Raw genomic sequence first — 72,089 nt, 5'->3', positions numbered from 1 at the left:
TAGGTTGCATTATTTTTAATTTATTGTTTAACATTGGCCAGACTTTAAAGTTTCTTTTGATTTTTCACAGTTTTAAATCCTGCATGAACATTAAAGCTTGAGTACGTTTACTCAGCTTTGCAATTTAATTCTTCACAACCCCAGGCAAACCCTGAGTGTGTTAGATCTCTGACAGAGCAAGCTCTTTGTTGCCATTTAAGTAGATTTTTACCATCTAGAGTTAGGCATAAAGCTTAGGACCTCAGAGTCATACCCTGATGGCAGCTTTGTCTTCCCTACATCAAGATATTATACTCCTCACCTCACGCTTGGAATTACACTCCTAGCAAATGCAAAGCAATTTAAAGTCTTTGACAATCTACTCTTAGATCTAATTGCAAGATCAGTGTGTCCAGTATTCTCTCAGATATGTTTTGCTTTTTTTTTTTTTCTTTACAAGTGAGCGCAGGTTTACTGCTGCTTGCACCTACTGAGATGCGATCAGTAGGTTGTCATGGGTGAAAGGAGGTACGAGGGTTTCAGATCTCAGAAGGGACTGGCTGACCATAATAACAGGACTCAGTGAGGTGACCTGATACCCAGGCAAGCAGATTTTCTGCAATGCAGCCCTTTGAACTGACTCTTCTTCATGATAAATTTAAAAAAAAAAAAAAAAAAAATTTCAAATCCACTGTCCTGTGGCATCCCCTTTCTGCTAACAGAACAGCTATCGTTTTGACTAGTCCCTTTTTTCTGTGTCTTACTCGATACAAGGATCTCCCCCAAAACCACTGTGCTCAGCTTCCCTGTTAGAAATACAATAGATCCGCTTTCTTTTACAAATGACATAACTAATCATATTCTGAGGAGAAAAAATCGAGACAGCTAACACATATTCATTACCGTGAGTGTAGTGCAGGCTGCATTTTTTTTCCTCACAAGATTGATTAATTAAATATTTATGAAAGAGAAACACCTGGCACACTTCCATAAACAAATAGGTCTCCTGTGGGTTTGCAACAGCTGAGGAGAGTTTTGAGGGACCACAGGGATCTCAGGGTAAAGACTTCCTCACAGCTTGAGTTCTTACACATTGCTGTTTCTCATAAATATGCACCAACACACAAATAATTTCTATTTTGAAGGCAGAAAGTGCAATATCAACAGATGAAATCCAAAAGACAGCCAAAGAGAAAGGTAAAGATTAAGCAGAACAGAAGTACTGTATAGGGGGAAAATGGCTCGTTTTTATTTCTCTATAAAAGGTCTAATGCTTAGGAGGCTCAAGCAACCGAGGCCCCTTTTTTAAGGTATTTGTCTAGGGCTTCTAGTTAAACAGGGAAAGCCTTAGACTGAAGAGATCTGTTGAAACCTAAGGGCAAGGGTTAAGAAATTATGCAAGACACCTAAAAGTGGGAAATTCATTCTGTTCACTATTTCAGCTGCTCTTCCAGATGGATCTGCTTTATAGACACTTCCCTGATTCTTCATCTTCAGTGGAATGTTTTCACTGGTATGTCACTGCTTTAAAAATAAAAATAATTGTGCCACTGACTTCAGCTACAATTTAGCTGGCATGATTGCTTTTATCGACCACTGCTTTACTGTGGCCAGTTTCTTACAACTGATTGTTTTAGTTCTTGGGAGTGGAAGTAATGTAGCTGTTAGTGTCAAATTCTAGTGCAATATCTTTTACATGCGCTTACGTGCCATGTGCTTTCTGTATGTTGTATTATACTTCATCATTCTCCAGCTATGATTTTTTTGTTGGGAAACCTTAGAAACTGGCCAGCTGCACTGAAAGTTCAGCCTATATGAGAAATGATCAAGATGTATTAACTGTCTTGTATTTCTGAGACCAAACTCTAAAATTAGTTGTTCTGATGAGAGTTTCTGATATTAGTCAAATGTTAATTTATTTTTCAAGTTCAGACACAGCAAAACATATAGATTTGGAAATTTTTAAAATGTCATTTAAAAAAAATAAAATTGAATTTGATCATGTTCTTTACCAAAGCTGGACAAATATTAGAAAAAAATAATCCTTTGTTATTTGGCACTTTTAGATTCTGAAACAGAACATCTTGTTTGTAAAAGAAAAAGGTGTTTCTCAAAGTTCAAATGATTAATCATTGAACTAATACAAATCAAAATTTTTAGATGTTTTGGGGTTTTGTGGGGATTTTTTTTTTTTTTTTTTTTTGGTCAAGAGATTTTCTTCCAGTCAATACATCAACATATTGTGTTTGAGCTGTGAATTGTTTTAAGTATTAAAATTGAGAGGATCATAAACGTGTCAGTCTATTTAGGAAAAGAAAAGTGAAGGTTCTTTGACAAAGTACTGCAAACACAACTGGTTTGTAGTGATAAAGTCCAGTGATGTGTATAATAAGAAAGAGATAAAGCATCATTGTGCTTAATATTAAAAGTAGGTAATACTTTGTCTTATAGGTAACCTCCATAAAGTGAAATGGTATTGCTGCTGTTAGATTTGGCAAAAAAAGCTAATGAAATAAATAGAAGCTTTTTCATGAGCTGCAATATATCAGAGATGAGGTTTTACATGCTATTACTTGTATTGTGCATACTTTTACTGTATGAGGTTTTGGGGAAGGTTTACTTGTACAGAATGCAGAATCACCTTTTATGTCACCACTTTTTTACCATGTTAACCTCTTTTTTTTTTTTTTAATTAGTTTCACATGCTTTTCCAGATATCATAAGCATTAATATGCAGTATATCTCAATGTAATACATTTTCAAAGGGTGGTTACAAAGACTTTTCTAATCTTGAGCAGACGTCTTACATACCTGCAGTTTCCTTTGGCTTTCCCTAGGCATCTATAAAAACAATATAATGCATTCCAGGTTTAACCTGTTTCTTTAATGAAGGTATTGAGCCTACATTCTGTAAAAATCTAAAATCACTCTTGGAAATTAACGTGAATACTAGATGTCCGACGAGTGGAGAATTCAATCCCTAACCATCAAGATTGTATTGTAATTGTATATGGTGAAGGTCTTAAATGTCCTGAATAGAAAGAATATTAATACTGAATGGTCGCAGATAGATCTTGATTTAATAAAATGTCTTTATTTCCTGCTAACTGAAAATGATCACAGGATTGTTTAAAAAGGATGAACCATTGAAATCACCTTGTTAGATATAAATACTTAATAGCATCCATTATAATGAGATAAAAAGTGATGGTTGTAAGGTCAAGTGTGAGAAGGAGAGAGTTCAAAGACAGTGTAGACCCTTCAACATAATATAACCTAGCTTTAAAAGGGAGAGAGGAAATGCATTGCTTGATGAGAAGAAAAGCCTCATGTAAGCTTGATAAATATTCAGGGTTTGTGTGTAATGAGAAATGGAATCTGATGAATGAAATGTCATGGTAAAATCATTTTAATCAATAATGGAATGTGACATTATTCAGACCATAGTAATATGTCTTCTCCTTTTTATTCTTTCCCTGTGGTATGCTTTCCTTCCATTTCTTTTTTTAAATAGTTTTGGGGTTGGGTGGTTTTGGATTTTTCTGGTTAACTTGAGATTGGTTATGCTAATGTAATATTGTTGCAACCTTTCTTCTGCGGCTAAAATATTGAAAGTGTAATGTCACAATTCTAGACATAAACCTAGGAAAATCAATGTAGTATATGAAAGCACAGCATTTTCTGGAAATATTTATGCATTCAAAAAATAATTTGCCTTTTTCCCTCCCCCCCAACTGATACTTTTAAATATAAAATTGGGACTGGATTACAGTAGATGTTGTGTGTGTAGGGAGTGCTTGTTCAGACTCTTGGGTAATATAATAATGACCCCAGTGTAAATAACTCTGGATAAATTGTGTACTATTGCATGCTAGTTGTCATTTACTTTGTTGCAATGTTTACCTTAGCATGATAAAATGAGATCTTTATTTTTCATTATTGAGATCTTGTGTTATGGCAGTAAAAATGATGATTTTTATAATGGTTGCTGATGATAATGCTTTATCATCCTTATGGACCCCTTTATCTGAAAATGAAGTTAATTTTGAACATAAGCAGATAGTCTGTCAGTTTACCTTCATAATTTCATGGAGAAAGTAATTGAGAGATATCACTGTAACTCAAGGTTTGTTTTTGGCAAAACCAGCACTAAGTTCTCTTGACTCCTACTTTTGGTCCCAAGACCACCTTACTGTGGACCTCCCAGCTTGGATTTTGGAGTGTGCAGGAGATACAAATCTGCATATCACATTCCTTTTCAACTATTGTAATCTTTCTGAAAATCTTGGTGATGAGCAAAAGCAGCCAACCAGGAAGCACTGCAGAGTGAATGAGTCTAATGGAAAAAAATGTTCCTTAATAATGAAAATTTACTACGCCTCTAGAACATCTTAGATGTTGATTTTAAAAATAGATTAAGACAAAATCTTTCAAGGACTTTTAACTGTTGTCATATGACAAGTCACACTTATGCTGAAACCAGACTAGGGGAAGTAATACACAAAACTTCTAAAGCAGGACAGGGAAAACCTTATCCTCCTGTTACTATGTCAGTGTTTTTAAAATTTATCTTCCTATACTTGTTCTATGAATGTCACCTACCTTTCTCTTAGATTTTGAAAAAAAAAAGTCTTTCTGCATGGTATTTCACGAAAGCAAAACAGCTGATAAAGGTCAACTTACACATATTTGTCTATGTTTGTTTGTTTGACTGTTAGTAGCTTATGATTTGGCAATGCTTGGATTGGTCTTTTTCCTTTACTAAGCAACAGCATGGACTGAATATACTCCATATATTAATATCAGGTTGTGGTGGGTTGACCCTGGCTGGGGGCCAGGTGCCCACCAGAGCCGCTCTATCACTCCCCTTTTTCATTATTAGACAGGGGAGAAAAGGTACAATGAAAGAAAACTTACGGATCGAGATAAGGACAGGGAGAGATCATTCTCTAATTATCATCATGAGCAAAACAGACCGAACTTAGAGAGGGAATTCATCTTATTTATTACTAAGCAAAACAGAGTACAGGAATGAGAAATAAAATCAAATCTTAAAAACACCTCCCCCCACCCCTCCCATCTTCCCGGGCCCAACTTCACTCCCGGCTTCAACCTCCGCCCCCCTCAGCGGCACAGGGGGACGGGGAGTGGGGGTTACGGTCAGTTCATCACACGGTGTTTCTGCCGCTTCTTCATCCTCAGGGGGAGGACTCATTGTTCCCCCGCTCCAGCGTGGGGTCCCTCTCACGGGAGACAGTCCTTCACGGCCTTCTCCAACGTGAGTCTCCTCCACGGGGTGCAGACCTTCAGGAGCAAACTGCTCCAGCATGGGTCCCCCACGGGGTCACAAGTCCTGTCAGCAAACCTGCTCTGGCGTGGGCTCCTCTCTCCACGGGTCCACAGGTCCTGCCAGGAGCTTGCTCCAGCGTGGGCTTCCCACGGGGCCACAGCCTCCTTCAGGTGTCTCCACCTGCTCCGGCGTGGGGTCCTCCACGGGCTGCAGGTGGAATCGCTACACCCCCTCATCCTCCCTCCATGGGCTGCAGGGGGACAGCCTGCTTCACCATGGTCTTCACCACGGGCTGCAGGGGAATCTTGCTCCGGCGCCTGGAGCACCTCCTCCCCCTCCTTCTTCACTGACCTTGGTGTCTGCAGATGTTCTTACATCTTCTCACTCCTCTCTCTGGCTGCAAAAGGCGCTCTCTAACTGTTTTTCTCTTTCTTAAATATGTTATCACAGAGGCGCTGATTGGCTTGGCCTTGGCCAGCGGCGGGTCTGTCTTGGAGCCGGCTGGCATTGGCTCTGTCAGACACAGGGGAAGCTTCTAGCAGCTTCTCACAGAAGCCACCCCTGTAGCCCCCCCGCTACCAAAACCTTGCCACACAAAACCAACACACAGGTGTTTATTTTTGTTTGGATCAATTTGGCTTAATGTCATTCATATCATTAACATTTTGCAGAAATAATATTGATGGAAGTTATTGATCCCTCTGGTAGAAGCCATTGTATTGGTTGTGCTGAAGGCCTACAATTGCTTGATCCTACATTAGCTGCAACGATTGTTTAATATAGTCCATCGGCTCAACACAGCCAAACCCAAGTAATTGTTGATTGAGACATTGGGGAACAAAACCCAGATCCAGGAATGAATTTTGAAACACTGGGCTTCAGTAAGCAGGCTGCTGACCTCGTCGGGCACTGTACCTCCTTTCTATGCAGATTTTGCTGTAGAGGGCACAAAAAGATAACATTAGCCTGGCTCCACACTGGAAACGATGGTTTTTACCTTTGTGCAAACGCTTCTCTCTTCCTTGGGTTTTGGAAATGGCAGCACAGGAAGCATGGTTCCCCTCCCCCTTCTCTTTCTGTCCTTTCCAGACTCAATTAATTTCCTACATCGCAGCGCCTGGAAAGAGGGTCAGCAATGGCAGAGCATTTCAGAGGGAGGAAGGGAGGGAGGGGTGAACAGGATGGCCCTGCCTCCCCTCTCTGGCACTAACCGGCCGGAGGGCTCTGAAGAAGAGGAGCACCCTTCTCCTGGCTGCCTCCCCACGTGCCGCCTGGGCTCTGGGCACCAGACCCAACGGAAGGAGGACATTCCAGAGCTGACCTCCTTCCCCACCTTCAGCAGTTCCTTTCAGATTGCAAAGACGGGTCCTTCCTATTCCTACCTGGTAAAACAGTTCTCTTTTCCTGCCCATGTGCTGGCACTGGGACAGTTGCATTTGCACATGTACATATTTTTTATGTTTCCTGAATACATAATTTGAAGTAAAAACACAAGGACAAGAAAAATAAAATTCCACTTTTACAGGTGTACCACACTGCACAGTGCCCCAAAGGGATACAATAATATTGTTAGGTGGCTAGCACAGAAATTGCAATGTCCATGCTGTGGCAAATTAACATGTTATTCATGCCTATTCATGTCCAATACAGCCCACTAACATTTTGATTTGTATTTTCTGACTTTGGACAAATATCTTAAATATATTTATAACTGCATATCTGTAATGCTTCTATTAAGAGAATCTAGTGACGTTTTTTAAGGTTAGAGATTAAAAGCCACATACCTTGAAGATTCCTATCACAAAACAGGTAGAGCAAAAAATATTAATGTAGGATTCCTCATGCTATTTTGCAACAGGGATGTTTAAAAAATCAATGAGCCTTGATGAAGGTCTCAGTATTCCAGAAAATCAGTTATTGGTGATCCTTAAGTCAAATAGAATACATATTGTCATGATATAACAATACCTATTGCTCAATGTTCGTATTAATTTTTTTACTGTCTTATAGGTGGGTAGGCCACAAAGAAATGAAATAAATTTTCATTGTTGGGAGGCAAGTATGATTTCTTCAAGTTCTTTTATTTTCAGTACATGTATGTTCATTTGTGATGTACTAGAAGGATGAAAGTCTAACTTTAAAATGAAATTCATTAAACTTTAAAATACTTCTCATATTTTGCATGGTTTTCCTGTTTCAGATGTGGTAGTTTTAGGGAGCATTGGAAAAAAAAAAAAAAAAAAAGAAAGAAAAAAGGAGTAATTACAGGCTAAGACTTTAAACAAAAGTCAGTCTGTACAAAAGCTAGAAAGTATTTAGGAAGAGTGGCTGTACAATAAATAATGCTTTGTGTAGACATTGAGGACTACTATTTTTTCCTTTTTTTTTTTTTAATTTGAAGTCAAAACTCTTAGAAGGGTACCTGCATAAATATAAATAAGTACATGTAGTAAAAAGAATGGAAAAATATATTATCTGTCTATGTAATTCAATGTCAGAATGTTAGGCATGTAGTCTGGTATAATTAGAATTTTCTCCTCATTATCTAACCAAAACAAATCCTTTCTTAAAACTGCGAATAAGTTTAGATAGTGTGTTCATGACTGAACAGCAGCAATCAGCTGCTAAAATTTAAAGAATTGTTTTATTCTAAAAGTTGCTCGCCTTATTCAAGGTGCATCATCCCCTCAGCTTCTCTGTTGTAATTAAGCATCTTCTAGCCTTACAAAAATACTTGAACTGGAAAGGTATATTGTAATTCTGTTCTTTTTTTGAAGCAAGTGCAAAGATAAGTTAGTGTGGTATGGGGACTTCTAATGGAAATTTATGGCAGTTTTAGCATAAAATAACAAAAGTACATTGAGCAATGTGAACAGAATTCTAATGTGTGTTTAACTGCTGGATGTTAGTTTCAATGAGTTACCTTATAAAGGATATAGTAGTTATTATACGCAGGAACTGAAAACTGTCTTCAAATTCATTATGCAACTTCCCATCTGCTGTCAAAAGACCACTGACTTAGGGGATATTACAGAGTGCAATAATTGCTAACCAAGGCTATTATAAATATTTTTGAGATAAGTAATAACTCTAACCCTTAATCCCTGTATGAACTGGATTAATTTTAAAATACTGGTGTGCATATAGTTACTTTTTGATGACAGAGTTGAACTCTGTGACCATTAGCTTCCTTGACATCAAGAATATTCCGATAGGTATCCCCAGTAGTTAACGTCCATTCAAGAAAGCTAGTCTGAATTAGTCCTGGGAACAGCCTCTTATTTTCCCTGTTGATGACAGTTATATCTTGCAAATACCTCTCTGTACTTGCTTCAGCCTTTAAAGAGCATGGAGGCAGAAATGCTTGAGTCAATTGCCCTTTCTTGAAGTAGATGTTGAGTTAGAGAAGTGGCTTACTTGAGAAATGTGAATGCGCTTGAAGTTTTGAGGATTGACTGGAATTGTACGATATGTTTGAAAGAAGAAACTTCCCCCCCCCCCCCCCCCCCAATAGCAACTTCTGTGTTAAAATTGGGGGTTGTTATCTTAGTTCTTTAGAACACAAATTACATAGAAGGTGATGTGATAACACAGGCTGGCTGTCCTGAAAGAGAAACCTACAGCTGGCTTCAAGGGACTGTGTCAGAGCAGTTCCTTACCTAAAGATGACCAACTGTTAATCAAACGTTCTCAGTGACAATATAATAATATAAGAGCCCATTTTAGTTTCTTTCATTTTCCAGTGTGTTTGTGTTGGGATTAAATATTGAAGATGGGCCAACAAGTGTCAGTGTCTAAGGTACTAAAAGCAGTGCTAAAGCATGATGGATATCCAGTAACACGTTATTGCTCTCTATTATCTGCTCTTGGCTAGATGAGTGATTTGTTCTTGGCTTCAAAATAAATAATGCAGAGGATCCAAAGAGGCCATCTCACAGTTCCTGAATCTAACTTGAAACTGTGATGAACACAGATATTACTAGTTGTTGTTGTTCTTTTTAAAGTAACAAAAAAATAGGGCAGTAGTACAATTTGGTGCCTCTTTTTGCTGAAAGTGGAGCAGTTCAGGGAATAAAGATTAGTTCCACCAAGTTCCTCACTATGAATACTAAAAAAAGCAGAGCTAATTAAGGTATTTTTTCAGATTGAATGTTATTATTATATTTCAAACCTCAAAATAACTCCTTTCAAAGCTTTCTATTATTTTTTAAAATGAACAATAAAAACATTGCTTTAAACAGAATATAGTTTCTTCTCATGAGACTACTAAAAAACTGTTATTTGCACTGCTCTACATGACTTTTTTTTCCTCTTGTAGTCCTGAACGTTACAAGGTCTTTTCTGATTTATACGCTTAGTTAATATTGGTGATATGAGAGAAACTTTCAGACAGGTTTTACTATTTTGCTCTGCAACCCACAAACTGATGGCATATGATAATGCCTACCTTTGAGACAGCTTTTTGATTAAGGAGTGGAATTAGCAGATAAAATAGGCTGCTAATTCAAAGACTAACCAGGCTCTTTAGATAAAATCGAGGTGCTCAGTTTCTTTGTCTCGCCTGTCCTTTGATATTTGTTTACAGATGGGCAAGTAAATTACTATACCGTAGGTTAAGGAAAGAACATAAAACCCAATAAATTACTGTAGTACACACACCTCAAAATTTTTTTTCCTGTTTTTGGCCATCTTTCTGCTCAAAATATTTGTTTTTCTTTTTGAAGGGGATTTTAAGGAATAGAAAGGCACTTTGGTTTAAAGAGCAGCAAAATACTTCACCCAATAATTTCCAGAGAAAATTTCTGAAGCCAAGCAATTTTTAGAAATATATCTCCCTTTTTGGTTATGAATGTGTATCTTTTAGAAGGGTCAAATCATTTAGTATCTTAATGACACCCAAATTACCCTTCAGAGGCTAGAAAGGAGGTCCAGCTTAGCTCAGACTATGCATCTGTATACTTAAATAAAAGCTATTCATTGAGATTAAGAAGTCGGTGCCTGTTAGGAGTTAAAACCAAGGGACATTAATGTACAGAAAAAATCCATTATATCTAGCACAAACAATGCAGGCAATTTCAGGTAACTCTTCTTGGGTATTAGTTAGTTGTAATATGTTCTCTATAGAACTGAACAGCCCGATATCAGGAGACCTCTTTATATACAGGATGTAGCATAGACAAAAGCATGCTATCCACTTTTTTGACTTGTAACGTCCGATTTATCTGTATTACATATGTAAAAGAAACAGAACTGTTGTAACTAGTACACTAAGAGTCTGATAAAACTAGGCTGGTATGAAAGCTTCTTTGCTGTTTTTTCTGAACAAAATCCCAAATTCATGAGAATTTAGAGAGAATTTATGATTGAGAGAAGAGGAGAACATGGTCCAGGAGCAACCTGTATTTCAAAATAACTCTGTAAAAATAGTATTGGATGCTTGTCATGATTAATAGGAGGGATAAGGGGATATCATGTCATGCAACTCTGAGAATCTTGCACCAGTCTTTAGAAAATGTTACTTGTCTTAGAAATTTTTTTTTAGGAGTTAATGCCCTAAAACCTTTCAGCCATTTTCCATATGAAACATACATGCTCCTTTTATGTTCACGTTGAAAAATGAATTTGAAGCTGGATCCACTAAGCTTACATGAGCTTGCACACATATGGAGCTGTTGAAATGAAACATCACTTTCTGAATGAGATTGACATGTTCTGAAATATTTTGGAGTTTGGAAGAGAGTCAGAAGCTGGCAATAGATTTACAGGAAGTAAGTAAAGGATGTAGAAATAATAGTATAAAAAAACACCAACAATTTCAGTTTGGGTAGTGCTTGAATTAAAGTGCACAGAAGACAGTACAGGTCAAGATGCTTTCTTAAGCCCTCCCACACCCCAACCAAAAAGTGATACTGGTATGTGACCACCACCTCCCTATTGCCTTACCTGTGGTGGTTATTGTAATATCTATGAGTGAAGATTCTTGGTTCATGGGAAATGTCTGATTCCTCATCAACATGGTTTTTAGACCTGATTTCTCTTTACAGGAGAAACTTGAAAGCTGTTCATCTTCCTTTAATCTCAGTAACCCTTCTTATTGGTGTAATGGTATGTAAATTCTGTATTTTCAGAAGGCATATGTACACAAAATCAGGCCCTGAAGAGGGATTTTTTTTATATGCATAATATTGCAAGTAGATATGCAAAGTGATTCATTCCCACTGCCTAATTTCTTCTTGCTCTTTCTCCCAATTGGTGGAACTTTCAAATACAGAATAATTCTTACCACAAATATTTTACAAATTCATATGGTTAAGGTCACATTTTCAAAAAAGAAAGTAGTCAGGACCATAGAATCAGTTCTCTCTCTATCTCTGCTCTTCAAGAAATTTGGTAGATTTAATTTTCATACTTGTATCCTGTTTCCTTTGTTGACAAACTTTATAGAAGTGTTTCTTATATGAATAATTGACTGAAATAAAATTATCCTGTTCAGCACAGCTCCCAAGATTCAATATGAATTCTGCTTTAAATGAGTGGAATGCTGGATTCCCACAGATTCCTTTGTAAGGGGAAAGATTGAAACTCCATTAAGAGTAGAGTTGTGGGTGGCCCTGCCACCCGACACACCATGCTGCTTATGTGGAGTCCTTATCCCAAAATGATGGCAATAACAGGGATAACGTTCCCTGCGTTCAGAGGAAATAGATTGTGCAATCTGTCTGTTGGCTGATTTCCTTGCTTACAACATGGTAATGAAAACTTTTGCTTTCGTTATAGCAGAACTTTTAAATGGAGTATTTTACACCACAGCACAAACTAGGAGAAAATCTGTTCCTCATAAAACTCAGAAAAATACAAGCGACTTAGCTGAACAGTTTTTGTGGAATTGTAGATTTATTATTCATGCCAGAGTGAACAATTTGATAATGTTGACAACTTCCTGCAATGCAGAGGCTATATAATTTCACAGAGAAATGTTTTCATCAGGCCAATAACTTCCTGTGTAGTCCAAGTATATTCACAAGAAGATAACGACTCTGGGGATTTCAGTCGCCATTGTGCCCCTAGGAAATTGTTTACTGTGATTTTTAACTGTTTAGCAACTGAGCTTATCTAACATTTTCAGCTTGCAGCCATTGAATCTCTGCTAACTTTGTATTTCAGATTGAAAACCTTTGCACTATCAGAAAAACTATTCTGTGTACCCACCAGTATAACGGAGAAAGAATGAGTCAGGATTTAGGGACTGAATCTGTTCCATCAGTGTGGAGATCAGGAAGGATTGCTTAATAAGGATGAGTGATTTGTTAAATGTGCATACCTTTAGTATACATTTGATTCTTTGTCAGGGAATGGATGATATGCATTTTTTTACTGTTATGCTTATAAAAGATTTTCAAAGATTTGCTGAATGGATACTCTTAGTAAACAGTAACATCTGGAAAGGATAGGTAGATGGTATAAGAAGGTTTGTTAGTGTGTGTTAATGACTCAAAATTAATTACTGTTTTCTAATACATAGGCAATAGAGAAATATCCTGCCTGAAAATGAGAACAAAATTTGGCTGATGCTCTATTGTAACCACTTAATACCACCAGAGAACAGTAATGGTGCAAGAATTACTGATGTTTCTATCTTCTCTGAAGGTAAAGCAAGTATTTTCCCACAAATTAGGTCAATAATGTTCATAATGACAACAGAGAACTTGTGCTGCAGCCATTATTCTAATAACATCCATCTGTAAAGTTGTGTCTCTGTTATTATAACCATGTCTTGGCTCAGAAGTTTGCAAAAATCACACACTCAAAATAAGTAATAAGGTTATCAGAAGATGGGAGGAGATGCTGCTTGAAAGGAAACACTTAGAGGAGCTAATCCAATGCCAATGCATCTGTTAAAACACTGTTAATTTTAGGACAACACTTATAAGAAAACAAAGAAAATAATTCCAGCAGGTGGTATAAGATTTTTTTTTTTCAGCACTTTTGTCAAACCTTTGTTATATTTTATTAGGGAAGGGCATCCTTAAAATTAGTACTCTAGGGCTTTACCTCCTATATAAATATTCCTGAATAAGAAAAAGTCAGAATGAATGTAATTTGCAAGCAATAATCATTTCAACAGAGTACAAAAAGGCATGCCTCCATGTGTTTTTTTGGAAACTGCCCTGTTTTATTCCTCTGTTCTTGGTGATATCTATGAAGCCCAATCAACAATTTTTCAGCTGTGGACAAAGTGGATCTGCAAGGATGATTGCAGGCAGCCACTCCTTCACTTCTCTCACGAGCTGCGTTTCAGCACTGAACTGTGCAGATTTACACCAGATCTGGCTGTCTTCCCAGACTGGTGCTGTAAGCTCTTTAAAGGAAAACCTTGCCGCAGTATTCATAGGAGTGCATATACTCAAGAGCTTGAATGTATGCATGAGCATATGTTTCTGCAAGCTTTCATGGGTTACATGGAAGCAAGGGCTTTTTTTCTTATTTTTACAGGTGAGGTAAAAGATGTACATCTACCTTAGAAGGTGAGGTGGTCAGACATTTGCCTTGCCCATGCTACAGGCTTTCATAGAAGTCTGTATCCTTCCATGAAGGTCTGCCCCAAATACACAGAAGTTTAGACCCGCTCCAAAGAGAATACAAATAATTTATTTCATAGCCAGGAACAGATCCAAGATATCTTAATTTCTATTCTGTATTATTAATGTCTTGCAGATATCTGTCATGTCAAACTTTCCAGGAAGCCCAGGAGTTGAGTTTGGTTTTTAATAGCAGCTATTACTCTGATTTCTTAGAATTAGCTTTAATCATTTTAGAAGAGCTGTACAGCAATCTAAAATGTCATCCTAATGCAATATTTTGATATAGATCTCTTATGGCATATATGTTAACTCTTAGTTGCAGGCACAAGTGAGAACAGTCCTAAAAAAAAAAAAAAAAAAAAGGTGAGAAGAGTGAGAGAACAATAAAAAGTGTTTATGTTCTTTCTCATAGTACTAATTTCAGCTTTGTTTCTTGGGTGTTTTCAGTTAATTTCTCTCCTGTTCTGATTTTCAGGAATAAACGATGAGAACTCTCAGTACACTCTTTAATAGTGTATTTGACTCCTGAGAACAAAGTATGTTGCCTTTCTTAGTTTCCCACAAGCATTTAGAATCTCTTCAAATTATGTTTTAGTAATGGAGAATTATTAATATAATGTAAAAGGTTTGAAGGCTAAAAGCATATGCATCTTTATTTTACTATAATTTTATCTACCCTGACTCCAAACATTTAAGTTGTGCCTTTGAGCTTATTTCTAATTCAAAATTTAAAAAAAAAAAAAAAAATCATAATCTCGAATGAACTTTCTATGTCAGGTGGCAAGCACACTTGTAAAATTGTACATATACATGTGCCATGAGAAAACAGTGGACAACCAGATACAAATGCAAAAACAAGAAACATTCACTCTTGCATGAAGCAATACATGTAGCTTAATGAGCATCTTGCATTTATTCTGAAATGCATTTGGTCACTAAAAACACTGAATTAAAACTCATCTACAAGCTTGATAAGTACATTCATATCATATTATAAGAACTTTTATCAGAGTAGCGAATGTGTAAGCACATACAAGTAAGGGAAAGTAAAATGCATTGCAAAATTAATTTCCTTTATGTGGGAGGTTTGCAGTTGGGCCAATAAAACCAGGTTTTTTTGAGTTATTTAGCTCATTTCTCCAGTGAAGGCTGGGAAGACACCTTTTATCTGCTATGAAAACTGATTGATTTCTACTTTTTTGTTCTGTGCACCACAGGCTTCTGCTGAAAATTAGTTCTCACTTGTAATGTTTTCAGCCCCAACTGTGTTTGCCCTTGAAATCAGCCTACTGTATACAAGTATTTTGGATTGAAATACATACATTTTGTCTTTCAATTTAATGAAAAATTTCAGCCCTCTTGGTTTATTGATAGATCATCATGCAGGCTTCACAGCTCTGCTCATTGATAAGAACACCTACTGATAAACTTTATTAACCTCCCACTTTGAATTTTTATTAAATAATTAAAATAGATTACAAAATGTTATAAAAATGTGTATTTTAAACTGTTCTCTTAGTTCCTGCTGATGCTGATTTCACTGCTGCTTTTAGTGATTATTGTATGTGTAGTACTTTGTCCAAGTCTGCTTGGACAGGCCACTGCTTGAGTCCTGAATGCAGCCTTCTACAAATAGTCTCGCACTAGCTGTTAGCTTTGTCTGTAGTCTTTTGAGGATATAATTAATTCAGGATTCAGTAGAAAGTATTCATGACTCAATAGGCATTCTTTTGTATTAATTATTTGTCAGTTGAGACCAAATATTTTCTCTCTGTTGCACTGGCACAAAGACAAGAGTATTGCAGTCTTGGTCATTCATAAAAATGAAACTGGGTTGGGTAAGACATCTGGGTTTAGACTTCAATTAATGGAATTGACCTATCTGGAGTTTTTCTTAGTTTATGTATTTTTCAAACTTGCATTGCAAGATTATATACTATGACATTAATCTCTGCTTCTGTAAAAGGCAAGAACTGAACTTGCTCTCAGGTAGCCTTTGGAGCTAGGAATGAAAGACCATTCCTTTTATTTGGAAATATAGTGAATCTGGGCTTCAGTCTGTTCAGATATTTTGCTATCAGTTAGAGAAACAGGAAAATTTACTCTTATCTCCTTAGATCACAGGTGGCTAGGAATTTAAAATGTTGTTGGAAATAATGTTAAACTTTGTCATTATGGCTTGGAACAACTGCTCTACAACAGGAGAAACATGTATTAGTATCACACAAAAAAAGAGTGAACAGCACATTTATTACCTGCTCTTTACTTGCTAGATATATCAAATTATGTACCTCTTACAAATACATACCTATTATTTGGCCTCTTTTATGTAAAATTCTAATCTCAGTTGCATTATGCATGAGAGATGTTTGACCTAATCACAACATATTTTTCTTAAAATTGATTCCTTAAAACACATCCTCTGATGTAGTATTTCTTTGGAAGGAGCCAAGCTTCAAATAAATTACTGCTAAAATATCATGGAATATGTGAGATTAAGCTAGTGTGGAACACAGGTAGGTGCCTTGAGTTATTTAGAAAACAATGACATGAATATTAAGTGCCACATAATAGCATACAGAGAACTTGACAGTGTGTATATTCTCAAACTTTTCTTTGAAATAATCTTTTTCATCTTTGAGCAGGGTTTTGAAAGGCTTGGATATAAAAATCTTTAATCACTAAGCTTTTATGTGGAGTCAAAGGGCCATGAATTCAGGTAAATGGATATGTTGGATAGAATATGTTGAGAATACGTTTTTTAAAACATCCTTGATGTCTCCTCTGTCAATCTTAGTTTATTTTTTATTTTGAGACTAGCTACCATAGTTTAAACTAATCTCACTTCCAGTTTGTTTTCAAAAAGCAAATCAGTCTTCCAAAGATAATATGATTGTGTTGGTTGATAAACAGGGTCTGGGGAAAAAAGGTCCATCTCATCTGCATATCTGTATATGCATACACAAAATGGCTGGAGATGTAAAGGGGGAAATAATATTTTACCAACTCTGCTTAAAATAAAATATTGCTCTTAGGCTCAGGTTTGGTTTGCTAACTTCTAACCTAGAGCTCATTTTTATTTTTAGATTAGAAACCCATGAAATCAGGGACTGGGAATGAAAATGATAAGACACTTTACTGTAGCAGCACAACCAGACACCACTGTAATATTTTATTATGATAACCCATGAAGAGAATTCACTGTTAACTTGGGACCATACATAATAAAATACAAACACAGATAATGACTTTAACTCCTTTGCTTTATAGGGTGGAGATTATAGTAGCAAAGAAAGAGCAGACTGGACTGATTGTCAGAAAAGCGTTCTTTCCAAATGACCTGGTGACCCATCAATTTAATTTTATTTTGTTTAAATTATATGTATTGAGATTCCAGCCATGAAATTGATTGCTTAATGGCACTCCCCCTGAGCCCGGGGGAGTCCTACTGAAGCAGGGATGCTGGAATATGCCCAGGCTTTTGTGGGTTTGGAACCATAAATACTAGCGGAGCTCACAGCAGTCCCTGCTGCCAACGAATTTTTGCATCTTGTTCGTACATCTCGAGTTATTTATTGATATTTTATTTCTGGGGATTGCATCTTAAGAAGCATGGATCTCAGTCAGAAATTACCTTTAAGGTAGAATAGGCCAGCGCCAGTGAGCCTTTATTGATTTAGTGCTTATTGGGGGGGGGTAATATAGCATCCGGTGTCATCAGGTGATGAGATAGAAAGGCTGTGTGCATCTAAGTAATGAGCTGTAACAAACTACAGCTCTTTCTAAGTCTCCTTTCATCTTCTCGTGTTTATAACGCAGTACTCAAGTACAGAGAGAATAAGTATACGGATTAGATTGACTGAGTCCACAGTCATTAGAGAAGTATATATTCCCTTGGCCCATTAGCAGGTGGAAGAACAATAGATAATAAGTATGTGGGATTTAATGTTGTCCATCTTCTATATCCTCTTATCCTGATCTATATTTGAATCATAGCACCATAAAATGGTTTGAGTTGGAAGGGACCTTAAAGATCATCTAGTTCCAACCCCCCTGCCATGGGCAGGGACACCCTCCACTAGACCACATTTCCCAAAGCCCCATCCAACCTGGCCTTGAACACTGCCAGGGATGGGGCATCCACAGCTTCTCTGGGCAACCTGTTCCAGTGCCTCTCCACCCTCACAGGGAAGAACTTCTTCCTGCCATCTCACCTAAATCTACCCTCCTTCAGCTTAAACCCATTACCCCTTGTCCTGTCACTCCATGCCCTTGCAAACAGTCCGTCTCCAGCTTTCTTGTAGGCCCCCTTCAGGTACTGGAAGGCTGCTATAAGGTCTCCCTGGAGCCTTCTCTTCTCCAGGCTGAACAATCCCAACTCTCTCAGCCTGTCCTCACAGGAGAGGTGCTCCAGCCCTCTGATCAGCTTCGTGGCCCTCCTCTGGACTCGCTCCAACAGCTCCATGTCTCTCCTGTACTGGGGCCCCCAGAGCTGGACGCAGTACTCCAGGTGGGGTCTCACAAGAGCGGAGTAGAGGGGCAGCATCACCTCCCTCGACCTGCTGGTCACGCTTCTTTTGATACAGCCCAGGATACAGTTGCCTTTCTGGGCTACAAGCGCACATGGTGGGCTCATGTTGAGCTTCTCTCACCCACCAACATTCCCAAATCCTTCTCCTCAGGGCTGCTCTCAATCCATTCTCTGCCCAGCCTGTAATTGTGCTTGGGATTGCCCCAACCCCATGTGCAGGATGTGCAGGACCTTGCACTTGGCCTTGGTGAACTTAGAATCATAGAATTGTTTTGGTTGGAAAAGACCTTTAAGATCATCAAGTCCAACTGTTAACCTAGCACTGCCAGTCCAACCACTAAACCACGTCCCTAAGCATCACATCTACACGTCTTTTAAATACTTCCAGGGACAGTGACTCAACCACTTCCCTGGGCAGCCTTTTCCAGTGATTGACAACCTTTTCAGTGAAATTTTTTTTCTAATATCCAATCTAACCTCATAACCTCAGCTTCATGAGGTTTGCATGGGCACATGTCTCAAGCCTGTGAAGGTCCCTCTAGATGGCATCCCTTCCCTCCAGCGTGTTGACTGCACCACGCAGTTTGGTGTCATCAGCAAACTTGCTGAGGGTGCACTCGATCCCACTGTCCATGTCACAGACAAAGATGTTAAACAGTGCCAGTCCTGATACCAACCCCTGAAGAACACCACTTGTTACTGGTCTCTGCTTGGACATTGAGCTGTTGACTGCAACTCTTTGAGTGTGACCATCCAGTCAATTCCTTATCCACCAGGCTGTCCATCTGTCAAGTCTATGTCTCTCCAATTTAGAGACAAGGATGTCATGCGGGATGGTGTCAAATGCTTTGCACAAGTCCAGGTAGATGAAGTAATTTGCTCTTCAGGTATCCACCAGTGCTGTAACCCCATCATAGAAGGCCAACAGTTTTGTCAGGCACAATTTGCCCTTAGTGAAGCCATGTTGGCTGTCAAAGATCACCTCCTTGTTTTCCATGTGCCTTAGCATAGTCTCCAGGAGGATCTGCTCCATGATCTTGCTGGGCACAGAGGTGAAACTGAGCAGCCTGTAGTTTTCCAGTCTTCCTTTTTCATCTTTTTAAAAATGAGGGTTATGTTTTCCCTTTTCCAGTTGGTGGGAACTTCTCAAATAGGATGGAGAGTGGTTTAGCAACTCTATTTGCCAGTTGCGTCAGGATCTGCAGATGCATCTCATCAGGTCTCAAGGACTTGTGCACCTTCAGGTTCCTTAGATGGTCTTGAACTTGATCCTCTCCTACAGTGGGTGGTTCTTCATTGTCCCAGTCCCTGCCTTTGCCTTCTGCAACTTCTGGACCTCCTCAGCTAGAGAAACTAATTATAAAAGTACATTGTGTACTCATGCACCCAAGACTTGGGCCACTGAGGAACATCAAAACAACCAGCAGGTGCATCAGACTGCTCAGATTGAAGTGTCTCAGGTGGATCTGGACTGGCAATATAAGAGTAAATTGTTTATAGCTCAGTGGGCCCATGACACCTCAGGTCAACAAGGAAGGGATGCAACATATAGATTGGCTCACGATTGAGGTAAGGACTTGACCATGGGCGCTATTGCACAGGTCATCTATGAATGTGAAATATGCACTACAATCAAACGTGCTAAGCAGTTAAAGCTTCGATGGTATGGAGGATGGTGGCTAAAATATAAATATGGTGGAGCCTGACAGATCCCACAAACCCTCCAAGGCAAGCGCTATGTACTTACAATGATTGAAGCAAACGCTGCATGGCTGGAAGCATATTCCGTGCCCCATTCCACTGTGAGATTTTGTGATTAATTGGACTTTTCTTCTCTGCATGCTTTTCTTTCATGTGTTTTGAATACGAAAACCTATCAAATCTATATTACTTCTGTGTTGCTCTCCAGGTGAATTAGCAAAGTCTGTCTGAATAGATAAAGGTATTTTTTTCCCATTCATTGCAATATATATTTTCCCACCTTGTCTTTAACAAAGTAAACATTTGTCATATGGCAGGAAAGGAGACTAGGAGTGGTTTCAGGGATTTTTTCACAGAGCAAGGCTACAAAGTTTGATTAACAGCAACACTGATGGCCTTTAAACAAAGATATGCAGTGCACTTTTTGAAACTTGCGGATAAAGCTTGATGTTTTCCAGCTGTCCAGGAAGATTCTCAGACAAGAGGATGAGCAGCTTCTTCTCAATGAGACTGCTCAAACTAGGTGGCTCCAGTGATTAGTAAGATTTATCTAGGTCATTAGTTCAAATCTGATTCATGTTGTCCTCTTAAAGCTCTTTTGGGTTGTGTTAGTTTAAATGAAGTAGAAGCCTATGTAGTTCCTACCGGAAAAACTGCTCATATCAAAAACCCCCAACACTGAATGTTGTTTGCCTGAGAAAATTCAGTGAGCCTTTAAACTCAGACCTCAATTTTCCCTCTCATCCCCTCCCTCTGTCAGCTTCCTCATTGCTGTTTGAATCATTTTTCTGGTATTCTCTCTGTCTTCCAGAAGAGTGCCCAATAAAACTGGTGTTGAAATGCGTTTTGATAATATACTGCTTCACCTTTCAGTAAAGCCTAGGCAAGACTGTTAGATAAAACCTAATAAAAAATAAAAAACAATTGAAAGGCCTTAAGATTATTGGAAATTATCATACTAATTTTAAAGGTGAAATTACTGAGAAACAGGAGGTGAAGTATAGGCAGTTTCTGGTTTTTTAGTTTGGGTTTGGAACTGGGGTTCTTATTGTTGTGTTTTTTACAGTATATCTCTGCTATGTAATGTAGGAAATAGGTGTTATTCCCACGATCACAACAAGAGTGAAGAAAGTGCCCAGTGTCTGCTTGGGAATCAGTGTCACACTGGTTGCCTTTATCCATCAATTCAAGGGTGAGCAAAATGCTGTAGTAGAAGAATGAACTTACCTGAGATGAGTACTGAGGAAACTAAGCCCCGTTGCTTTGTACCACGTTGTGTGGTGTTCAGTGACGACTTTGAGCCAGAGTCTGACAGGACCATTTTCTTTCAGTGTCAGCGGTCTAACTGATGAGGATTTTCTGCTACAACCATTTCCCTTTCCTTTTAACTTCTGTATCAGTTCCTTTGTTTTCCATTAATTTAGTCTGGTGAATCAGAACTTCTGTGAAGGATTTTAGCAACACAGTCGTTGAGCTACTCAGTCTAGCTTTTTGGCATCCACTGAAATAAAACTAAAAAATACTCTTCTGACTTGACACAGTACAAATGCACAGACCATATGGCATCTTGTTGAAGTAAGTAGATTTGTTTTAGTTTGCAAATACTAATTTGAGTATTAAATGCCAGCATTTTTCTAATGCAACTGTACTTTGGTGATGAGGAAAAAAAAATAAAATTCTCTCTTCTGCATAATAGGCTTCCTTTCCTAGGCAAAATGGGTAAAATCTTAGCTTTGCTCAGTTTGTCCTATGCTGGGGAGCAGATTCATCTTGCTTTCCCTTCATTGTTTCCCTTCAAAAGAACTTCCAGTTTCCTGGAAAATTATATCTAGAGAGAGATTTTTCTATTTGATTTGGACTGGCATCAATTTTAATTGATATTTTAAATTTAAATAGGAAAAAAAGTAATGAAATGAAGAAATCTTGATTCTAGGCCAGTTTATAAGTCATAGTTGAATATGAAACAGTCACAGTGGATCTTTTAATACATATGGTTGATCACATAATTTTTATGCTATCTTTTTTTCTTATTCCTGGATAGCCTAAAGTATCAGAGGAGGAAGGAACTGTGTTTTCCAGCCAACTACACAGTTATTACCACAGTTAAGGCCACAGTTATTAAGGTATTCCTTGTGAAAAATAGAAAACCTACTATATGGAGTAATTCTGCACAGAATTATTTTAGCACTGTGTGGCTACAAGTAATTGTACTCATTTTTCTTTCCAGTAGTACTCTTAAGGATGTGTTGTCTCATGCTCAAAACTGTACAGCTGTACTTTGTTGGACATCATGATACAGTTTGGTGCTTGAGTTGTTGTAGATATTTCATCTGGCAATCCATAAAGCAAACTAATAAATTTTATTATTATTAGCCTATCTTTTCTTTTGATTTTTACTAATTTCTCAAAAATATTAGCATACATAAGAAATTTGAGGAGCCAGTTGAGTGAAAGACACCCAGCTCTGAAAAACATACTGTCAATGCTCTGTTGGCTTTTGCAGAGATTCGGTTAGGGCTGGCACTTTAAAAATCCCAGATTTAAATATAAATGCCAATGTAATATTGGTGACTGATCTCCCAATACTAGTTTAGTTTGAATTTTAAAGCTCACTTTTAGGTGGCCAGGCATTAATATGAAAAGAATCTAAATTTTCTCTCTCACATACCCATTTCAAAAATTATTGTAATGAGCTGCTGGTGAGAAGGAATAACTTCTCTTGTTCCTGATATTTCTGTGTATCAAAATGATTAAAATCTTTTAGGGCCTTTTTCAATGATAAACCTTCAAAGAGAATATCCACAGCTTCCTATTATGCATGCAAGCCTGTAAGTCCTGACCATCTTATCCCAAGTTGCCTATTTACAATCTTGATGAAACACTGATTAGCTCTGATTAGCTAATGGATCTCTGATTAAAATGTCTAATTAAGAAAGTAAGTTATTTTATTCATGCAGTCAAATTAACTTCCTCCCACAAAACCAACATGAAATAGTTGTACATGCTGTGCAAGTACTTGATTCTGAAAGGTGCATAGTGTTTCCCAAGCAGTGAGAATGTAGAGTATCTAAGTTCATTTCATTAGGTATTGCAAGTTATGCAAGCTTATACCATTTTAATGAAAAGTATTTGTGCAAATAATGTTTTCTTGAAAACACTGTTTTATGTTATAAAGCAATGAATAGCTTGTTGCTGCTGTTTTAATCATGAATTTATGTTGTATACAAATTTAACCAAGTTGAAAAGATATATCATTGGGTATTAACTGACAGAGTAGCTTTACTTCAGAATTTTTATTACCAAAGCAGAAATTTAGTAATATTTCTCAAGTGATTATTCAGTAACTTTTACAAATAATGATTTTTGAATGGTCTGCTTACCTTTGGTGATGATACAATGTGATGAATAGAAATGCACAGATTTCCATGGTTTTTAATGCTTTTTTATAAATTTTAATTTGACTGGCTGAGCAGTAATAGTGAATAAAGTGGATTGATTATGCTGTCGCAGTTGAAACAAATTAATCTAGGGCAGGATTTAATAAATCAGTGGGATAGGTCTGTCCAGAAACTGATGTGTCCAACAACTAAGTATGTCATAAAGCTTGCTCTGCATCAGCTAGGCCAAACCAGGATCTGTATCCAGCTATAGAAATTTTCTTTATTTAATGCTCAGTAGTGATACAGATGGAGTGCAAAAGTTATAAACAAAAAATTTCCAATTCCCCAAAACTGGATATGCTTTTAAACAGGTTTCTGGAGACCTATCCTCATGTCTACAAGGACGATGGGAAATAATGGGGTCTATGGGAGACGGAAACAAATCAACTACTTTTCTTAAGAAATGCACAGTTAATTGCACTTAAGAAATGGACTGCGCAAATTTAATGAAAGCTTTAAGGATGTGGATTTACTGTGCAAGTGTGGCAGCCAAATTATCTATCCATGGATTTAGGAGTCCCTTAATACTCATAGAGGTGATAGACCATAATAGCTCTGAGGAACTATTAAATCCATCAGGTCAAAAGCAACTTCACATGACAAATTTTACACGTACTTAAAAACTGTCAGATGTTCCTCCAACATCCTTGCTGCCAGAACAGTTGCTTTTCTTGCTAGTTGAACTGCAACATTCAGAAACTGTGCTTTTGCTCAATTTTTGACATATTCTTCATTGTTTGACTTTGAATAAAAATATTGTCCAATATAATGATAAGAGAATTCATTGGAAGTTCTCTAATCCACTGAAAACTTTGATTTGACATTGTGAAAGAGCAAGTAAAATGGAGGAGGAAAAAGTATAAGGCTATTAGGAGTCAAGTTCCCTGAAAAGAAGTTGGAGTCTAAGGAAAAATAAACCTGATAACCATGGCACAATAAATTTCCAATGTCTAAAATTTCTTCTGGAAATGAGGAGAAAGAAATGAAAATTCCGGTTACAACACCATCCTCGCTTTTTTCTATTATGTACCTACTATATATCACTCCTTAGAGACCGATCTACTCCTACTTCATCTGTCTTTCTAGTAACCCTTGTGCAGAGTAATGTCACAGAAAGAAATAAAGGGGCAAAGTGGAACACCACTGATAGTGCTGCCCAGGGGTAATTTAGTGGGCCATGACAATGTTCTTAAAAGTAATATATGGATGCCTATTGTGGCAAGGGTATAGAGAGAAACAAATCACTTCTGCATGAGCTGTTGGTGTGGGAAGCTTCCAATTCTCCCTCATTACATATGTTATTAGAAAGCTGAGGCAGGCTCATAATGATCCTCAGCCTTGTTTTGGATGTTAGTCAAATCATTTAACCTTGTCACCTCCCTTTAACCTTCCATCTCAACCCAAGAGCGTTGACAAGATCAAGGAACATAAAACACTACATATCCTCTTGATGGTGGAATGTGATACAGCAACAAAAGAATGGCTTTTCCTTTAACTCAGTCCTTTTGTTTCAACTGGGTACAATATAATTAGCAACTCATAAGGGGCTGAAAAAACCCATAACAAATTAAAACTATTCTAAGAGTTTGAAACAAGGAAAGATATGTAGTCATGTATGGGAACAGCTGCTATTGAAAGAATGGGAAATATCTACCAAGTAGTAAAAAACCCAATAACAACAACAAAACCAACTTGTGATCAATTGCTAAAGTACTTCCATGGAGGAGGGGATGCTAGATAAACAGAAGAAAATCTAAGAGAAGAAAATACCAAATTAAGGAAGAAAGAGAGACTATTGAGATCATATGATTTAAGAAGAAACCAGGTTTACAGACATGGCCTTTCACTGGACAGAGTGTACCAAGTGTGAGAGGAAGTCTTCGTTGGCACTGTAAGATATCCATAAGACTCTTCCAAATCACACTGGTTAAAGAGGCTGGAAATAGAGAGTCATGTAGGACTTGTTTCTAGGAGACTCCTGTTTTAGTGCTGCAAATCTAGCAGCACTCTTGTGTCAGAGAAAAATACTGAATTAGCATTGACTTTGTTCAGCAGTTGGAAGTGCCTGCTTATACTGTGGATGATACCCATCACAAACTTTGATTAGACAACTTGTTGTATAATTTCTTATGGGAGATAAGGTTTCATCTTTGTTCCACAAATTGAACCTTTCTTGAGGTTTCAAAAAAAAAAAAAAAAAAAAAAATTATGGATTATGATTCTTTGTAAGCAGTAATTCTTAATGTGCTGAGGAGTTCATGCAAATTGTATGGTATAGTTTACTGTTAGCACACTTTTACAGTTCTTGCCAGAGTGTTAGAAGTAGGTAAAAAAAAATTTGTTAGGGACTGCCTACTAAATGACAAGTTGGGATTTTGGCGGGGAAGGGGTTTGGTTTTTTTAATTACATTGATATTCTTCTAGGATTCATCTCCTAGACATAGTGTTTTGAGGACTTGAACATGTAGAACTGAAAATAAAATGAAAACATTTGACAAAACTAAACTGAAGTTAGCTCTTTGGCAAATGTTGTGAGTTACAATTTAGCTTATTTATGCCTTCTCTCTCCCATAGAACTTTGGTTCCCACTGATTCACAGCATTTAGAAACTCTTATGAATACACCACAAGAGCTCAAAAAAAAAAAAAAAAAAAGAAAAGGTAGATCATATATAAGCAGGATTTGTTAATTTTTCAGTGTTACCACTTCAAGGTGCTGGTTTAACACTGAGCAACCACACTTTTCTGCAGACTGACACTATTTTCTCTATATGAAAATATATTTACCTGCAAAATTACCAGGGCCTTTTGGATGCTGGGTAATACATTTTATCATGAGCCTTTATTGCAGCATGGCCAGTACTGTGTTCCCTCAGTTGTAGCTCCTGCTGCAATGTACATGGAACACCCTCGTAATGCTTCTTAGCAGCATCGTGTCTCAGAGGGCAGATACTCTCAGTGTCTCCACTAAAACTGGTGTTGCGAATGATAAGTCACCTCTAGCAGCTGCTGTAGAAGCAACTACTGAGGATATTTTGCTATTGAAGATAGCATGAGGATAAGGGAAATTCCTCACCCAGAGATGCACGTGATTTTTCAGGAAGGCTCGTTCACCTCTGCTATCAGTTTGCCTGTTAAATAAGGGATGGAAGGAAAAAAATAGGTAGATAGTTGGGATTTGGGTTTTTTTTTTTGGTTGGGGTTTGTTTTTTTTTTTTTTTTTTGCTAGTTGAAATTTCCATGTTTTCTCTCTTATATAAGCATGTCTATTTTAGGAATGTGTATCCTTAAAAGATGAATAAGGACTGTTTAAGTATTATTGTAATTTGATTTTGATAAGCCTTTAATTAAATCAGTGACTGGCAAGCAAGAGCTCTACTAATATCAGCAATATCTCCTTTTTTTATCTTGTCCTCCTTCATATCCAGTGTTATATTTTGTCCTTTGCTGTCAAAATAACCTACCACTCCTCTTGCAGAAGAATTTTACAATCTGTTGAGCAAAACCAAAAGAGAAAAAAATGATGCTCAATGGGTAATAAATCCTCCAGGAAAACATATTTATCAGATACTCATGTTGCAGAACTGTGCCTCGGAAAGATCTGCAAGTAGTACTTTAACTGTGTTGTATTGCAAGCCAAAAAACCAATCTGCATCAGCTTTTTCCACTTTGCATTAGCGGCGCAAAGAAAGTCAATATTTAAAAGCTAAATACCACCGCAGGCTTCATATCTCTTTTTGTAATCACTTAACCACACAGGTAATGACCCGTAAGAAAAAAATCTATCATGATATTTACCACTTCAACTGGGTACAATTAAATTATATAAGTTAATGAGTTTTCTTAGTGACTGAGACTACAAAAATAATTCCTTTTTTTCTTTTGTTTTCTTGAGCAAGGAATATGATTACTTTTTCACCTCTCTTCTCGTTTGATGGTTCTTTGTACAATCACTGCCCTGAAAATGTCAGCTTTGATTTAAAAGGAATACAGATGTTAAGTCTCCTTCCCTCAGTGGAAGTACAGATATATTTCCCCCCCTTTGGAATCAAGGTACAGATCTCTGTTCTGTTCTACTCATGCTTTGTGATGTTGTTAATTCCTGCTTCTTGAGATCCTCCAGAACAGCTAGATAATGTCCAGCACATCTTAGAGGGCAAAATATATGGAATGTTTATTTAAAATAGATTAAACTATTTTAAATTCAGTATATTTGTCATAATGGGAGAGCAATAGAGAGGCATTAAGGAGTTAGGAGCTATTAAAACCCACGTGAGACAGTTTTAAATAAGCCCTGGTGCTTTCCTGTGTTCTGTAAACTGGTCCCTTTTTTCTCTTCTCCTCCGCCTGCCCCAAGCCCTTCCCATTGCCATCACAGAGCTTCCTTGGAAGCAAGATTATCGGAGCCCAAGCTCTAGGGGTCGGTCTGCCTGCCTGCTTTACAAATCTAGGCACACACTATCCTTTACAAAATGGAGTTGTGCTGCAGACAGCCAATTGCCTTTTCATGATGGTGAAATATGGACAAAGGCCTGATGTTTAATAATAAAGATATATGGAAATAGTATTGCAGCTTTGATATCTTTGAATCAAAATCTTCCTCAAACTGAAAGAAAAGCAGGACCCTGGTACTCACCAGCCATTTAGTTAAATGAATAAATCTAAGGAGCTTGGGGGGGGGGGAGCGGAAACGTCTTTAGTAAAATCTCATCAATCTACTGTTGCCTCTGTTATCACACAAGCAGGGAGGAAACACTTGTGCTTTGCAAGAGCTTTGCTGCGCCTGTTGTATAGAACATAATCAGACTGCAGGAGCTCAGGGTTCGGCCTTTGCATTTTTAATTGACAAATTCTGAGTCCTGTCTATACGCTCCCTCTCTCTCTCCTTTTAGGAAATGTGGAAGATGAGCCCAAATGACAGGCAGTATGTTTTGCAAATATGTACTGAGAGAGATCCTGTTTCTCTGTGCGTGACTTTGTGTAATTATGGAAGTTCAAATGCCTTCTGGGCAGGTACAGAACCTCCAAAGAGAGTTTTTTTATTATTATTATTTTACCTATTAACCTCCTTCTCACAAAGTGAGATGGATGAGGCCAAAACACCATAAAACTTTAAAGGATGGTTTTACCCCAGCCAGCAGCTGAGCCCCACGCAGCCACTCGCTCACTCCTCCCCATCAGGATGGGGGAGAGAATTGAAAAAGCTGAAGTGAGAAAACTTGTGGGTTGAGATAAAGACAGTTTAGTAAGAAAAGCAAAAGCCGCACACACAAGCAAAGCAAAGCAGAACAAGGAATTCATTCCCCACTTCCCATGGGCAGGCAGGGGTTCAGCCATCCCCAGGAACGCAGGGCTCCATCACACATGTAATGGTTACTGGGGAAGACAAACACCATCACTCCAAACACCACCCCACCCCCCCCTTCCCCCAAGCTCCTTATAAACTGAGCATGACATCATATGGTATGGTCCCTTTGGTCAGTTGGGGTCAGCTGTCCTGGCTGTGTCCCCTTCCAACCCCTTGTGCACCCCCAGCCATCCCGCTGGCAGGGCGGTGTGAGGAGCAGCAAAGGCCTTGGCTCTGTGTAAGCACTGCTCAGCAACAACAGGTCCATAGAACAAAAACATCTCTGTATTATCAACACTGCTTCCAGCACAAATCCAAAACATAGCCCCATGCTAGCTGCTATGAAGAAAATTAACCCCCTCAGCTGAAACCAGGACAGATGCTATATAACATCAGTGCATTTTCTCAGAAAATAGCAGTAATGCTGTTTATATTTTACCAGGTTTCTTCAGCTACATTTAAGCAATGACAGAAAAAAGAGAAGAGTACTCTGCCTTGAAAACATATTCAGAAGAAGGCAACTTGAAGTGCCTGGAGACTGGTGTATGCCCTGTGACTATGCCCTGAACAGGTCTTAAATAGTTGGGGTTTCCATAACTTTTCTCTCATGGGACTTTTGTTGAATTAAAAGCTTCTCGAGGAGAACTGCACATGAGAAATGTGTCTTGTGGTCTGCTTGTTAATAGAAATGTTTTGGTAAAATACTGTAAATTATTAGCTTCAGATTTGTTGTTGGAGATTATCAAACCATTTATAGAGGTTAATCTTGGATTCATTGCAAAGAAAAGAAGGAAGCAATAACAATGCTGTGGTATTAATGGTTAGCTTTCAAAATTGGCAGGCAGTGAGATCTGAGGCTTTTAAACTTGGCTCCACAACTGAAACGGCAAACTAAGTCCATCTATCTTACAGTTTTGGATGTTAAAGGATGGATAAAATACTTTCTGTGGAAACCTGTGTGTTATGGACTCATAGCAGAAATAATTGGGTGTGTTTAAAAGTTTGTAGAGGCATTCAGCTTTCCTGTTCTACCGGCCTTCCAGCATGAAAAAACGTTGCAACCCTCACTCAGGGGTTTTCTTTAGCTTCAGTATTAGTTTCAAGTGTCAGCTGAATTTTGCTTTTTGACTTTGTTTGAGGCTATTTTTTTACCTGGTTTATTTAATTCTCTTATTTCTTCACCAAGAACTTCACCGTTACTTTTTCTTCCTCTCACCTTGGACCTTCTCCAAAACTTACTAGAATCAATAGATTTACTTATGCCTGCTATTAAATGAATTCATTTTAAAGAGAACTGAAAAACTGTCACAACATTATATCAGCTTTACATATTTATGAAGGGACAGTAAACTTATTATGCATGATAGCTTGTATTCAGTGGAGATCTGTATTGTAAATGAGTTCAACTACAGTTTATTAGCACTGAACAGTTATTACTGGTCTTTACTCTGTCTTTGGGGATAGCAAACCATGCTCAGAATTATTATTCTTGCTCTCCAGCTTGAGTTCTTTGCATGTAATATTATCCCTTCTAGAAGTATTTAATTGGATTTTATATGATTGTGAAGCTTGAGTAGTATGGTGGAGGTTAAACAAAACTAGAAGTTACATTTCAGGACAGTAACAGTTGCGTGGTATCTGTTTTAACCTGATGGTTTTTTATTAATGAAATCTTTCTGGGCAAAGCATGCTACATTTTGTAAACTTTAATGCTTTAAAATGCATAACAAATTTAATGACAATAGAAAATAGAAACATATATAATAGGAGAGTGTGAAATATTAAGCCTATTCTGGAAACTAAAAACTATGAAGCTAATAGATGAAAATTTTATTTGTCTGTGTGTACAAAGATAGTTTTTCCAATTTGTACGGGGTAGGAGCAGACTGGTTGATGTTCAGCAGGAGGTAGGAAATGTCCCCTGGGCATTCAGTGTCATCTCTGGGGGGAACCAAAGACCTTCTGCTTCAGCCCCCCTCACTGTGCTTCTCCACCAACTCTCTCATATTCTAGCCCATCTTTTTCAAATTGCATCAACATCCAAAATATTGCACTTGATCCTGTTTGACTTGACCTGATGGTGAGTAGGGTTACATATCTGTGGTTTTTCCTAGTAGAGGTTCATGCTAAGTCTTTGAGTACTCTGGGAATAAGCGCATTTGTAACACCTAAATTTCACCTGGAGACTTGAGTCAACTGTGCACTTTAAGTTAAGAGCTTTCCTCTGAGCTGGAGTAATTTCTGAAGCTCAGAAGCTCTCAGCAAACACTTATTCTAAAATGAGAGGAGGCTCCCTTTGTTTGTGGGCCTTCTCAGCAAGGACTGTTGATTAGACTCTCTATTAGAAATGGAAATATCCCAAGTTTGTAATGAAACCCATGATTTAAATGTCACTACCTCTATTCGGTTTTCTATGCCTGGACTATCTACAGCACAAGATTTTAAGATAATTTAAGTAGTAACACATCAGTGTTACTTCTTACTTCAAGACAGGTTTGTGCTACAAAATTTCAGATTTCATAACAAATGGACAGGCAACAAGAGAAACAGTATATTTTCTGCCCTCATTTCTAATCTTCCACCCTATTAATGAAATGATTATATAATTAATTTTGCCAGAGAAAAGTTACATTTGTGTCCAACCCCCCCCCCCCCCATAATATAATGTGGTTCTAGACTTATTGCCATGTAGTAAATTCAAATTTATGAGTTAAAAATCCCATCATTTAATCTTTTCATAATCATAGCCAAAAATCTGTATTTGCTAATCTGTATTTGAATGCCTTGCATAGATAGAGGTGACTCTATATGTCATTCTCCCCTATCTGTTTAAGACCTTATTAGTTTTAAATTAGTCTTAAATACAGCCTTCCGCAATTACTTTTATAATTCACTTTCACAATTAATGTAGAGACCCTAAAGTATGTATTTTGCTAGTCCATATACTCGATTGTTTAGCAGTGATAATGACTTCACAACAAGATGTGCCTGCATATTTAAAATTTACATCAGTTAAAAATCTTTTAAGGGGTTTTAATCGCTGTTCAGGACTTTACTAACCTCAGCCTAAGGTCAAGAGGAAAATGCAGTTATATTCTGCCACACATGGTGCTGTTCACTGTGAGACTTGCAAAGATCTGGTCCTGACTGACACAATCTCACTGCATCTAAAATTAATTTAAACTCAATCAATCCTCTAGTTCAGAATACGTATCTGTATCTAATCCATTCTCTTCTTTTCATGCATGCACATGCATGTACAGTTTCTGCGAGCATGAGGGAGTGAAACAGATGGCTTTAACAGCAAGATTTTCCACTGACTTCTATTTAGTATAATATTTTCACAGGAAAATAATCCCTCACATGATTTATTAGGTATTTCTTGAACAGGAAACCTAGTACGTATCCAAGTCATCTTCATTTCTTCCCCAAATATGTGTTATGTCATCCAAATACAACACTTAGTAATTTTCTGAGGAAATAACCTTTTTTTTGTAGTTGTCACTTTAATAAGCATATTGCTTTTACTTTTTAACTACTTCTTAGGGATTTTACCATAGGCATGTAAAACAGAAATCAGTTGTATATTGCACAGAACGGTGGTTTAGTCTAACCAGAAAGAGTCTGCCTACAGCAAGAAGTTTCCAAAGGGCAGCGTTCATTGAGGATGAACCCACTCTAATGCCAGTTTTTCTTCTTCCACATATAGTTGTGCGGAAGTGAAGGAATGACTGAGCACATATGATTTATAATACTGGTTATATTAAGAAGCCTGGAGTATGCACTGCTAAGTCCTGCTAATGGCTTTATAAAGCTGCAATTCTGGCATGTGCTTTCATTGATTTAAGATAAACTAATCCCAGTATTCTCATCTTTGCTTTTACGGGTGGTAGAAGAAGCCAACACCATTAAGACCCCGTCTTACATGTTAAAAGAGAAGCCCTGTGGAAACTCCTCTCCCAGAGGACCGAAGAGGCTTGGCACATGCAGTTGATGGAGGCAGGTCTAGAGATTAGTGCAAGTGTTACTCTGAAGAATCACTCTTTCTGGCATGTTTCCGTAGCCTCCCAAAGGAAATGCAGTCAAATGTTTGACCAAAGTTAATCCCTTCCCCAATTACCATTGCGCAGCTGAAGCTGTAGCAGACGGCCAATAACAGCAGAGCGGTTCCCTTACTCCAGTCCGTAGAGAAAGGGGCTTGACACACAGTATATAGAAATCTCAGCAGTTCTGAAACTTCTGTTTACTTTCAAAGTGCTATTATCCATGATGTGAAAATATCGTTCTCCTTTCCAACAGCAGCAGGAAGAATCACAACTTACTTTGTGTGTGTGCACGATAAAGCATTTTAATGACAAAGGCTAATGGAAAACACTATTTATAGGACAAAGTTTCACCACGATAACTCACTTGGAGTAGTCCAAGTCATACTGGTAATATCACTGTTATATGCATATAAGAATTGAACACCTAAGTTTTGAGCTCATTTTGTTAGACTGAAAGGGCATTGCAGTGGCATTTTTGAAGGGACCTGTGATCTCTAGCATTTGTTTTGTGTTTTTTTTTTCCTTATCTCATGTGAATTGAAATAAGAACCTAGAATAAGCACTGTTTAATTTTAATGACTTAGTTAAACAAATGCATTTTATCATTTCATCAGGCTTATGGATTATTTTTTTTTTCTCTCCATCATTGAGCTGTACAATACAAATATTGGTTTTGCAGATAAGGAATTCAATTAGCATTTCAAAGGGGTCAGATTCACTCCCTCTCATAGCAAGTTCTTATTACCTTATTTGGGATGATTTGGAGCCTTGATGAAATTAGATAGCCTAACAAAATTAAGGGATATACATAAGGAAAGAGAGGGTAATGTTTTATTTTGATATAATACAAAAAGCTTTCCTAAAAATCATTCCAGAAGCTTTTGAAAATTTGGGGAACAGAGTATTCATAAACATGAGCAGTAGTACCTTACCTAATAGAGGTAAGCGAATGCATTGATATCTGGAATTTTCAGATTTTAGGTCAACTTTTAAGCCTGGAAAGCTATCTGCATATGGTTTAACTTTTATGCTTCTAATTAAAATTAGAATTTCATTTGCAGTGCATTTATTTCTTGCAGGAGACTTAAGTTTGCAAAAATGGAACTTACACTGTTTCAAATATGGCACATTTAGAGATGTCTGGGAGACAATCTTTTGAGCTTTGTTTAACTGTGATTATTCCTGACCATATTTTTAAAGTAGCAAAAAGATACGAGGGAAATGGCATGACGAGAGTTTACCCGAAGAACTGCCGTGCTTTCCAGAGGCTTGGCATGCCCTGCACAAAGGAGCAGCACGCTCCTGCTGTATCTTCTAGCCCAAAGACCTTTGTGGCCTTTGGCCACCCTGCCGATGGAGGAGTATCGAGAGCGTAGGCTGGTTGAGGGGCCAGTAAAACAGGGTGCTGCGGTAGCGATCTGTCCCAGGAGAGAGATGCAGATGCATTGAATCTCACCTGGCACACGCTGACAGGCGACGCGCAACTTCCACTGCGCTCATCTGCCCTCTAACTCCTGGCTGGGAATACGAGTAGCACCAGAGCACAGGGAGGTTGGCCCTCCTCCTTCTAGCAAGACATAGGCTTGAAACAGCCAGCATTGGGACTTCTACATGGTGCAGTAGAACAAGCTTCCAGTTCTTCTATTCTGCCAGAAAAATAGAGGGGAACCAAAAGTGCCATCTTAAAGTGGGCAAAGCTGCACCCTAAGGAGTGAATCCATTCTAGTAGAAAAGGCAAATTCAGCTTTTTTTTTTTTTTTTTTTTTTTTTTTTAAATATGTTCTGTTCATTTTAAAGCTGCTTTTTTATACAAGGAGTATAAGGAAGGGAGGAGAAGGGCTACTGTTTCTGCAGAAGTTTCTGAAAAGCTGAATATAAATAAAAATGAGCCATAGTACTACTCAAAGTAGCACACAGTAATACAGGGGGCAAGTAGGTGCAGTGGCCAGACAGCAAACTCAAGCAGTTGTAACAACTTATGGCTGTCCAGGTGGGGATTAGAAACCATGTCAGCGCAGGCAGTTCTCCCAATGCTCTTTCCCAATTTGTCTTCTCATTTTCAAATGCATATTTGGCACGTAGTTAATAGATGTCTGACTTCTTCCCCACTCTGCCCTCAGTAGTATGAATCGATATTTTGTAAAACATCTCACACAACTCTGATGTCCGTGTCTAAGACATCTTTCAATCACCTCTCAGTATTATCTGCTAAATGAGAACCTTCTCCTAAACAAACAAACAAACAAACAAAAGTAGTGTGAATCTTTGTGATTTTTAATGATTTTCAGGGATTTTGACTTTGCATATTTTGCACTAATTTTCAGCAGAACTGCTAGCTGGCACAAAGGTTTATGTAAGCACTACTTACCTGAGCATGTGTGAGGTTTGGCTTCATTTGGCTTTTGCCTCAGTGGCGACCTACCTTCCTAGCTGTGTGTTTAGTTAGTAACAGCGTGATAACCCTGTTAAAACGCAAAATATTGCAGCCTGTCTTTGATGCTGACTTCAGATTAAATTTGACTGCTGTGTAGGAAGATACAACTCTTACGGACTACAAAGCAAATGTAATCCTACTGGTTCTTGACTGCTCTATAATAGGAGCTAATGTCCCAAGTTTGCTTCAGAAGTTCTGCCTTGAAGACAGCAGATGTGTTGCTAAAGCCATCTGGCTCTTTTTTGAATATAATTTGTATGCCTATAAATAATCACCATGCATATGGGCTGCATTTCAACCGTGTGTTCCTCAAACTATGTAAGTTGAGATAATTTATTTCTTCTAGTCTTACAAAGAGCTTCTGCCATACATTCTTGTCCTCTTGTTAATATTCTTGCAAACTATCAGAGTAAAAAAGCAACTTATGCGTACTAAAAAGCCAGAAAAGTTGATTAGACAAGGAAAACTAAAATACCCCTTTAGGCTTAAGCAATCACTGACTTTTTTCAGTATTTTCCAGTATTTGAAGTAGCAATTTAGAGTCCCAGAGCTGATTCCAATCTCAAGCCTGCACATGTGTGGCATTAAGAAGAAAAGTGTTAGAGAAAGGATGCAAACAACCTCAGTCAGAGATATTATTCTTCTGAAAATATTTCTGCATAGTCTGCAAAAACCTGATGTCTGAACTCTTGCTCACCTTTCCATTCGGGATTCTCTTACTGATCAGCTGCATAGTTATGACTCATATGCATAGAAGTTTTCCTAAGCCAGCACTAAATTTGGCTTTGCTCTAAACAGAAAAAAAAAAATATATCTCAAAACCTTATAAAATAAATATTTAAATCAATCCCCATAACTTGTTCTTTCCTTTATGAGCTAGTGTAATTTTGGCTGTAGAACTTTCCAGTCTATATTCTTTAGCAAAAAAAGTAATCTGAATATCATTTGTTCATATATAGGATTACCTTTCACAGTATCACAAATAAGGAAATAAAAATGAATGTCATTGCATCTCAAGCGAAAGGAAACTCATTTTTTGCACTTGATAGCATCAGCAGAATAAAGAATTCACACAACCTTTTTAGAAAACAGTTTGAAAATGCCTGTTATTTATTGGAAAATAGAAAAGACATTGTTACATGACTACTTCTAAATACACAAATGATTTATAGACTGCTTAGCTACCTATAATCTACAACTAATTCCGTTAACAAAATGAATTTTTTTTTTCCTACTTCTGATATGGTGAACGATACACCTGGCATTGCAGACCTGCTTAGGAACTCTGTGAGAAAGGGACAGGAGATTCCTGTTATTGTAGAGCACAAGGGTCTTCAATCTGTTATGGGGCTCCAGCTCAGCATTGATTTATGTGCATTCTTAAACGAAGTACGTGAGCAGCCTTTTGATTTTGAAAAAAATGCATTTAAAAACTCAAAGCATCACTTAGATATAAGAATTTTGTGGAAATGGAAATGCAATACTCAGTATTTTAGAGACGCTTTCAATGTTTAGCTCAAGAACTTCAACTACATTGTTATTTTGGTTTGCTTAGGTATGGTAACTAAGAATGTCTTGCAAGTCAACTCAGATTTAGAAAGTTAAATGAAAACTGTTTTTTAAATAAGAATGCTATGTAAATATACACTTAAAGCTCATACATGTAATGCAAAAGAATGTAGTATTCCACTTACCATTTCACTTTGTCTTATGACATACTGGGTTTGATCAATTAAGGCTGGTTAGAGTCTTCTGAACAAATGCTTACAAACTGACAAATGATTCAGTGGAAGGGAAACACTTTTGTGTATGTCAGTATAAATTTGTTTCTCTGTGTAAGGCTTTTGAAAGGAAAAAATTCTGAAATGTATGATGGTACTCTTCTTGGTAACCATTTAAAGACTTTCCTGGTCATGAGCTTTGGTTTCCCACAATGGTACTGGGATTGTTGGAATTCTGGTCACCCTAAAGTGCTTCTGCTGTCAAAGAAACACTTTATTTAATGAATTTACCTACAGTACCTTGACATTCATCACCTAAGGACTCATGCATGCTGCTTTTTTTAGACCTTCAATCTTGCAAATAACTGTGTGGGATAATAGCCCTACTGATGCGGCATTAGGCCATGAGACAGTCTTATACCTTCTTAAGCTTACACATCATCTTATTCCCTGTAGACTGAAAATTAGAAGATGCTAAATAAAATTTTCATCCATTTTGAATGGTGAATTGTATTTCACAGTTCTTGTCAGTAATTGGCATCAATATGTATAAATTGCTGTGGAAGATATTTAGAAGAAGACCATTTGGGTTGAAGATGGGGGGAAATAAGCCAAAACCTTAAAATACTCGAGGCATTTAATTTTTTTTTTAAAAGTTTCTGAAATTCTACTTGTGCAGAATTTAATTCTGATAAATGATAGAGACTGTCATTTACAAGCTTGCTGTGTTACCAACTTTGCCAGTTTCCCATGTTATATAGGTGGACAGGGAAGCCATGGAAAACTGTCCTACCATCATCCACAGTTTGGATACGGCTCTTGGGAGTTGAGCTGGGAGGTTGATCTGCTGCTCTGCAGAGAGAGTGACCACTCAAAGAGCAGAGACAGACATCACTGCTGGCACAGTGCACGACACGTGCAAGTTACTGCTGTGGTCAAGGCTTGGAGTATCTCAGCAAAGCGGTCTTTCCTTTTGGCCTCTGTGAAGCTTTCCTCAGCCTGCCTTAGGTACTGGTACCATAAAGAAGCGGGTCTGGAACAATGTGTATACAGGTATAGATAGATTTTTTTAAAAAAAATACAATCTTCAAGAATTTTTACCTGTGATTGAAATACCAGAAAGAGTTGTACAGTGCAGTATGGTGCAGTTAAAGGTCTAAAAGGGTTCTGGAGTTGCTTGTTTAAGGTTTTCACCTCTAGCTTGGATGTTGAATCCTGACAGAGAGGCAGTATTTAAGCGCCATGTATTCATTCACAATATCCATCTGATTTTCTCCATGCCTTGTTTTCTGTCTATCTCATAAATATGATGCCTGCATCCTGGGACCCATATGAAGGATGGGGCCGCCAATTAACTGGAATGGCTAGACTGCTCAAAAAGGTAAAGGTAGAGGACAGATAGGGTGTGAATTTGCCCTTCTAATGACCTGTAGCACACATTGATCAGTAAGTTTAAAAAAAAAAAAAAAAGGAAAAAAGAAGAAAAAAGAAAGAAAAGAAAAGAAAAAAAAGAAGAAAAAAGAAAGAAAAGAAAAAAAAAAGACACAAATGCATGGTAGAACTTCGTACTAATACCTTTATCCTTAACATAAAATGCATATGAACAAATCTTCACAAAAATAGAAACTTTCTGATCAAGGTTATGTACAGGAGCCTTCAAAACTTTTTCCTGCCATCTTTGTCATTTATTTCCAATAAAAATTCTGGGCTGTCAGGAAAAAGAAAATCAGATGTAAGTGATGAAAATTGTGTACAGAAATTAAACATAAATACTCTGTGATGCTAAAAGCAAAACTTGTAAAGAGGAGTGATTGGATGATGCTGTCACTGCTGCAGTTGATCATTTTATGTATACATTTTAACTAAGAGGATAAAGTGTAAGAGGATGGATTTTTTTTTTTTTGTTTCTGTTTGAATATTTCGGTTTTTTATGAGGTGTGGGGAGGGAAGGGCAGTCTGATATCTTGTAGGTTTTCTGGGAGATTTGTCCAACCTTCAGACTTACTTTTAGGATACTATTCAAACAAAAGGCAACTAAGCACGTAATCTTAAGTCCCAAAGTCTTGCGAAGCCTGATCTCCTCTGTCTGAATGCACCGCAGCCTGCCTTTGCGCAAAGGGTGAGGTACAATGAAGGGCGGTGGTACATCTATTAAATGGCACTTTCCAAATATCCAGTGAAATTGAAAATAGCTGTTTCCTTGATACTAGCTTCATGATCAAAGCTAGAATTCCCATCTCCTTCCACTTTCTTCCCATGACTATAAACTGCCTGAAAATGTTTGTTTGATTAGGCTTTGTGGTTTCGTTTACTAAACATCTGTACAACACTTGTGTCTAAAATCCTTTGAAACCTTCTTGTCTCCCTCTCAAATTCTTTCTTACTTGCATTGCCTTGATTTTGTTGTGTTGGTAATTTCTGTTTGGAGGAAATAGAAATAAGGGTTTTGAAAACCAAAAAATGGTGGGTAAGAGTGTGACCATATTTTTAACCACATCTCTCATCTTCCACCTCTGTCACTCTGGATGTAACTGTGGTGAAATTGGGACTACCAATACAGTACAGCATTGTACTGTAAAACATCACTGAGACAATAGCTAGTGATGCTAACAGGGAGAATAAGCATATATCCCAGGAAACAAGGAAGGAGTCTAACAAGAGCATATGTCATGTAGCTGCAGTATTACTTTCCTCTAGCTCAGAGTGCTTTCTCCTAGTTTTCTTAGGCCCCTCTGGATTGTGATCACAGAGCTACTGCTCCAGTGAAAATACAAAGCTGGCTGGGCTGATAATGGAGATATTCTTCAGGATGCTTATGTTCACTGTCCATACTGTTTTGCTGCTTCTTCTTTCCTTCCTTCAGCTTCTGTCCTCCCTATGGCTGCACATTTCCACACATCCTCTCAGGAGACTGAATGCCATTACGCGGACCTGTGCTTGCTTTGGTCTTTTCAAATTGATTGACATCATAATTGTGGGGATCTATTGTATAGTAAAAAAAAAATAAAAAAAATACAAAACATATAGAATACTTGCATCCCATATTAATTAGTTCATATTAGGCACGGTTCAAGAAGCTGGTGCTTAAAACACAGCCCCAAGTTGGAGAAATCCATGGAATGAATGGTACTTTTACTGTGATGCACAGCAGACTGACCACCTGAGTCTTGCTTTGGAGTAAATTAGCAATAACATTTCCTTAAAGAACTCTAAAATCTTATTTCATGTAAAAGCAGCATTTCTAAGTTCAATTCAAAAGTAACATTACTTAAGCTATGTCATTCTTCTGGTTTTCTCTGCTCTGTTACCATCTAAAATATCTCACTGCACTACTTAGCTAGGAAATACAAAGCAAATTTCATAGAACCTCGCAATCCTTGTAAGGGCTTAACAGCACAGAAAGTCTATATCTTGGTGGTTGTTGCGACTTGCAGCAGCTACCGCAAGGTAAGTGGTAGAGACTTATCACATCACCTTGAACCTTGCAGGTCGCTGCATTAATCCCTAGGGCAGTGCTGGCGCGCGCACTTTGCCTCTCACCCGTGAGATGGGATTCCTGTGATGGGAGGAGTGGAGCTGTTGTTTCGGAGTGTATAAATCCACAGACCCCATTAGGACTGTGGCCAGTTTGTGGTTTACCTCCTGATGTTTTCAATCACTGGAATGGCCATACTATAACCTCCATTTCATTCCCTAGTTGAAAGTGCTCTGTTACTTTCCTATTTTTAACGCTTTTTCGGTTGGTTTTGATTCAGCCCCTCTTATTCCTGTCACTTCCCAGTTCAGCGAACACCTAAAAAGTTGTTTTCCTTATTGAAGGAGGCCACACGAAGCTTTCTATGTGGCACAAGCTTATTTTTTCAAACTGTAAGGTAGCATCTTTTTCTTGCTTAAGTTACAGGACAAAGTCAAGAATCAGAAAGTTTGGGTAAGGGAATTAAAATGATGAGCCTTCATAGTGCACCGAGTTCAGTAACTGATCTTTTTGTCTTCACAATTTCAGGAGCTTAGTAACACATTTTAATAATCATAAGAGATCTATAAGCCAGCTTGTGAAGTGACATTAGCACAAAGACCATATGGATGATTGTGAAATATCTTGTTGAATTTTTAGGAGTGTGAATTTGTCTAGAGTCATGTCTCCCTGAATACAAAAATAATTCCTCTTCTGTTCACTGTGAAGACTTAGTTTCTAACAACACTAAGCTTTGCAAACTCTGTTTTGTAGATTTTTAATTCTCGCAAGATCAACTTTAATTATCACATATAGATCTCTCTGTAAAGGATCTGAATATCCGTAGTAATCTACGTGCTGGATGTTTTATACATGGGTGGAAAAAAAACATAATAAATTAATCAGAATATAAGGTCTTTGCAACAGAGTAGATATCAAAGAGCAACTGTTTCAGTTGCTGTTTCTAAAGTAATTTTATCTGCAGTCCAACCATCTACCTTTCAGACTTTCTTTAGAAGCACACAAATTTCCACTTTTATGTACACATGCCCTTTTCACTATGTGCCACTTTCAGCTGTTGATGAATTATTGATTTCTCCTGTCACAATTCTCTTGAGTTACAGGACTCACGATGCTGAAAAAGGAACAAGACTCATTATTTTATTTTTTTAAATGTGTTTCAGTCTGTTTAGATTTTCTTATTTTTGTGTAAGGCTATGTGAAAAGGGTGTTGAAATGACCACAAGGATAGGACATCAACCTGCACCCAAATGGGAGGGATCTTTGCAAAATATCAAATAAATTGATGAAGATAGCAACAGAGTTCAGGAGTAAATGTTTCTGTCAGAAGTCAGTTCTTCTTGTCACTGGGGGAGGAATAAGAAACTACATGTTTACTAAGAAGATAATTTTCCTGGTTTTACTGTGGGTTTTCAGTCAGCCTTTTGAAGCATAATCATGTTTTATAAACCTGCTGTGAGCTAAGTTGGTGAGTTTACCTTTCTTTTACAGTTAGCATACCTTTTACTGAAGCACAGAGTTTAAGAAAACAAACCAAAAATTAAAAAAAAAAATAAATGAACAGGATAGTGGTTTAAACTTGCATTATTAAATATTGGTGGTTTGATTTAGACTTCCAAGACCAAGGGTTTTGGCTTAAGTGAGTTTCCGTTTGCTGTTGTGGGTTTATTCTTGACGTACAGTCATTGCCTGCTCTTGGACCAGTGTTTCTGCTCAGGAACTCCAGCCAAGAGCAGGGCCAGCAGTGGCTGCATCGCGGCCAGCCACGTGCCGGCACTGGGAGCACGGCTCTAGGTCGGCTCTGCTGCCCACTCCCTTTAGCATCCTGGTTTGACAGAGACCAGAAGTAGACAGGTCGGAGAAATATGTGACATCTTCCCAGCATGCAAGCGTGAGATGTGTTTGGTCTTTTACTGTATCTGTTAGAAGCTGGCGTAAGACCTAAAGCATGTAATTTAATTTAAACTCTGCATTTGTACTATCAGTACTATAGAGTGGACGCTTGATATCCAAGCACTGTTTTTTAAATGCTTACATCTTACCTCAAATACTCTGCATCATGGAGCTCCATGGTCTATTTGCAGGCTGAGGGAGAAACACAATTATTTTTTATCAGTTTTGTCACTTTAAATGGAGTTGAATGTTGACTGGTTCCTCTGACTGTGAAGTTTTGGTGAAAGACAGTTTTTTAAAGAATTCATGATTTGCTTTAAGTCTATGTTGATTCATATCAATACTAGACAAAGTAAATATACATTTCCTAACAGGAGTAATATAATGCAAACAACTGTAATGTGTGCTGATAAATGGATTGAATGATGGATACATTCAAAAACAAAGGAATACATTGATTATTATATGCAAATCAAATACTGAAGTTTCAGCCCAGAAACATTTTTTGACAAAATTTTAAAGATCTTGTTTCCAGGTGATAGTAGATGCCATGTAATATCTGCAAGTAGAATATATTTTTGCTCTGCACTTAACTCCATAAACATCTTGTCAGAGAAGTAAATTGTTTGGCAATCAAATGCAGGATGTGTGGGAGACTTTAGTCCAAGTTTATTGTTGTTTATTCAATCTGCAAATCAAATGATAGTTGGCATAATAGAGGAAGAAACTTCAGTAAAAATCACTATTATGAGCAGATGACATATGTTTGTGTTAGTAACCATGTACCCTTGCAGATTATCTTCAAAAGAATTCAGTTTTCTGATCAAAAACAACGGAATAAAAGATAGTGGCATACGTCTTTCCCTCTTGTCTGAATCAAAGTCAAATTTATCATGATGTAGGAAGCATTTCCATTTCTTGTTCTTAAACCATTTCTTTCACTCTAGTGCAAAGGCTATTTTGCAATAATATTTAGGGGTTTTTTATATTTTAGGATACATAGAAAATAGGACCTCGAGAGAAAGGAAGTTGCTAGTCCTTCCCTTGTCCCAAAGCAGTCATGACTGTTTGTTAAATCCATTCTTAAAAACTTCTCTGGGAAATTTATTCCAGTGCTTAACTGTTCTTTCAACTAGAAAGATTTTTCTACCTTAAATGTTTTTCCTACCTTAAATTTACCACACTTCAATTTAACTCTATTGCTTCTTATATTGTCTGCTATAAATCTTAAAAGCAGTATAAACATCCTCTTGAATTTTAAGCCTGTTTTTCAAAGAGCGTATTAACCCCTTGCAGCCTGATACAAATTTAAAGCTGGTTTTCCCTTCTATCATTCTGGTCTTCTGTGAATTACCTAACAGTGCAAGATTGAGGTGGACTCTAATGAAGGTCAGCTTGATACTGTTTCTTTCTAATTTAAAGTAAAACCTTGAGAATTACTCACTGGAGTAGATTTTTACCAGAAAGCTGGTCTAGTCCCCATTTTCTGTAGCCTTGTTATGTTGTGCAATATTTCATAGTAGTTTCATCTAGACCAAGTTCTGTAGCTTGTTTATGAGATAGGCATGTAAGATACTGCTTTACTAAACTGAAGACATATGGACTTTACTGCTTCTTTCTCAAGGAAAGCATATTATTGTGTCATAAAAGGAAAAGGGATTGTGTTTGACAAAACTTACTCTTGACAAATACCTGTTGGCTGTTGTTCAGTTAATTTCTTTTCTTATTTTGCAGATCATCTTTTCACTAGTGCAGGCAATTTCTTTCTCAAATTATGTGAATGGATATAAATAACATTTTGTGTTATTGTTTCAAAGATGGTTTCACATCCAGCCGTAGGAATGACATATACAAAATAATCGCATTCCCAGAGTTTTAGGGAAACTCAGTATGCAGTTTGAAAAGGATAGTTAACGCTGAAGTCGAGCCCCTTTCACTTGATGAGCCAGATGTTGTGCGTTTGGACTCAAAAGTCCCATCCTAGGTATGCTGGGTTCAGGCAGGGGGTGTTTATATTGGCCATCTCCTGGAAGCGTTTTAAACACAAGCTTTGTTTAATTTAGGTCCACCAGGAATCTGTCCCTCTTCAGTTATTTATTTTCTCCTCTATGCAGGGCTTTCTAGAATCCTTGATTCTGTGTTGAGTTGGGCAGATTCTCTGGCCTACTTTTCATAGCAGCTGATTCATTTTTCTTTGCTGATGGTTTCTGGAAATATCACCTGAATTTGATAGGTTGCAAGCCATGAAAATGGATGAATGAAAAACACAAACCCATGGCTTCTGTGGAAGATAATCTTCCTTTTTTTGTGATTTTTTTTTGGGGGGGGGGGGTGGTGGGGACGGTGTGGTACTTAAATAATTTTAAAATAAAAGGATATGACCAATTTTGGGTATTGAGATTATTTGATCCAAAGATCACTTGCTAAGAATGTAGCTTATTTCCACAAATATTTTTTATCCAGCCCTAAACAAAAGGGCAATGAGGCTCAGGCCTCCATCTTTGCTTGGACAATGGCTCTTTTATCTCTCCTTCCTTCTCATAGATGTGAAAATTATGTTACCAGCTAAGGGAATGACAACATCATGCTGTAAGAGCATGTAACCTCCAGAAAAGTATTTGTTAATCAGGAGTGTTTGAAATATTTTTTGATAGCATGATTTATTGCAATAACACCTTTTATGAAGAATTTCTTTGTAAAGTTTTAGATAAAATTCTTAAACAGGTAGGCCTCAGCCATAAAATGTGGATCTGTAACTAAATCAAGAAACTGAGCAAAGACAGCTGAGCTCTGAATCTATTCTGTTAGTAACGCATTGGAGCAATAGTGACCCAGTACACATGGGAAATTCAGCATGAGCAGTAGGAATGACACCCCAACTCTTTCATTAAAACGTGCAACTGGTGCAGTCATTTCATTCTTTCCCTAGCCTCTGAGAGGTGATCAATCCTTCAGTGTGGGTCTACTGATATTGTGTTTTATATTATGCAAAGAACCTTTTCGCCTTTGAGTGATCGTTTTTGCTCTGGCAAAAGAAATAATTGATTTGTGTTATTGGTAAAACCTGAGCAACAGGGAAATCCAGCAGCAATCTTCCCTCTCTTACAAGCAAGTGATATTACAGCTGTCCACCCATTCAATCTGGTATTGCAAAACCTAAACTACTACATCCCCCACTTTGCCTGCAAATGTCAGTCATTCTGTTATATAAGGTCCAAATCTAGCATGCAAAAAATAGCAGTCTTAAGAGTCAACAAGGACTCAGGCTCAAGCCATGGACAGGACATGAAAGTGGACATGAACTTTTACTAGGCACCAGTTACAGATGAGAAAAGCATCACTGCTGGAATCAAGTGGAGAGTCGTCTTGTGCATTTAAGCTGGAAGTAAATCTGAGTGTGAAACTCATGTTTTCAGACAAGATACAAATGAGCTCAAGAGTTTTATCGCTGAACTGTGTAAATACATCTTAAGCCACTTGCACAAGGGAAGGAATGAAAGCAGTTAGCACTGAAAAATGAACATTTTCCTTTTCATTCTTCCTACTTTTCTCTTACCATTCCCAATCCCAGTGCCTTCAATATGTTACAGTAGGAAACACTGGGATATCCTCACCCAAAATCATCATAAATATTGATCTGGTTATTCTTTGTCAAATTAGAATAGCGCTTACACTGTTCAGTTGATGCTATTTTCACTTGGACTCCACTCTGACTATGAATAATAGATGTACGTATAGTGATTTGAGGGGTATTTCTCAACCAAATTGTTCTAAGGCAATACCATTTTGTTTGAATTTACTTCCTAACCCCTCCAACTTTAACCCATTCTTCCCTAAGTAGTCGTCCTTCATCTGTAGCCTGAAATGTCTGTCAAATCCGGAGATGAGGTTTGGGGAAACGGCTCCAAAACCAGCAGGAAGGACAGAGCAGGCAGCCAGTGCAAAGGAAACTATTGCAGCTCCTCTTCCTCTTCCTCCCGCTTCTCAGAGCTTCTCTGCACACGTGCATCTGATGTCCTTGCAGTCACAGCAAGCGCTAAGAGATGTGGCGCTCATGAGGGAGTTACACTGACAACTTTGCAAACGTCATTGTAGTATTCGTTTTATTATAAATGGTGCTGTAGTCCATATTTGGTTTACTGTATGGATATTTTACCTAAAACACGCTGAATATAATCTGAAACTGATACGACTGGGGTTTTTCTTTCACTCACTTTAGGCTAAACCACTGTACACTGAGGTGTTTTTACTTATTGTTCCAGTCAAGAGCTTTCTTACCACAAGCTCAGCTGCAATTACCGACTAGATAGTTTCAGCCTTTCTTTAAAGGAGAAATTGTTGGGTGCTATATAAGAGTAGCTTTGATATACCCTTTTTTGTTGTTGTCACAGGAGGAAAAAAATACACAAGGATTCACCTTTTCCCCCCGATTTGTTCATGTAGTCATTTATGCTCAAGAATATATACAAAGACCAGTAGCTAGTCTTAAAATTATGCCTTCAAAGTTTTTTTTTCAATTTTTTATCAGTCTTCCAATATTTAAAAGATGTTTTGTTGTCCACTGTTTATGAAATAACATTTTGTACTGGCATATAATATTGGCATTCTATCAGTATGTAAATAAATTTGTAATCAAACTGGCCAAAAATGGAGGCATTTTTTTCTTAATTCCAAAAGATTATTTTTTTCCCCAGAAAAATGTTAAGCCTGCTGTTAAAAATACAACATTTACTTACAGTTTACTTTTAAGTTTTCCATGGCAAGAATTATTTACGGAAGTAACGAGGGGGAGATTTTTGTCCCTCCTTAGGTTTCTTGCCAGTCTGTGGTCATGTTCATTTGTCCCTTACGTCTTCGCATCATTTTCTTTGTATTCATTTGATGTGTGTCGTATAAATTTTACTTTGAAAACTACAATGTTTTGTTATACAATAAGTGAGTTTCTTTGTCTAAGAATGTCAGAGACAGTTTTTCTATTGCTGAATATTTTCATAATGTCAATCCCCTTCCTCCTCCTTTCTCCTATGCAACTTAAATTTTCAGGCTTTGTTCACTTAATCACAAGGGAACCGTTTCCTTCCCTTTCTCCCCTTTTAATTACTATTTTTGACTGTGCTCAGGTTCCAGCCTCACTGCAACTGCAGGCAGGAGCGGTGGCAGCTGTGGCAGGTGCCTCTTTGAAGCCTGGGAAGCAAATACACCTAATGAAAGGGCTTGAATACCCTCTCTAAAGGTGTTTGTGGATCGATTTCTAACAATTTCATATCTTTCCCATCCCTGCGCTACCCAGTGTTTCTCTTAAGCTTAGTTTGACTTAGCTGCAGAACTTCCCTTCCTCAAGAGATACTGGCTCATGCAGAGGTCAAAGGCATCCTTTATGAGAGGGCTGTCTCAGACCTACCATGCGCGTTGTTTGATTTTTGACAGGCTTCAAATGCAATCTCTCTGGAGCAACACTCACTTTCTGGCGAGTGGCCTAACATCAGAGCTTTCCCAGATAATGGGAATAATAGCAATTGCAAGTTTGTTTGCCAAGCTATATTACAATTGGTGATTTTATTTTTCTTTCCACTGTGATTTATGGATATTATATTTCTTTTAATGAGTGAGGTACGTATGTTAAGGGTCTAGAAAAACTGAAGCCACCATTGCTGGGGACTTGTTTGCAAACAGGATTTGTTAATTATTTCTGTATAGCTCTTATCATCGCCTAATCAAAGTTTGTCAAAATAAAGAGCACCTTGGCCCCACCACGTGTCTCAGTCCATTTCACTCTGTTCATTGCTTTCTATGGCTGGTTCAGTCTGATGGCAGCTGAAGCTGCAAGAAGCCTTCGACCCATTTGCAGCCAGTTTTTGGACCTTTCAGGGCCTTCGTAGGTTCAATTATCTCTTCCCAGCTCACGGCAACAGCTCAGCTCATAATTATTTATGCATCCCATCTCGTCTTGAGGGGTGGAAATTGCAATCTCCATTTGGTAAATGGGAAATTGAGCTTGTATTAAGTTTTTTGTTTAAGGTAGCAAGGAAAACAGGCAAGTCAAGAGAACAGCCAAAGAGAAAACACACTTCTTAAATTATTTTTTTTTATTTTGGACAGTGTATAAACTACTGCTACATCCTGTCTACCATGCCTGAAGTGTGAGCTTCATATCTGTTGATGGTCTTTTTTTTTTCTATTTGGATATTTGTGAGTATAAGGAAAATAATGCTTAAAATTGCATCTACTTTTCATTCTCTTGCTGTCTGTCTTGTATAATGAAGCATAAAAATCATCAAACATCTTTCTTGTTTAATACTTAATTGTCTTTATCATTAGTCATTGCAAGTATGCTATGTCTTTCCCCCTCTTGTCTCATATTATTTATTTCTGTGTGTTTTTGCATTCTAGAGATTTCTGAAATGTTTTTAACTCAGTATCCCTATTGCATCCCTGAGATTACAGCAGTTATCCTCAAAATTACTATGTAATGCATTTTCTTCATGTCTAGTGCATGTGTTTGTGTGTATATATATTAACTGAAAATATTTTGATGTTCACCTCCGGGTAATTAGCTGTTACCTCTGAAGAAGGGATTATTTTAAGTTCAGCATCTCTTGGCTTTCATTCTCGGTTTGATCTTAAAATAATTTGGAAAAAAAAAAACCCACAAAAATTTCCAACCATACTGGCTATAGTACTGTATACTCTATAGCAGTGTTATTGCATTGACTAATTTTATTGGACTGACTACATTCCACCTGTGGGTAGTTTCACAACAGCTCTGACAGCAGCATGCAGAGTGCCAGCACAGTTGAGAGAGAGAGGGGGAGAGAGTGTTTGACCCAGAAGGGCACTTTTGTTACCTACTTGTTGCAGTTGTTTTCATCACTGTTAGCAATATGCCTAGCTAATTCCTTCATTTTCCTCTTATCTAACTTTAATTTATCATGATTGTGGGTAGTTAGTCAGACTCGCTCCGTTTATACTCTTGTATTTATTGACAACACACCCACAACAAGTAAATAGGAGATGGGATGCAAAAGGGGAGAGAAACTGAAAGTGCAGGTTGCAATGTATAATGAAGCATGTTAAGCCATTTCCTAGGGAGTAAATGAGAGAATTTCAGAAATGCTGCCTAAGACCTTTTTGGCAGAATAATGCACTTGATATAACACAAGGAAATGCATTCCTACTGAAATAGATGAAGTCATCTTATGAAACTGGGAGAAACCTATGTCAGATGAAGCAGTGACAAAGACTATCCCTCAGCTTCTCAGTTGGGTAAATATAGTAAATCATTTCCTAGCAGAGTCAAACAGGCACATGACCTGTGAACGAAAGAACATTTTTTTTCCCTGAGCTAGATTGCTTTGCTCAATGAGGACTTATTCAAGCTGTAAAACCAGGTGAAAGTGATTTCTGGTGAACTTGGCAAATTCTTTAATATTATGAGGATTGCTTCAGCCTTTTGAGGAACTCAGGAGAAAAACGTAACTTGTCAAATTTGATCTATCACTAAGGAACCCGGAAACATCGGCGCCCTGAGCCTCAAAAGCTAATGCAAACAGCAAAATAGTTTAGGATATAGTTACTATACAATTAAAGCAAGCCCCTATTGATGAAGATGTAGAGTCTGAAACAAAGCTGGCTTTAAGTATTTCAGTTGATTTGTATCAAAACCTTTATATAGGCTTGCAACAATCGAAACTGAATCTAGAAGTTCAGAAAAGGATATAAATGTAATAAATCCTATTAATTCTAGTCATTTATAAATATGTCTAATCAAAAATACTGAATTTATTTCTATTTAACCAGTTTGCTGGAGCTAAGCAGAACCCATAGGTAGCAACTGGATTACTTCTGCATAAATTGGACAAAAAGCTTTCTTCTTCTTTTGAGATAGATTTATGTGTCATGCATAGGAATGTAGAATGAGGAAATCATGTTCCCCAGAAAACACAAATCTTTTATATATTCTTTCTGTGTTACTTGGCTTTAGCCTGGAAGGCCAGGCCACATATGCTGTGGAGAAAATATGCTATTTTAAAAAGCTTTAAAGATTTTTAAAATCTATATATCAGGCCTTTTGAAATATTTTTAGGTTCTTTTATAGTAAGATGCATGCTTGAGGCAATCAAAACGTGTAAGCATTAAAGTGTATGTCATGCAATGTCATAGTAGTGATATGCAAAGCGCATATCATGGTGGTGTAGCCTTGGATAATGCACACTGTAAAATATATTCTGCATGTTTACAGACTTAAATTCTGAAAACACACAGAAAGGGATTTTCACTTCTATCCCTTCTTTTCACAGATAATTGCAAATTATTATCTGTATCTGTGTAATGCATTTCTGAAATGGGGTTAGGATTAGAAGTAGAAAGGGAGTCCTATTACCTCAGAAATAATGGTTTCTCATTGGTTACACAATACACATATTGGTAATCTAGTGTTCATTTAATCTGCCTTTTATAAATTTTCTGTTCCTGTACATTAAAGATTTGCTGCATTGTAAGCCATAGGAATTACCTTGCCTTTATTTTTTAGCGAGATTCTCATATACTTAGGTAGCCATTTTTCTTCTCTAACCCTCTAATATGAAATCTGTATACATGGTAAAAAGCAGTATTTTAAGATAGCTTTCACTCACAAAAATACTTGGGAAAAAAAACCCCAAACAAACGAACATTAACAAAAGATTTTTGATTGCTTCTTCATTGAAGGAAAATAGTGCTGAACCAGAAAAACAACTGAAGTATATGATTAACACCTGGCAAAGCCAGTTTCATCTACTCTCTTCAGAAGGATTGCATTTAAAATATTGTTGACTGATTAAAGAAATGTATAAATCTACTAGTCACGCTCCAAAATACTGTCCAACAGGAACAAACTAGATAGTGTTATCAGATCAATTCTATGTTGAGTCTAAAATACACTTTTCAGTTTCCTTTATGATACCCAAAATGTAAGTCATCTGGATTTCATCCCAGAGAGAAAAATGGAAACACCATTTAAATTGCAATAAGTTGTTACATTAATTTTTTCCATGGAATAATTGTAAGGGTCTTGTGCTTATATGCCATCACATTTGGCCAGTTAATAAGATAGCGTGTTTCTCCTCTAGACTGAGACTTGTTTCAAGACTACAAAGGAGAAAAAGGAAGTGTTGGATTATAATGATCAGATTGAAAATGCTAGCCTAGTTTAAATGTAAGTGGCATCTTTCAAGTGCATAGGGTTATAAAGTCCCAAGAATGTTTCCTGAATTCTCATCTATTAGTGAAAGTATTTCAGTGCTCAAAAATTCCCTCAAAAATCCATTTTTTCCCCTCAACTTTTCCTCTGTCAGAAGTTTTAACAGGATCTCTGAAAGACTTTTGTCCAACAGCCAATAATTGAATCTGCTATTAAGACAATCATGCTTTTCCGATACGTTACAGGCACCATGATTTGAGATGCTCTAATATTGCTTTTTTAATTTATAAAATTATTCTTATTTACTTTTATGATTCTATTTTAGAATCTCTACCTTTCTTTATTATAAGATTTAAAAGTATGTATGAGAAGTATGTACCTCACATAAGTAGGACACATATGCTTTGGTCTGTATTGTTCCTATTCAGAAAATCGCATCTTGTCCTTTAGTTGTGGGATCTGGATCTCCAGGACACCATGCTGTGTTTAGATTGGATTTCATAGTAACTGTCACTAGATTCTTCAGTTGACTAATCAGATTGATTACTTGTCTGAAATGAAAATGACTGCATTTGAGAATGAGATAGATGGTTCTCATGTCTTAGCATACAACTAGAAGCATAATACAAAAATGTAAATAAAAGTTTAAGTTATTGCTTGAAAGTTCTGTCCATGGCATAGAGACAGAATTTATGCACATGGTAGCCTATGTGACATGTGAGTCACAAAAAAATATATTTGAGAAAGGATGAACAACTGGTTTTTTCTATCTAAGATAGGGAATAAGTATTTTGTTTCATCCACACTCAGACTTGACTTACAGCGTCTAAGAGTATCTTTTCTATTTCCAGGCAAAGCTTTTCCTTTCACACAAATGTTACCTATTTTTATAATGCCTTAAGCTCAGAAAAAGCTGTTGCCATTGTACCAACAGAAATACAGTTTTCAAATATAACTACTGTATAAGGTATGTCTGACAATCCGTGCCCTGCATAGTTTTACATTCAGTTCTTTCCCCCTTAAGAATGAGATCATACAAGTTTGTTAAATATTTTTGTCTCCCTATTGAAAACCTACATGAAGACAGTGATAGCACCGTACCGTCAATTTTCACTGCATCTAACTCCTTGCCCCTTACCATTAATGTCATGATTGTGAAGCAACTCCAGTCATTGAAAGGCAAAATGTGATGCTTAGTGACTGTGATCATGAGATGATACATGAAAGTTGAGCCAAAATTTTGAAGTGCTGCTAGGTGGTATTTTCATTCAAAAATGCACACACTTAGAAACGGCAGATAACAATGACTTGTAGCAAATGTCCATTTCTAATAATCCCCTTTTTTGTACAAATTTAGTGCTTTTTACTAGGTATGAAAAGGCTTTAACAATGTAATAGTACAAAATTTGTATTCATATCCCAAGCTAATCAACATATTTGTTGTGCTTGTATCTTTGCATGAATAAAAAGGATGTTGGCAAGGCTGGTTCATGGAGACATCACACAGGAGGGAAGAAAAAAAAATATATTGAGCATTTTTGGTATTCTGCAGAGCTCAAAGGTATACAACTCCAACATCTGATATGAAAGACTGAGGATGGGTAAGAAGATCAAAACAAGCACGGGCATCAAAGCGCAGCCAAAGCGGTAGCAGCTAATTGCTGCTTGTTCCCCACACCTTGCAATTAGCTGCAGCAGCAGCAGCAGCAGTGGCAGCAGCAGTGGCTCTCCCTACCAGCCTCCAGCCTCATCACACAGCCGAGGCAGAGCTGGGGGGTGGAGGAAGGCACAGGACAAGGCTCTTGCAGGAAACTGTGGTTCTTAGGGGATTATTTGTGCTTCCTAAACAATTCTAGTTTGTTATTTTGGCACATCCACAGTAGGGTGTAGATGCTAAATGCAAATCTGTGTCTACAGCTGCTGCTTTTGTTTTGCAAGCTTCAGAGTGATATTTCCATACGGTAGTTGCAGTTGAAAATGGCATTATTCAGACATTTCTTGCTACAGCCTTTACCTTTTGCAATGCTAAATATTGCTTTTTACCACCCAGGGAAAAGCGTGTTTTTAGAGATTAGTGTGGATATTTATTCATGTAATTTAGATTGACCCTAGTGGGAGCCTTCTGGAAATGGCCAGTGTTTCCAAAGCTGATTTTTCACTTTACCTGCTACCAGGAGTAGGTAACGATAGCAACATTTGCTACCACAACTTTTGAAAATGAGTGTCCAGAGGTATCACTTGCAAGTCATTTGCAATGTACCCAGAGAAAGCATCCCAGGAGGTCTCCTCAACCATCCTTCCCAGCAGCAGCGTTTCACCCCTCCTACGGCAGTCCGGCCCTGTGTCTGCGTTGGGGTGGGCCAGGGCTGGTGCTGGCGGGCGGTTGTGGGGCAGCCCCCTCCTGAATTCCCTGCGGGAGACCCCAGCAGCTCCCCCACCCAGGGTCTCCCTGCAGGGAGGGTGGCAAGAAGTTGCAAATGTTCGTTTCCTCTTCTGAGTGTGGCCATGGCGTCATTGCCCTACCCAACACCTCCTGCTGCCCTGCACCGTTCAGAGGTTTGAATGACTCGCACGGAAAGCACCGGCAGTAGTGCTTCATCTGGAGGTGACGACGCAGAAGTGCCGGGGCCCTGCCATGCCCAGCTCAGCTCACCCCCAGGGAGTAAGGATTAGCCAAGAGCTATGTGTGAATTTGAGGAGCCATTTGCAGTGCAGGGAAGGTCTCCTCGGGTCTGAACAGGCGTGGTACATCTATGTGGAGTCCTGAGCACCATTTCCTGGCCCGCTCAGGAGGTGCTATAGGTATAGAAATATATTTCTTTTATAGAACCCTTTAAAATGTATGGGCAGGATATGCCTCTGCAAGAAACTGTTCTTTAGAAAAAGGCAGCCTTAGGTTTTCAAGTGGATTGTGGGCACATGCTCTCCTAGTCAGTTAAAAATAGTAATAATTAAAAAACCCAACAGTGTTATTAGCTCCTACCTGCTGCAGCTTTGGGCATCTGCAGCCAATTCTTTGAACAAATGAAAACAGCCCTTGCCCCTCTCCCCTACATCTTAGATTTTTATCTCTGCCGTCTCTGTTGTGTTTCTGCACTTATTAGTAGCAGCAGTTAGGATCCGGCTTGTAGGAGGGAAACAGTTTCACAATTTTTGCTCGTGTCAATTATGCCACTAGCTCAAGGAGTACCGCAGTAAATGCTGAAGACAGGATCAGACTCAAGCAAACGTGATGTGTGTATGTGGGAATTTGAAGGCCTTTTCCTGATCGATACCTGCAGCCAGTTGGTCAGGCAAAATCACCTATATGCTGTGGTGTCATCTGTACTATCTTCAGCACAGCAGATGCTATAAATTTAAATAACTGGTACAGGCAGAACACTATTTGACAAACCAAAATGACTTTTTGTTGAGAAACGGGAAGCTGCGTATTTGGCATGTTAAGGTAACAAAGCAGCAGTTCAAATCCATCACCCTTATAGCAACACGCTCTCTTTGGCAGAGAGCTCCATTACACTGCAAGTATTTATGTATATTTTAATGTTATTCTTGGACTGCAGATATCAATTCTGCTCCTGTGTGTGGATAATCTCTTGAATCCTCCAAATTAATCCTATGGCAACAGCTGAGAGAACCATAGTGCATCAAGATTGCTATCACTCCGAACAGCTTGTTTGTGTGACCCTTGACTTTTCCAAATATGTCATTGCTATGGCTAGCCATATCCCTCTCAAACATTATGGAATCCATGCAGAATCTGTACCTCTTAGGACTAGCTTGTCAAATCAATCCCATAGCTTTTTATGCTCTCTGGTATCTCTTTATACTAGTGTAATGACCATTCTCTAATCTTTTGTTATTGCTTTAAGAACTTGATTTATTTTATTACTTCACAGTTGGAGGCAAAATATACTACATTTTAAGACATATAATGATTTCACATTAAAGAAAGGGTGTTATTTTGAATATATGCTATAACAACAACTTTATATGTTTGGTAAACAGTAACACACTAGAATATCTTTGCTGACTCAAAAGTTGGCTAGTATCCTCCTTAGAAGAACTTGTTAAAGCATATTTTGGTTAAAGTGTGTCTCGGTGAAATGTATTAGAATTTCAAAAATAATGCGACTAATACTCCAAATAGAGGTAAACAGTGCTCTGCTAGACCTCTCCCAGATACAGGTTTTCTGCAACATTCTCCATTTGACAGAATAGAAGCCATAAGACTCAAGAAGATTGTATCAAAGGCAAGGTAGACCCTGGGCCTTTTGAGTGTCAGCGATATACTTTATTTACAAGACTATCCTGCTTCAAAAGCAGTATGTTCATTATTGTCATCTCTGCAAGTACTCACACCTACTTGGTTGTTCATCATATGTTGTTCTTGACTGAATATATATTTTAACATTCTCTCTGATGTGCTGATTAACAAGTAGTGAAATATTTCTGCATGGTATTTCTTAAGAAAGTCATGTGATTGCTTAACAGATAAATATTTGGACTTACTACAATCTAAAAAGAAGTTATATCGATATCATGTAAGTACTGCGTTCGTCTATGTGATTACAATCCTTTTACCTCTGACATGGAAGTTATATGCAGTGAAGTATCTTATAAGAAAATGGGAAAAGAATTAATTCTAAAAACTAATAACAAATATTTATTTTGTTCCTCCCCCATTATATAATCGAATATTCACTCAAAATGGAGTAGAAGTAACTAAATGTTTGTAATGAAAAATATAAAATGTTAACATCAGACTTATTCAGCTGAATTGTGGAGGAGACTCAAGAGGACAGTTTCCTCTTCTCTGTAGCTACCTTGGGAATTTCTAGGTGTATATAGTATCATACTCGGACTTTTTACACTACCATTGGGAAGAGAATAATGCTCTCCGCTGCTTATATATTTATTGTTCACTGATTAGCTGCTATAGAAATAACAGTGACACTGAACATGTTCGTTTAGAACAATTTCCCTGGAGCCTTTTGCTCCATGCTTTATATTCCCCAACTTTACCTCCATCTGCAAATACTTTCCTTGATGATCAACGTATCTCTGCATGCATTCTTGCCTTCACTGTAATCTTTCTTCTTTTCTGTAATGCAGTAGGTCATCGTTCAGCAAAAATAACTATTCCTTTTCCCTATCTTGATTCTTTTCAAGTTGCTCTGAACTTGCAAGGAAATTTCTGCTTTTATAAATAAATTCTGTTTAAAATGTAGATTTCTTGTGGGGAAAAAAAAATCACTAGTTTGTTTTGGTTTTTTTTTTTTTTTTATATAGAAAGGAAAAGCCTTTGAAATCGGAATGTTAAGACACCTTTTTGTGAATAGATGAAAATTGGGAGAGGGGGGCAGGACAAGTTTGCTTTTGCTTTCAGAAAATATGAAGACAAATTTCCATCTATGTTTCTCATGGAAACAAAGCAAATTGGAATCAACTGCTATGGCTGGATAGAAAGAATGTAGTCAGTCTGTTCTCATTACTCAATGACTGTTCTGCTTTTCTATTTTCCTTTAACCATAATGTCGTCTGTGAGCAAGTGGTTTTTTAATGCACTTATTTTATTGAGCTAAGATATGAGCTTACTCATTTTTCATCTATTGTGTGACATCATTTCATAATGTTAAAATCCTAAAATAGGTGATATAAATTTGATTGTGTATGTATGGATCGATTTTATTACTGATAAAATACATTGCAAACTTTCTGAAAGCTATACAACCATAGGAACTTGTAAGAATGTGATGTGCTTTGACTTTTTAAAGTTAACTTGTAGAAAGTGTAGGTGGTGTTAAAGCTTTCTAGGAAGCCTTTTTCCATGAGGGCATGCCAGATATATACTGACACATTATGTAAATTTGTCACTGTGATTTACACTCTCTAATGACCTCAAGATGCTCCAGACTTACTTTTAGCTGCACATAGACAATAAATGAAGAACAGTAAGATGGATGAAATTAGGCCAAAAAGTCAAGATATGTCAAAGCAATATGAGTGGCAAATATGAAACAGTCAGGGAACATCATTCTTCCTAGATGTCCAGCTATGCTGAACCAGTATAAATATTTGATGTGATAGAAAAAAAAAAAAAGCCCAGCAGCAGCAGTATTTTCCTTAAGGAGGTAAAGTCCAGCTGTTATTTCCCCCCTGCTCCCAAGCATAGTTTGCAATGGATTGGTGCAGTCTGGATGAAAGGAAGCACTGAAGTGTCCAGAATGGAGAGGAAAGAAGGGAGACATTTCATCCCACTAAAATAAGAACTTTGTTATCTCATTTTTATACTGTGATCAGAATAACTTGCTCTTTCAGGTTTAAATAGCATACGTATTCTAACTGTAATGACCATCACTGAGATGGTCCTAGGGTAGAAGACAACTTCTGAATCTCATAGATGTCAAATAATTTTCTGACTATCATGCTTTTACTAATGTTATGTTTTTAAATGGCTATGAATGGAGATTTTTGTGATAAAACCTCTGTAACAGTATTTGGGAAGGTTAACAAAATGTTGGAGAACAGCTTGTATACCTAGGTTACTTATGCCTAATACTAACAAAAAATCAGCTGATCTGAAGCAAAATATTCTTGAAAAGTCAAGGGCTACTTTTAATGTCAAGTCTTTTGAAGTAGAAAATAGTTGCCCATTAAATTATATCTTTTTGTTAAATCAGGTAGTTCAGGCACAAATTATGGCTGTAGTTTTACCACCGGAATAAGAAAGCCCTGGAGTCTGGACCATGTTCAGGTCCTCTTGAGGTGAACTGGAGTTGGATCATAACTTGGAGGAGGGACAAGAGCCTTTCATGTTCACCTGAGCAGAAATTTTCCATTTCCAAGTAGCTATTATACAAACAGAAATTCAAACTAGAAGGTCAGGACTGTAAATGACTGTAGTAATTGATCTTTGCTTTTTCTGTAATTGTTCCTGCAGATCAGAGTTGACGTATTAGCAGAGCAACATGAGGAAGCTGCTATCTATATAGCATCTGTTTTCTGGCTAGAAAACGTCAGTTCTCACAGTTAACCATCGATTACCTTTTGGCAACTCTAGATTCACTTGGGATTCCTCATTAAGCTTCACTTCAAACGCAACGCTTCCCTGATATTCTGTGAACCTGGGACTGTCCTTACATAAATGAGTGAACCAAGACTGAGTTTCAAGATACGAAGCAGGAGCTGGCACAGTCATTCTGTTTTCATTTCTATTCTCTAGATGTGAGCATTAACCGCAATGTAGCAACAAAACCCTATTGCTACTTGCTCACTCCTCTAAAGGGGCTGTGGAAATACAATTACATCATTTGATTTCTACTACAGTCCTCAAAATAGGACCTCTGCCACTTTCTCTGAATAGCCTCAAGTTTGATCTCCCATTTTAGAACTGATTCCCCTTGGTCAGGTCAAGAAAAAGATTGTTAGCCTCTCTTTTGATCTCTCTATCCATATGGATATGCATGATAGAGGAACTGATAACTCATGAGGTAAAATTATTATTGCCAATAGAAGGATAAGGGCAAGTTTTTCTAGACTTTTTGTGGTGGTATCAGTAGGATATTTGCTTGTGTTGTGGTTTAACCCAGCAGGCAGCTAAAACAACCGCAGCTCTTTGCTCACTCCCCCGCACAGTGGGATGGAAGAGAGAATCAAAAAAAGGTGAAAATTATGGGTTGAGATAAAAACAGTTTAATAGGACACAAAAGCAAGATGATGATGATGACAATAATAATATACAAAACAAGTGACGCACAGCACAATTACTCACCAGCCACTGACCAACGCCCAGCTAGTTCCCATGCTATGGCCCTCCCTGCCTAACTCCCCCCAGCTTATATACTGAGCATGATGTCATATGCTGTGGAATATACCTTTGGCCAGTTTGGGTCAGCTGTCCTGGCTGTGTCCCCTCCCAGCTTCTTCTGCACCTCCCATGGAAGGCTCATGCCTCCTCACTGGCAGGGCCTGGGAAGCTGAAAAGTCCGATTGGTAGATGCCCTAGTGTTGACTAATGAGGTGGCCTTTACTGAATGTGTATCCCAATGTTTGAAGGACCCACCACCCATTGCTCTCAGTGTAGTCTTTAACAGTCCATTGTACCATTCAGTTTTCCAGGACGCTGGTGCATGATGAGGGATGTGATACACCACTCACTGCCATGCTCTTTGGCCCAGGTATCTATGAGGTTGTTTGAGAAATGAATCCTGTTGTCTGACTCAATGCTTTCTGAGATGCCATGTCACCACAGGACTTGCTTTTCAAGGCCCAGAATAGTTTTCCAAGTGGTGGCACAGGGCATGGGATATGTTTCCAGCCATCCAGTGGTGGCTTCCACCATTGTAAGTACATAGCGCTTGCCTTGGCGAGTTTGTGGGAGTGTGATGTAATCAATCTGCCAGGCCTGCCCATATTTATATTTCAGCCATCATCCTCCATAACACAGAGGCTTTAACCGCTTGGCTGGCTTGATTGCAGCACATGTTTCACATTGATGGATGACTTGTGCAACAGTGTCCATGATCAAGTCAACCCTTGATCACGAGCCCATCTATATGTTGCATCTCTTCCTCGATGGCCTGAGGTGTCATGGGCCCACTGAGATCACATGAGTTGGCATATGCTGGTGGTGCGCTCTGTACAAACCTCCGCCACACAGGTCATGTGTGTTGGACTTCATCTGGATCTGTGGGTACATGCACATTGTCCGGGTCATAATAAACCACCTCCCGCACAGCTAATTCCCTCAGGTACTGGATACCTCTCTCCATGGTGGTCCACTTCCCTGGGTGACATACAACATCTTCTTTGAAGGGATATCTTTCCCTCATGCCTGACAAGAGTCACCTCCGGAGGCTGAGGGCTTACGTCCCTTTTACAGTCGCCCATTCCCTGGACAGGGATCCCAGCTGCTTGGCTTCCCTACCCTCTAATTCCAGGCTACTGGCCCAGCTATCCCAGCATTGGAGCAGCCAGGTGACAAGTTGCTTGCCTAATCGATGACTGAAATCTTTTTGCATATCTCACAGCTCACTCAGGGATAGGGATCAAGTGGTTATCTCTGGTTCTGCCTCTTCCTCCTGATCTCGTAATGGCCCTGCTTTGTCATCCTTTACTAAATGAGCTGACTTTCGTGTCTGTTTCTTCTTGTGTCTCGGGGCAACTGATGCCAACACGGGTTGGTTCTCTGGTTCAGCTGCAGAGAATTAATTTTTGTTTTGAGTTCCTGGTGGTCATTTTTGGATTTGGGAAAAGGCATGAAGTAAAAGAATGATAAAAGTTTTCCAAAGAAAAGAATACAAAAACTTCAGGTTTAAAAACTTCATAAGAGTGATAGTTATTTCACAGTATATGTAAGTCAGCAGGTTACATGGCTACTGTGTAATGGGTTTATGGTGGTCTCGGAACCTGATTCAGCAGTGGCTCCACAGGGTTCTGTGGGCCTTGATTCAGCAGCATGTTAAACTCAAATCCAACACTTTTTCTGTTACCTGTGCTGAAGTTGTTACCAGTTCTGTGTTCTGTTTTGTTTATTGTTTCTCTCAGTCTTAATTCAACGAAAATTATCTTGCTTATTTTCAACAGCACTTCAAACAGCTTGTGTCAATATTCATTTTCCTTTATAAAGATCAATTCACAATTTGATTTGTTTACTGAAATATTTAGCAAGCTTTCATCTGAACCCTTGCCTTCTACCTCTTTAGCAACCACTTCTCCAATGCATGATTTCCTTTCATCTACTTTTCATCCTTTTTTTTGTGGAAAGTGGCTGTACGCTTATGAAGAAAGAGCAGTATGCCCACCCGCCCCCCCCCCCCCTCAGCTGCCTCAGTGTGGGAATAGGGTTTAATGTTTAAATATGCTGGACGTTGGTGCAGACCGTGCACAGTTTATGGGCTCTGTAGTCCAATCTCTGCCCTTACGTGTGTGTGTGTGTGTGTGTAAGGTCAAAGCAGTCAGATGGACTGTTACTGGGGATTATTTTTATCACATAATATGATGAAAAGGAAGAGGGAACCTGGTAAAAAAACAATGATCTAGATCATGATTCACTGAGGCATCTAAACAATTCCTTTTGGGAACCGCTGTAGAAAATGGTGAGAAAATAATGTTTGAGATTCCTGAGTTGTTATAGCTGTCATGCCAGAACAGTTCTAAGCAATAGAAATAAATATGAGTTTTGTTTGTTTGTTTATTTGTTTGTAATGCTATTCATCACCAGACAACTAACTTATTTGGGAGAGGTGAGTGATTTATCATATCTTGAATCAGCAGCCTTTCAAGCATATTTTTTTAATTTACATATCCATCTATAACATAATACATCTGAAAATCATCAAGATTGAATGGTATGGAAAATAGACCTTTAATGAGATGTGTCAGAGCTGTTATCACGTAGCTTGTTTAGAAAATGAGCACATTCAGCATACATACAGTTACACACCATATTGTTCTGTAGTAATACTTCAGCCACGTGTCTGCATGATAGTGTTTTGGCTGTGAAAAAAAGTTCCAGGAATGATATCCTGTTTCTTTTTTAAATCCATCAAGTGGGTGTTTGTTGTATTCTGGGAGAAGGCAGGAGAGCTTAAAGAAAAAAAATCTTAATAGTGAGATTTTTTTTAAGTAAATTCATTTACCTGTATTAAACAAAAAAGGCCTAAATATGTACAAACTTCTACACTATGACTTAAACAGAACACATTTCATGCTAAAAGCTATTGGCTATTTTAATAAACTCTGCTCTCTTAATAAAGGTAATACAGTGAGAGATTGTTCTGCTGATCAGTCTATAAGGGTTTTATTTAATTATTTTTATTAGAGAGCGTCAGGGATAGGCTGGGATGTGTGAGAACTGAGTTTAATTTCTGGCTTTTTGACAGACTTGAATAATAATGGGAAAAATAATTAGAACAAGAACCTAAAGTCAATGAAAATATTGGCAGTGATTATAATCAGATCAGAATTCCTTCTTTAAATTTTCTATCAGTCTCTTTCCCTTTTACAAAATGAAGATATAATAGTGCTTACCAATCTCATGTGGGAGTCCTAAGAATGAAAACATTACAGTAAAAATAATTTGGGTCAAGTTATTACCAAGGAAATATGTAATAGGTGCCTAGTTATGACTGAGAGATTCAATGATCAGATCAGATTACCAACATCTTTTTTACAGGAATGAAATTATGGAAATCTTTGGGTTTTTCCCTCAAAATATAATTTAAAAATTGTGGAAAACAAGAGCTCATTCAGCATCAAAACATAGTAACAAAAGAAACTCACTGACTACTGCAAAATCACAGTGCGAATGCAGTACAAGCCCTTGCATTCAAATTTTGGTCGTGAAAGGCAAGGAAAATGATTTCTTTTTTCTTCTTCCTTCAGAACTGATATTCCTTTAGCGTTCTCAAGTAATACAAAAGATTTGTCTCTCTTTTCCATACACACTACTTAAATTTCCTGTATGTAAGAAACCAAGTAAATATTAGCCCTCTACCATGTTTTTTTGATTAAAACTCCAAAGACAAAAACTGATGTCGTGACCCAGATTAAATAGTTCTTCTTCAAATTAATGTGAAAGGAGAAAGAAAACATTAACATTGTTAATTTGGAGAAACAAAATATGAACACGAATGCTTCTACCACAACTGCCTTTTGTTGGGGGGGAGGGGGGGTAATGACATCTGGAACTAAATGTTTTAAATTAGAGTGGATTGGAGTATACAGTCAAACTGAATTCAATAATATGTAAAACAGGTTTCACAACAGCATAAATGAGTGAAAGGGAGCAATCTCAATCTGAAAAGGATAAGATATGGCAAAGCCAATCATTCATAAAGCAATTAAGAACAAAAGTAATATTCATGCGGTCTGTGAAGAAGTTTTAATAATGGCATACTATTAAGAATGTTTAGGTGCATTTTGCACACCCTAAGTATGTTTTCTTTTTAAGTTACCATGGTGTTCCCTTATGTTTTTGTAGGAATTATTGTAATTCCTACGTTAATTCCTAATTGGAGAGGAAGCAACTGTTTTTATTTCTGTAGTTCCTTTTTAAAAGCCTATGTATATACTGCCTGCAGGAAACACGTATGGAGAACACTGATAGACTAGAATTCTACCACAGTAATTTTTAAATATGCCTACAGAAATATTTAAATAAAAAACCCAAAGAAATTTTCCTCTCCCAATTCATATCCTCTTAAGAGGATAGATTTTATGACTTGTTTGGTTTCATCCTGTTTTTCCTTTTAAATGCAAATTCAGTGAATTTATCATAAGATTGAAGTAAGATTTATTTAAATATTTACATAAAATTTAAGGAATGGCAAATGAAATAAGAATTGTTGTCCAGACTTTAAGTTTTTTGCTAATACTTGACAAATTCAAGTATGTGTTATCCAAGTTCTTCAGTATTTTCTAATTCTGTAGCTGAAGAATATAATTGAAGGCATTATTTCTGGCTTCCTCAGAATGAAAAATGTAGTTTTACAAGGATGGCTGTATTTTCTGTAGTTTACAAATCTCGTAAACTACTGTATGTTACTGGACTGATGAGATCACACTAAGCCTCTCTGACTTCAGTGGGAAGCCACCTTGGAGTAAGGGTCCAAGCAGCTTGAAAGGTCAGTACGGAAAAGGTACAGAATAATAAATTGATCTTGCTCATAACATCTTGGAGACACCTGGTTAAATTACCAAGCAGCATGTTTAAAACAGAAGGAAGTTATTTTCTTACTTTTATTACTTAAATTATGTAAAGTATTGCTGGAGGATGTTGTTGATGCTGAATGTATAAATGGGCTCAAAAAGGGATTAGTGGAAAAAAACCTTATGGAAGGTAGAGCCTTAGGGTACAGCTTGAATTTCTGATTGTCAAAAAATGCAAAGAGTACTTTAAGATGACACCACATTTGGCTTGTATGAACACTACGCAAAATTGCACGTAGTTTCCACAGTTTAGAAGCTGGGCAGCACGTTTTGATCCCTTTTTAGTCCCTCTGAGTACATCTTTCCAGCAAATGTCTTATATTTCTTCCAATGAGCAAATAGATCATTCAGAGGAAGAGGAAGCGTAGTTCATCCTTTTTCTGTTAGCCAGGCAGGTCAACTTCTCTGGTCTGACTCTCTTTGACAGTTTTGTTTGTTTGTTTGTTTGTTTTTTCTCCAAGAGAACAAAAGACCAGCAAGCTAGAAAAATATCTTAATAAAATGAGCTTCTTCAGGATAGTGCAGTCTTTCCTTTCAACCACAGATATGGATAAATATTTGAAGCAAGAAATAACTTTTCTGAAAATTTATTCTCAGGCAAGATTGAACCTTCCTTTACGAATCTGGCATTGTTTCCATCTCTGCTCCACTACTTGGTCCCTGTTTGTATGGCTTTTTTTTTCTTGGCTTTTTTTTTTTTTTTGCCAGTCTCAGATATGATTCTTGTTAAGATACTCCTTCAAACTTCTTTCTTGCTTAAACTAATTCATTTTTTACTATTAGATTTATTTCTGTTTCAGGGATGGGTAAACCTTGCCACTGCAGCAAGGCTGGGTTATTCCCTGTTAGTAGCTTCCCCTTTGTTGTTGCATTAAGAACTGTTGTTATGATCCCTTATTTCTTCTTCTACTTTGTTTCCTTCTGATTTTATCTTTATGAAGCTATGTCAGATAGTATCACACAAATCCACTGCGGTGAGCATGGTATTTATAGATATTGAAACAAATACTCATTTAACTGCGTGCATCAGCTTATTAAAATAATCTGAATTTTGGCATATTTCACTTATGTTTGCAATAAACAATTGAAATGAAGGCTGCGGAGTCAAATGTGCAAAATTTAAGAGAGCAATGCAAAGAATGCGCAACAAAGTCCTCTATGGTGCAAATGGCAAAGCAAGCACATACTTTTTTTACATATCTTTTAAGAAGCTTCAGATCATGATGCTTCTCCAGCATAAATCATTACAATAGTGCTTTAACTCACATAAATTGTTTAATCCATCAGTAAAATAGTGAATTAGTTTATTTGCCTCTAACCTGTGTGTTTTGTTTTGGGTTTAAATTGAACTAATCAGTTATCCTCTGTATTCATCAGTTTCCTCATCTATAAAGTGGGGCTAATGCTTTCTTCTTAAAAATCCTGAGACAATATATTAAAAACCATTTCAGATCCTCAGGCTGAAAGCACTCTAGCAGGGCTATGCATTTTTATTATTAGAATATTTATAATCAAACCCTTTATCTGGGGCGACAAAATGGTCTTCTCTTAATGGAGATTTCCTCTTTTGTTAAAACAGTTTAGGGAAAATAGCAGTCAGCATAGCAGTCAAAATCCTCAAAGAATTACCCTTGCATGTGTTTCTGCCACAAGGTGGTGATTAGATAGCTGCGCACATCGTTTCACAGAAACTGGGAATACTGTTTGGAGAACATAGTGTGATGATAGTGACTTAAATGCTAAGACCTTGACAATCTGCGTATATAAAACAAATGTTTTCATAATATGAAAAATAAAACCATTCTTTTCTCACAAGATTGCATAATTCCAAGATGATCATCCATCTGTGTATATCCTTTTTTTTTTTTTCTTTTCGCTTACTTTAATAGCTTTATTTTGCAACTTAATGTTTTTCCACCAGCAGGTGAAAGCATTCATAAATCTGTCACGAACAGTTGCCAATGAATATTCATATCTGAACTGTCTGATTGCAGTACTTTGACATTTTTATTTGATTCTAGCAGGAGAGCAAACTTAGACATGCTTCTTATTTTCTAATGTATTCTAATTGATACCTCAGCATTGTACTGCTGAGTAAGTTAATGTAATTGGTGACATCAAACTACTAATTTGGAATATAAGCATACGTGAAACAGTTTTAAAAAAAAATAAAACCCCTGACTACATGATAAAGGGGAGCTACAAAATTTTACTCTCATAAGATTTCTAAATTTGGCAAATATCTGGGGCCTTTTAAAGCCAAAAGCTCCTACTATTCAGTCACAATACATACCCAATTATTTGACTGTTTATCCATAACACAGAAGGGGGAAGAAGAGAGGCAGTCAAATACTTCAATTCAGTTTGTCTCAATTGTCATTCTAATATTTTTTTATTCTCCACTGGCTTTGTTGTTTAGTCATCAGAAGAAAAGTGAGTGGATTGTAGTAGCTCCTTATAAACCACTATTTTGGCTCCTGTGTTTAGGAAGCAGCACTTTTGTCCTTAAAATTTACTGTGCCACTGACCTGGTATGTTGGCTTTCTTTCGGCAGCCAATGTTCTTCTTCTTACGAGCTCAGTCATGTACAACAAGAAAAGTGTGTGCTTTTTTTTTTTTTTTGTTTCCCCTCCCCCGGCAACAATCTTTAATCTATGCTTACTTAGAAGGAAGTAAGAATCTTAATTTTTCAGCCTTTCCTCTCTGGTTAGTTTACACACTAATGTAATTTCCATTTTTTTCCCTGATCAAACTTTAGGCTAGTAGTCAAGGGAGAATCTTGGGAAAGTTGCATACATAAAGCCCATAGAAATCAATGATATTTGAACACGTACCTTCTAGTAGATGTCTTTGGAAATCTAAGCTTCCAGACTTTCTCTTAATTAGGAAGAAAACCAAAGTCACTGTAAAGGTAGGCAAGAAAAATATTCTGCTGCTGTTTTTCTTCAAGCAGACATGTAAAATAGCCTAAAAAATATGTACTGCCATTAATCTATGGAGAGATAAGATCAAAATAAATGCTTTAACACAGGTGAGTGAAAGACAAAGTTTGTAAATAATTGTATTTGAGTGTGGTTTGAGTTCCTCACAGAGAAAACATTGTGTAGCCTGGGCCATAGGATTTACATCACTGATGAAGACGAAGGGTACAAATTAGTCTTTTAGTAGTAACAGTACCTTCCAGAGTAGAAACGGTTGGCAGTCTAGTGAGATCTTTAGTTGTGAGTTACTACTGCAAAGCCATGAAATACTTTGCACTCTGAAGCTGATGCAATACAAGTAACGATTGTATCGCTCAAGGAAGTCTCCCAGCTGTTTCACAGGATGTGCTAGCCCTAGTTAAAGAGGTGCGGGATGACTTACACCTTGAATATTCAAGTATCACCAGCCAAATCTCAGAATTTACCAGTCATAGGCAATTTAGAGATTATGAATCATTTATTTGCTTTAACACAATATGAGTAATACAAAACAACACTTACCTTAGCTTTAAATAAGCTTGAAATTAAAAAAGAAAATTTTCTTTCTGGATCACTGGCAGTTCCTCATCAACGTGAAGAACCTGGCAGCTGGTGAATGAAACTAATGTTATTCATTAGCTGTTTGGAAGGCTAAGTCAGTTTTAAAAACAGGATTACAGCTACTGGGTCACTTAGGCATCCCTGAAAATTAGGTCTAAAATTAGATCTGTAAAATCAAAAATACATTCAAGGAACAAGAAAATGGGATTGAAAAGCTTCCAGTGCCAGGAAGAGGCAAATGATCTTAAGGCCCCTTCCAACCCAAACCATTCTATGATTCTATGAAATCAATCCAGCTGACGTTGCATCAATGCTTAGTACTGGTTTGGCAGAACTTGACTGTGAACACACATATGTATATGTGTATGCATTATATTTTGGGTTTCAGTCATGAAGAATAACAATGTGCTTCCTAGAATCAGGTTTATGAATGAAAGCAAAATATGCAGTTCTGGTTATGCATAACGTGGCAAATATTTAGCTTACACAGAACTGGAAAAACAAGGTTACTGGAAACTAACTGACACCACCATCTGATTTGATTAATCTGTTTTGATCAGTCAGGTGAGCTACTTATATACTAAGGCCCAGAATCACAGGAAAAGTCAAGAAGTTTAGGAATAGTGTATCTGAATGACAGATTTCAAGGTTTTAAGGTCGATTTACAAAGAAAAGTAATTTGGTCCTAAATGAGCACTGTATGCTGGTGACAGTTATTCGCTGCAGAAGGGTTTTTCAGAGGTGTATTAATAGTTTGCAATGGAAAGTGATATTTTAGGAGGGATCTGATCTTTGTTTTTTTTCCATACAGCTTTGGAAGGCAATTGGAAGTTTGCATTATCTTAGTAAAATAAGACTGCTTTTTCTTTTTTTTAAAAAAAAAAATCAAGGTTTTACTACCAGCAAGATGGAATTTCTAAATAGTCAAAAACAAAAGGAGTGCCAGTTTTTCTCAGAAAAAGGTTTGGGTCAAGCTGCATTGGCAATTAATTCTGTTTTTCCAAGTAGCCTATGAGAATCTCAGACCTGGTTCTTCACACCCTTGTTCTCTCCAGTAGACCCAGTTAGAAGTTATTTCCTGAGACTCATGGAATACCTCCTCCTTTATCAGTATTTTCTATAGAATTAAAGCATATTTCATTGACTCTCACATTTACTTTGTGAAAGCAGAACTGTGCTGATTATTTGATGAGTCATTAATTTTTCAGGAGCAATGGACCAAATGAATGCTTTCTATGTCACAATGTAAAAGTCTATTTGAGGCCATTTTTTCCTTTATAAAATACAGTTCTTAGTTTGAAAATAATACTTTTGATGTTGTTAAATTTCCCTTATATGAAAAAGTTGGGATGCCACTCTTGATTGGATAATTGCTAGTCTTATATTAACTCCATTTTCCTGTAAAAAAATAATCAGAGTGTGGCAAACACAAAAAATGATGAGGGAATATTTGTATAAATAAGTTTCTAGGGTTTTTCTCTTGCGTAGCTATTTGGAATTGTGCAATTTCATTCAAGAAAAAGTTCCTGAATCCTAAAAGCTTATTGAATGATTATCCATCTAGAGCAGCAAAGCTCTAGGAAATTAGGGATGATAAAATTGAAATTACAGGAGAGAGATCAAAGTCATGAAAATACTTAATTCATAAGGAATACATGCACAGAAGTCAGAACTTGTTTATTAACCAAAACAAGGTATGGATTGAACATATAATTCTCTTCTGATGAACAATTTAAACAGATCTACTCCTTTTTTTAATTAAAAACAAACAAAATTAAACAAACAAACAAAGAAACAAACAAACCCAGTGAAACCAAAAACCCCTAACATTTTGAGTCAAACCCAAGGTAGTGTTATGCACAACACAAGGCTAGATCTAATCCCAGAGCAGTTTCTTAGCCAAATGTAGGGATCTTGAACCTTACCAATGCTAGTAAAGAATGTATTTTTCAGTAACAACATTTGAATCAAGCCTACAAATGTACTATAATTTCAGTTTTGTTACCTTTTCTATGTGGTCTGCAAAATACACAATAACTTTTGAGCAGATCCGTTCTGTTAGGCTTCACCAAGCAAATTGTGCTGTAATAGCATCTATTTGATCTTTCAGTACCTAAAAACTGCCTAGAGGCTACATGTTTCACTTCATTTCATTGGATCAAAGAGAGGGAAGTCTAAGGTTTTCAAAGCACATCCAGACTCCAAGTGGTGAAAAGTGTTCTTTTGATTTCAGCCATCCAGAACAAGCAGCACAGATTCAGTATGAACCCCATTAGTCACCGCACTCTCTTCAATTTAATAGTGAATGATTTTTTTTCCAAAGTAGCACCGTTATAAATTTGTCACAGACAGTTCACTATTTCACTCTGTAGATGTTTAACAAGGTTCATATAAATATAGGTTCAAACAGATTTGATTTTAATTACATCCTGGGTTTATGCACAATTTTTTCCTAGTGAACAAACAGACTTCAGTATGTGGAAGATGTATTCATGATGTACTCTCTTCCTGATGCTGTTAATTTCAGACACTCATTTGCAGTTTTCAATCCAGTAAAAGTCCAGCTTGAATATTATCACAGAACACTATTCTGCAATAGCAGTGAAGGTAGTAGTAAGTACCCTCTTTTCTCTAGTGTCTATGCATATCTTTAGAAATCATGCTTGGGAGAGCTCTAACCACTGTGGCAACTCTAGGATTCATGATTTGAATCTGAATCTGAAAGCAAAGAGGCTTTTTTAACCCAATATCATTTTTTTGAATGAGAAGGCTTAAGATGCCTAAAAGAAAAATGTAAGAAAACAATGCAGAAAATGGACTTTCCTCTATTTTACTCCAACCTTCTAAGAAATTTTTTCATTTAATAGGTGACTTTTCAGTTGTAAACAGCTATGGTGATTTTCAAACTATCATGATATTTCAAATTTCTACTGAAAAGTTCAGCTAACAATATTGGATTTAGATTCTAGGACAAAATGAATGTTCAGATACCTTCCTTTAAATAACTCACCAAATCATGAGAAATTAAACTCCAGGAAACAACTCTGCTTTGTCAGAAAGATGACCTGGATGATCTTATATATCTCTGATTTCAGCACAATTATGTCTACTGCTCTTCATCTTTGAGTACATTCAGTTGACCTTTTACAGTTACTGTATCATGCATTACTTTTTAGCTGCTTAAACTGCATGATATCCAAAACTGACATGTAGCTTTTAGGAAAATAAATATCCCATAAATTTTTATGAGAGAGGTCATGGAAATATTAGTACAATGTTGCAAACATCAGTAGGCTTTCATTCAAATAAATTTGAAATAGCTGCTGACTTTCTTTTTTGCTTTGAATAATTGCAAATTGCATCTTTGACACAGCTGTTTTGAGCTATATGCTACATTTCCTTTATGAGGTTAATCTGTTGCTATTCAACAGGTATTTGGGGCACACATGCAGTGTAACCCTTACAACAGTATACTCTGGAAAATGAGTCATGTACAAGAAAAGTAACAGAATTTCACATGTATAATTAGATTGAATTAAATAGCTGCCAGAAGAGGATAATTTCCAGAAACTGAGTAGTAGCACCTGCACATCTGAACAACTACTCTTCATCCCATGAATTTCTCAAGAGTCTGATCTGGTTCAGTCATTTAGCAAATGAGTTAATCACTTAGCCATTCCTACTGGTTTTACAAGAGAGGATGACTTAAATGACCTCAACTATGTAGCTAGAGCAACATCTCATTAACAACTTGTTTCTTTGTGAACTGTGTTCCCTTTGCTTCCTTTTCATCCATCACTCCAGCACTCTGAATTCTCTAGGACTTACAAACGGCTGCTAACAATCATAAAATAATGCATTTGAATAAAATTATTTATTTAAAAAAATATCTGTGCTTCGCTATCTTACATTTCATCTCAACTGACTCTCCCTGAAGTGCAGCTATGGTACCACGTGACGTGTAGACACAAGGTGGTAGACTCTAGTTCAGGCACGGAATTCAGATAAAATCTGCCCCATTGTTTTTCTAGTTTCATGTATGCTCAGGTCTATTCCTGTTGTGCTAGTACATATCCATTTACATATTTGAACACTGTATTATGTACTTGCTGGACATTTATATATAATAAAATGCCCCCATAAGTTATGTAAGAAAATGTTAAAGCTCTAAGTACAATGTTCAGGTGACCTAATATCGGCTGAGACAGAGTTAAGTTTCTTTCTAGTAGCTGGTGTAGTGC

Source organism: Balearica regulorum, chromosome 1 (assembly GCF_011004875.1).
Source record: "Balearica regulorum gibbericeps isolate bBalReg1 chromosome 1, bBalReg1.pri, whole genome shotgun sequence".
In the NCBI taxonomy this organism is placed as follows: domain Eukaryota; kingdom Metazoa; phylum Chordata; class Aves; order Gruiformes; family Gruidae; genus Balearica; species Balearica regulorum.
Note: the sequence above shows the minus strand (reverse complement) of the source record.